Here is a 72,089-nt window from a genome sequence, read left to right as displayed (position 1 = left end):
CACTCGAACTTCCCCATTCCCAATTACAACTCGAAAGAAAAACAAACTCTAGTATAAGAACATTTAGAACACTCTAATAGACTTGTATGGAATTGGACTCTTAACTCGAATAAAAGATGAAAACTTATGTGAGCAAAGGGTGAGATTTTCCATCTGAAATCAACAACTATTTATAGACCAAAATTTGTTTAGGAAAAACTTCTTTGTGCAGCAATTCCATTACGCCACTTCTCATACCCACTAAGAAGATCATGTCCCTAAAATTAAGGGACCATGAACACCTCAATGTGCAAGACCATGTCTAGAAGAAGAACATGGGAGAGTAGGCCGCAAGTTTAGAGAAAACGTGGAGATTTTATTTTGTCAAAAACATTTTCCGAAAATCAGAAAAAGAAAATAAAATCTTTTTAATTTAAGAAAAAGATAAAATTTAAATTGCAATAGTTTTCCTAAAAACTAGCATGCACAATATTTTATCCTAAGACCAATTCCATACTGATTTTTTTGAGTGTAACTAACTTTCTTATACTTTCATAAATCCTAAGATATATAAAATATTTAGTCTTCATGTTTCTCTGATGAAGCTTCTACTCCGAGGCTTCTGTTCCTTGGAAGGAACTTCTCTTCTCCAGTCTTCATTTCTGAAGCGCCAGTTCCTGTGAGGGAACTCTTCTCTATGGCTAGCTCTGCTTCTGGCCTTCTTGTTCCTCATGGTATTTTTACAAGACACTTCATTCTCCTAGTCTTCGTAACTGAGTACACACTTAAACAATCAAGCTCTGATTAGTTTGTAAGTAAGTGAGGTTGTGTCATCATCAAAATCATTAAGTCCAACAATTAGATCTCTCCAAACTGAACGAGACAAGTTGTCAAATGAAAATGGAGAATTGAAGATAGAGATTGGCCGATTATGTACTTTAAATGAGAAAATGTATGCAAAACACCTCCAATTATTTGTACGACTTATTATGATTCTTATTGGTGTTATTGCTTTAATAATTGTGTTTTTGAATTTTAGGATGTAATGAATGTATGGTCAGCAATAATGTTGTTTTCAATCTTCTATTAAAAAATCACTTTTTAAATAAAATTTGTTGAAATTCCAATGACAAAGTGGAGGAGAAGCTTTATTTGTGAGACTACGTAACAAGTAAGTCATTACTAATCATAAATGTGCAGATCTGTTCACAAAAAATACACTTCCTAGCAAGGGTCATATTGATTTTATTGTTATGAAAAACTTTTTATTGTAATCTATTATTTGCGGGATGTTATTGTAATTCATAAAATTGTTTACTATCTTGAAATATCACAAAATTTAATTGTTATAAACATGGATATGTAATTGTGATTACCTGTATATATCAAAATGACTACTTTTAGGATTAAAATAAAAAGAAACTAAAATGTAATGTTTAACTACATCAGATTAAGCACACCAATTTAATTAAAAAGTGATAGTAGCAATGAATAAATATTTAACACAAGACCCATTGTCATTTAAAGCTAAAAAAATATGATACAGAAGTTGATTTAAAATGATAAATGGCAAAGAATGGAGTGAAGAGAGACACATAGAACATACATGACAATAATACCTAAATAAGGACATTACAACATTCTAAATTGGAGACATAATCTGATAATTTTTGCATACGCATTGCTGTTATCACGAAGTATTTGTTCCCAATGATAACCGAGGACGCTAACAATAAACCCAAACACAAGATCCAACACCAGCTGAAGGAGAAATACATTGGCAACAAGCCACAGTGTCGATATCCACGATCAAATCAAGGAACGCCTAGAACGTGGATGGCCCTGTGATGTTGATAAACAAAACTACATAATTCAGTAGTCAAAAAACATAATTGAGTAAAAATAAAGTTATTGAATGTTGCACAATTTTACCCCCGCAATCCTTTGTCATTATTCAATGATTAATTGTACTTAAGTGTATCCATACCTTGAAATATAGATCCATCTTGACAAAATCAGACCTCGTGCTCCTCTTGTCAACAGCTATTGTCTCATCTTTCCAGAGCACCACTACACCGCCACACAGACCCTCCGGTCATGTCCAAATAAAACGATAGTTACCGGGTAACTCACGAACAAGAGTATTAACATTAAGGATACTTTGTCTGGTCTCAAGTAAGACAACAATACCTGGCCTATGAAGGTCAAACAATCGCAGAAAGTGCTCAGCAAAAGATGGCCTTGCGAGGCCACGGACGTTCCAGCAACATATAAATGTGTCACTAGGCACGGGGAACCGTGGAGCGTTAACAAGAGATGCACCCCTAGTACCTTGAAAGGGTGTGAAATCAACCTTGTGATAGCCTGCGACATACTCGGTGTGTCTATCAAAGGCAACCCAAATATGCATGATATGGGGGAAAGAAGGAACTTTCACCACCTGTAATGCATCAGTGTATGTTCCAATGCAAAACCTAACTGGATTTTGGTCTAACTCCATCACAGGAACATCGAAATTTAAGACGGGTCTCGGGTCAACCACATGAAATGAGGGGACCGCATATTATAAGCTTCCTTGATATCCAAGACACCACCTTAAGAAGCTATGAAACTCATCCCGAATAGGGTATATGTCATGGTAATTTGGTAAGTGAGAAGGTCGTACTACGCCTTCGACACCTAGAGGACGCATAAACAAGTTTGTGAGGCCTATGTTGGCAGGGTTAGCAGGATTGATAATGAGAAAAGCAATTGTTTCAAGGTTAATCACGTTAAATTTTGTTGGGTCTGAGTTGTCTTGAAGAAGATATTGAAATGTTGTGAAGTCCATCTCAGAAACAAGTCCTGAGGACGGATTGAAGTACAAGAAAGCAAATATTCCGGGTCTATTTCTCGCTCGCCTAGGCATGGTAAAGTTGGAAGGGGATAGAAGGTGATGATGAATAGGGCAAATTATGTGAAAAGGGGTAAGAGGTTACACTAATATGTTGCCAATAAATTGGAGATATGGAATAAGAAGGCGAGGGATCTTGAATTTATAGCAGTATAAGGAACAACTACATGGGGCGAAGTGTCTAAACGCAAATTTTTTTGAAAAGTAACACAAGTATTTTAGCTTATGTGGTTCTTATTGTCCGAATATCTGTGTACGTGACATTCGACGTCATGTGTTCAAAAACCTATGATTTTATATAACATCCAATGTTATTAATCTAAAATTATTTATCTCTATTACATTTAGTTGTTATCCTTAAAAAACATACTTTGTAAAAACATGTACAATAAATAATTTGAAATTCGTAAATCAACATACTTACCAATATTATTAAGGAGCCCTAACCACATGCATAATTTTTTTTGAAAATTAATTAACAAAGACTTTTATCTCCAGTAAATTATCATAACACATAATTACTAAGGTTCCTAGTTTGTGTCATAAAAAAAAACATATAAATTGGATCCTTATTAATTCTATATCTTGATAATTTACTAAATCTCAACTTCTTGTACGTGTTTATTTATTGTGCCTCCTTATTTGTATAGGTATGAATAGGTGAATAAATATTTAGTTACCATGTGCGGTATGTTATGAACATTGAAAACAAACAACTAAATCCACTCATAAGTTTGTACTTGTATTTGACCATGTCCAATGATGAGACTATGTGAGTATTCTTAGAGAATTGCAATGTATATACCATTAAGTTGGTATCATAAAATTAACATCTCCAAAAAAAAAAATGTTAAGTGTAGATACCCATGAAATATGTGTGTCATTTGACAAAAAATTGTGGTCACCTTATCAGTATTCTAATACGGAGTATATGATGTAATTTATTTAATTTTTAACCTTATTATATTTTAATCTTAGAATATTTGATCTATAAAAAGAAATGGAATTACTGAACAGTAACTTGAAAGGGACATTTTTATCTTTTAAGATAGTATCACTAACGAAAAATTATGCTTCACTTGTTTTTCTAAACTAGGATGTGTATATGGTTTCACAATTGGAGGTTTAGGATTAGAATTAATTTAGTATTTAAATACTCAAATTTAAGTCTAGCCATTTGAGATGGTCTTAGAATACAATTATAGTTGATAAGTGTCGAAAACTGATAATATACTCATTGATTTTCTTCCCTTGTAAAAACATACAAATAAAAGTTCTTAAAATCGAACAATATTGAAATTATTCTATTATATAAATTATGCATCTATATGGTTTCATTTATTACTCCATATCATGTTTTTACATGAATTTTCTATTAATTATAAATTGATGTAAGAAAATAATGTAATTATGTAAAGAATGAGCGAGATTGAAAAAATAATCCATTCAACGCACATGATTGTTCGTATTTTTGTTTAATCAAGTGTGTAAGGTGTAATTACTTTGATAAGCTAAGGGGGAGCTTACAAAACTTCCTAGTGCAATGTTTTCAGATTTAAATAACAGTTTTTATGGTATATTATTAATTTATTTAATAGAATTATAACTTCATAATTGCCAAAATATTGTTTTAGTACCGTGTATTTGTATTGCAATTAGCTTTTGTGATTTCTTTTAGCAATCAAAAATGCCTAGGATTACTCATTTTTCTGAAGTTTGTATTCATGTGGTAATCACATTCAATATCAAATCGTTCTAGCAATACCCCAATAAATAACAAATCTATATAAGTACTATCCAAAGCAGTGACTAGATATGTACGGGTTAGTTATGAAATCAACATTTGGACTTATAATAAAAATGTACTTTGTACATGATGCAATGAACATTTGGACTCATAATACAATTGTACTTTGTTCATGATGCAATGAACATTTGGACTCATAATATAATCACATCTCGTATGATATACTGACATTCGTACATATACTAGAATATTGGGTCTACACTAAGTTATTGTAGACGGCCGAGTGTAATATAGTCTTTGTATATACTCCCTCCGTCTTTAAATACTTGGTCCATTTCTCCATGTGCAGAGTTTTAGGAGAAATGACATAAAATAATAATGGCCTTGTTCGGTCAATGACTGTTGGCGATTGAAGGATGGTTGGTTCACTTGGCTTGTTAACCAGCTGGAATGTTTGGGTGTTTATAATGACTTATGTAATTGGCTGTTTAAGCTGGGTGTTTATAAAAGTGCTTGATAAATTAATTGTTGGTTGTTGGTTGTTTATTAGATAGTTTGTTGGCAAACAAGCCAAAAGCCAGCAAAAAAGCTACTAATTGCAGCTTTTTATTATGGCTAAAAAGCCAGTTTTTTCGTTGACTAAACAGCCAATTAGCAAACACATTATTTGGTTGTTTGACCAGCTTAAAAAGCCAAAAGCTAACCAAAAAGTCATTAAAAAGCAAATTACCAAACATGGCCAATATATGGAAGTAGTGGGGTAAGTGGAAGATTAAAAAATTGTTCTAAGCAAAAGAAATGGAGATGATTGGAGGAGAGAAAATATGTTGTGGGTCCACTAGGTGAGACAAATTAGTTAGTTATTGTAAAAGCTTTCCAAATAAGGAAATGGATCAAGTTTTCAAAAACGACAAAAAAAAAAGGAAACCGAAACAAGTATTTACAAGCAGGGGGAGGATCTTTTATTTAACAAAAATGCAATCTTAAAGGATACCAATTCTAGCAAACCAAATCTGAAAGTATAAAAAGCAATTTTATTTGTCAAATGTGAAAGCGTAGCCCGTGCACAAAACAATAATCCCATATTTCCTTTTGGTTACATAAGTCCCCAATTTACACAAAATCTAAAACGTATAAACTCTTTCATGGTTTGAAATCTTATCAGTGATGAATTCGGACCCTTGTGGTTCTTATAATAATATTATAATATCACCGAGAGGATTGTCACGCCACGGCCCGAAAGTCAGGTTGAAAGATCAACCACCTAGACTGGATGATCGAATTTTCCCAATGATTGTTGTAGGTAAGTTTATAGATGACAGGAGCTTTTCCCAGAGGCGAGTGCAACAATGGATTCAATCTAGATGGCGGAAAAATGGGGGAATTAAAGTAGAAAAGGTGGGATCAGTTTTCATGTTACATTGCTCTAACATTAGAGATAGGGATAAATTAGTTGATCAGGAGTCTGCCGCGTTGCAGGGAGCCTTATTTGTGATGACACCATGGTTTCCTCAGGCGTCTGTACAAGCATTCAAGTTCAAAGAGGCTTGCTTATGGGTGCGAGTTGAGGGCCTTCCATTAACAGCAGCTAGTCCTGAATTTGTGAAGCCTATCTTAAATGAAATAGGACAAGTGCTATATTTTGATGAAGAATCACTAGCACCTGGGATTAAAGAATTTTTAAGGGTTAAGATGCGCGTGCCTTTAGAGTTGTCACTTATACCAGGGTTTTATTTCGAAGCAGTTGAAGGGGAATTTTTATGGGTGTACCTTCGATATGAACATGTGTTCATCTTCTGCTCTGTTTGTGGAAGGATTGGCCATACGAAAGAAGAATGTAGGGTAACTTTCGGCGACATGAAACATCTCTTAGGGCGAAGAATGGGAAATATGACTAAAAAACAAGAAAATGTAATTTATGAAGACAGTACAACAATTATGTTTTCAGATAAATTAATCGGTCTCAAAAGGTCATTAATGTACAAAACTTCTGCTATTAACTTGGTCAATTACAAGAGATTGAGACCGGAGAGAGTGATTAGGCACAAAAAAACTCAAATCACAGCAGCGACTCCAGTTCGAGCTCAGACGTCAATCCTGGTACTGTTTTCACCGACAGACATCGAAGGAAAAGAAAGGTAAGGAGACCAGACTGTGTTAAAATAGAGGAGCATAATTGGGAAAACATTGAGTATGAATGTCGTGGGAAACTACAAAAGGTCTGTGAACCTTTGGTTAGTCGTAGAGGATTGAAAAATTTGAGTAAAATGTTTATACATAAGTTGTCATGGGATGATGTAGCTGATGGCTGGGCATATGACCAAATGATGGAGAAAGGTAAGCGTGTTAAGCTTGGGGATCAAAGCAAAGCCGGGACGACGAAAAGTTTATCACCTTCCAATTCTATTAAACATAATGGCTACTTAAACCTGTTGTTTTGGATAATTTCTTAGTTTGCCTACTGCGGCGTGCACTAATAGCGTGATGTATAATACTTTGTTTGTTTCGTTTCAACTTTTAACTATTTTTAATTTTCTTGATTATATGTTATGGATCTTAGTGGTTTTTATTGTCGTTTAAGGGGTGTTTGATGCTAGTGTTTTAATAATTTATATGATTGAGAACGTAAATTATTTGTGTAAAGCAATATACCTTTGAATCTTTGTTTTAAATTCTGTTTAATCGAGTGCAAGTATATGACCTCCTATATCAATTGTAAATGTTGATTGCTACTGAGCTGTGTACAGTATGAGATGAAAGGTACGTGCATCAATCGGGAATAATAAATTAAATATTAATGCTAATTCATCTCCATATTTTATTCAATTAGTTATTACCACCAAAAACACTATAAATTGAATAGTGTTGTGTACACACAAATTATCAATTTAAGGATACGGTTAAGTGTATTATGGGTACACAAATTATCAATTATAAATATTATGAACATGTTATAGGTAGCCCTCAGGGCTACATGTAATGCATTAATTAACTTAACCCATAAAATTGGTTATTAATTAAGATATCATAAAAGTATAAAAACTGATTACATTGATTTACACGTGTTTGTGTAAAAAAAAATCCAAACAGAATTCAAATTTAAAGAGTGTATTTAATCCTGATATATAGCCCTAAGGGTTCGTATCACATTACCTTAAATATAAAATATACGGGGTAATATCTTACGATTAGGGGTGAGCATGGGACGGGTACCCGTACCATTAGTACTAACGGTCCGGGTACCCGATAACCAATATCACTAAAAGTTATATCCATTACACGAACCGATAAGTTCGGGTACCCGGACTTCGAGTGCCCGGATTTTTGGCACGGTTATCGGGTACCCAATAAAGTATCCAATAGTGATAATAAAAATTAATAAATTAGTTATTATGATATTTTTTAACACTAATTAACAACAATACCACATGATCTAATAAAATTATTAATAACATTACTAATTTTTGATATTATATAGTGATTACGAAGTAATGTAAGAGTTTAGATATTGAAAAGATAAATTTAAGTAGGAAAAAAAAAACAAAATAATTGCTTATCGGAACGGAACGGGAAACCGTTAATTTTAAAATGATATAGAAAAACCATACCAGGCTATTAATAATTATAGGAACGGGTACCCGAACCGTTATGATTATCTGATCGGGTACCCTAATTTTTGGAACGGTAAAGAAACGGGTTTTCGGGTTTTCGGTTTTTCAGGTAGTTTTGCTCAGCCCTAGTTACGAGTGCCTGATTGGGAAAAGTCTAAACTCCACACTCTTGTTGCAACTGACCTGACTTAAGTGGGAATAAATAAGACAACTACCCAATTTCTGATACCCACCTGGGAAGGTGATAAAACATGTACAGAAGTCATAATCAATTACTTTTATTGCTGTTCTTGGAAAAGATAAAGAGATCTGTCAAAATTTGTACATAAAAGATATGATGATGACCTAGGTTTAGGGGATATATTCTATTTTATGTTATTAGAGAATTTTATTATTCATCTTTGTGGGACACATTAAGTACTACTACTACAATACTACAAGTAGTAATTTAATGTTTGCGCAATGTGAAATAATTTGTATTATTTTATCAAATAGAAATATTACGTGGCTGTGTGTGATATGTTCATGAATTAAAAGAGAACTAATGATGCCTGCCACAGAGACACTGTTGTACAAGCTGGAGCAGAAGCTCTATTTTTTGAAATAAATACAATACGAGTGCTCAACAGGCTCTATACATACTTTGTCAAAGGCTACGTTAAATAGGGGTTATAAATGCAGCAGTGTTAATAATAACCTTTTTTGTAGTGAATTTTCCGATATTATAATTTGACTATTTGGGACTATTCCCTTAGTTTTTAATTATACACCCTCCGTTTTTAAAAACTTGCTCCATTTATCTATGCACGGAGTTTATGGTGAAATGGAAAAAAGTAATAAAATATAGAGGAAGTGGGCATGGTGGTAGAATAAAAAATTGTAAAAAAACAAAATTAGTGGAGAGAAGTGAATGAGAGAGAATATGGAATCAATATTCTTGGGTCCACTTGATGAAAGAAATTAATTAAACCTTTTAAAAGTTTACCAATTAAGGAAATGAAGTATTTATAATCAGTTGGAAATGGAACGTGGAGCAAGTATTTAAAAATGGAGGGACTAATATTAGTGGGGACGGTAGGATTAATACTGAAGCACCTTATGAAATTTGTTTTTAAATAATCTACACTTTTAGTTGTAAAGAACCGATTACCGAATATAATGCCTTATCAAACTCATCAATCTCACCAATGTGATGTATTTAATTTTAATTCTTGTAATTTGTATAGGCAACTATAGTAATAAATATCATGTACATCTTTGACACATAATTTCTCAAATCATACCTACTTATGGTTGTTGATGAATTTAAAAGATTTTTATGAGTAGAATCTACTTCCTTGATTTATGTTGTGCATATACAGTTATTTCATAGTATTGAATATAAATTTAATGTATATATATTTATGTTTAGATTCATCATATATTGTGCATTTAAGAATGCATTGTAAAGTTAAAAAAGGTGATTTATACCAAATTGTCAATAAATAAAGAATATTTTTAAAATTCAGTTGCATGCAAGCTGTTAAACGATGAGGTCTTAATCATTAAGCCAAACATTGTGAAAATTGTGACACATTGTGAGTTTACATTTTCCTATGTTATTAGGTATTTTGTATTAATTTCTGCTACATAATAGCCGTAGTCAATTAAGAAGTCCTTAAGATTATAGGAAAATGTTATACATAACCCTTAGGGCTACAAATAATTCATAAATTTACGCTTGAAAACCGTAAAAATTTACGGAGTAAGAAATTATAAATATATAAACACTAATTATACTGTTCAGTTCAGCTCCAATTAGTTCAGTTCAATTCAGTTCAGCTCAATCAGTTCAGTTCAGCTCTTAGTTTCTCTCTCTCATAAAATATTTATTTCATCCCAATTCAATTCAGTTAAGTTCAGTTCAGCTCTAATCAGTTCAGTTCAGTTCATTTCAGCTCCAATCAGTTCAGTTCAGCTCAATTCAGTAAATTTGTGAACAGGCCCTAAATAAGCTTTTTTTTTACACAACTCATTTTAGGAGGTTTTTAAATTAGGCTAATCAATTATTATTGTGAAATGACACTTATATCCTTATTTAATTTACAATAATATATAAACTACCTATATATCCCACATTAAGCTAATTGGTCATAGCGGGGAACATGTTCTCAAAACCCTTGGAGAACGTCTTCATAAAGAATTAAACAATTCAACAGTATTGCGGATGTCATCTGTTTCCTTCTATCCTATAGACATAGTAAGAAGTTAAGACGAGCTATTTATTTGGCAAGGAATACTCTCCCTCACCAACTACTATCAAGCATATATATTAATTCCTTTCACTCTCTCTCAATGATGTGCACATTCCAAGGGAGGAGAGCATAGAATTTATTGATGATGAAGATACTGTAGCTACACTTTGTGAGCTTAAATTAACTTCTTGAATTCAAATCCCATTTCAAAAACCCATTTCTAAGACGAAATTAATTTAGTTTTATTAGATAAATATTAAATCACAAAAATGTGAGTAGAGGAAATACCAACTAGAATAAGTAGAATTTGATAAATTCTAAGTAAAATGTTGTTAAAACTTAATTAAAATCTAAAATAATGTTGGAATGAATCGTATAATTATAGATTATTCTAGCTAAAGTTATTGAAACGTGTGCTTTGATATCAAATATTGTATTTTATTCAAAGACGAAGTTAATATAAATTGATATACAACTGTTTCAATAGTTGACCATTAATGTAGAATACTATTGCAAGTTAATTTAAAAATTCGAGATATTTGAATTCTAGTCAATTAGTAAAATTTAGGCACATTAGATCGTTTTTATTGTAATGTAGATAGGGGTGTATATTCGGTTATTTGGTGTGGATATTGTCAAAATCCAATTCAAGCCGGAAGAGGATTCTGGTTTTGAATATTAAATGAAATCCGATCGCAATTTCAAAAGATTCAAATCCGATCGTATCCGAATTAGAATTATATACTTTGAACTGATCTATGAAAAGAACATATAACCCTAAACGTTTTTTTAAGATGAAAATTACAGGGCCTTAATATGATTAGAGATACGTGAATGCAAAGCTATATAAAACACACTGAAAGTTTTAAATATTGTGTACTTATTTCATAGAGAACCATGATGTAGAATAGAGATTTTATTCATGGAACACTAACTGTACTGGACTATGCATTATAAAGAAACAAAAGGTGTATATGTTCATCCTTGGATTTGTGGTCCCCATATCAATCCCATAGAAAACGGATAAACCTGTAACAGAATATATTTGCTTCCGTTTTCAATACTTAGAGAACTAGTAAGGTAGAGTAGGGACATATATGACAAACATTATATATCAATAAAGTCTGAAAGGTGGGCGACTGAAATTTCAGACTGATGACGGGTAATCGTCACGTGGACCGAAAGCCACCCACAAGGAGGTCCCAAATGCCATTTACCAGCTTTACCCACAACAATATTTTAAAACTTTTATACTTGGTATTAGATACCCCAGATTCATAATTTAAAGGTCAATAAAAAAAAAAGTAAAACATCAGTAATATTTATGAAAATAATTGATTACAAATAAGTTTTTTGGTAAATTTTTTTTTACAAAAGTAACATAGCTTACTATAAAGGTTTTTAATTAAGGTAGATGACAAAAAAATCGATTTATGCCGCCATCGTTTAGTGGTTGGGAAAGTGACTCCAAGGTTGGTCATCTGTTTGGGAAGGCTATGAGAGGTTGTATGAAGGATGAGAGGATGTTATTATGTGTAACAAAATTGTTGACATTTATGGTTAACATTCCTAGTTTTTTCACAAGTTTAAGTAAGTGGTACTCCCTTCGTATTTAAATACTTGCTTCAACTCTTCATGGGCGTTGTTTTAAGAGATATTGGAGAAAAAAAATTGAGGTACTAGGGTGGGTGGAATAATAAAAAAATTATATAAAGTAAAAGTAGCGGAGAAAATTATAGGAGAGAGAATAAGAAATATATTAAATATGATTTATGTTGGGTACACTAGGTTGGTAAAAAATATTTTTTTATTATATGATCACTTACTTTCAACGTTAGATAGAATTTAATTTTACATAACCCCAATTAACATCAGGACTATCATTATTATTCGGTGTTCATGCTTGATAGTAATATGTTAATATCTTTCAATGGTTATAATACTTAAAATAATTGACCCAATAAACAATCGCATTCATTCAACAATTTATTAAACAGATATCACAAAAAAATTTAAATAGTATTTAAATTCAGAAAAAACTACTAATTGAAATCACATAAACAAACACCATCAAGGTAGACTAATAATTACAAATCACAATCCAGAATTCCATATCACAAACCGATTGTCTATCAATGTAACAACAACCTGCAAATCTATTTTAATCTAAGATTACATCTAACTAACTACCTGGCAAACACCCTAAACAACTAGTTGGACCCAAAATACATATTTACCTTTTTTTTTAAAAAATAAAAACCCATAGCTTTCAAAAGATTAATGAAAGAAATTAATTTGAATCGAAACCATAAGCAGTATCATCGCTTTGAGAGACTTCTATAGAATGATAATGGTATGGGTACCCTATACATCCTCCTCCGATTTATCATCCCTCGAATTGTCCTCCTCCTGATTCTCCTCTTCTCTGTCCGATTGCGCCTCCTCTGATGGCCCAACCTGATTCAATTGTTGTTGTTGCTGCCCCTGCTACACCAACCCTGCATCATCTACCCCTATTACAGGTTGCTTCTGGAATCCTTCAACCTCGACAGGTACATTTAAATCTATCCCCTGTTTCATGTGACTCTCTTCATCGCTGATGTCCATATCAGCCTCCCCTCCTTCAGCCCCAACACCATAAACTTGATTATCACTAATAAACTGTCCCCTACTTTTAGATGACTCACCAACAAATCTTACATATCTACTCAATGCTTCCTCATCGCTGTCACTATCAACTTCTATTGGATTATGAAAGTTGCTTCCAGGCTTAGGTTGATGAGTTTTGCTTTTGTTCTTAGCAACCACATGCCACTTTGCTAACTGATCATCAACATCTTTCATTTGCTCCATGATTGACTCAAGTTTCTTTGTGGCTTGCGAACGAAAATCTGCCACGACTATAAACTCACCCCGGAGTTTGTCTTTCCAGTTTTCCAGAAATTTCCGATACCACTCATCATTTAATGGAGAATTGTCATCACTTCCGACCATAGTTGATCCCTTATGTGTAATGCTGGTTCAATTTTGTAGAGAGCGGGTAGAGGATGAAAAGAATATCGAAAGACAATTGAATATTTCTAGGAAAAACAAAATTGCAATTTTAAGGGATGCGTAATTTTGATCGATTTAATGGAGAGTTGTACCGTTTCGTTCCCCAATAAATAATAAAAATAAATAAAATAAACAATAAAGAGTTGTACCGTTTCATACGTACAAGTGGGCAATAGTAATTGATGTTCTTTATATTTAAATCAATCTGTTTAGGAAAAATAACTACGGTCGAGGACTGTCCCAATTGGTTTCTACATTACACATATCTCAACATACAATGCCCACTGGCAGGAGTTCGAACACCCTCCCCCCCCCCCCAACCATAATTTAATTTTTGTATTTAAGGTGTAGAAATATAAAAATATTGGTTTTTTTTTTAAAAAACAAAAAAAAAACATAAAAAAAAATATTACACTCATAAGCATAAGAAGAGAGTTAGTGTTAAGTTGGGTTCACCAAATGTGAGAAATTATTTAAATATTGTAATAGTTTACCATAAAAAAAATATTGGAAAATTAATTAAAATTGGCCACAAAAAGAAATTCAAGTCAGTATTTAAAAATCGAGGGAGTATTACCTAAGATGTATGCAGTGCAACTACTCAAGAATATTCCATGTTTATAACACAAACCAAAAATGTACTCTAATATGTATGCATTGCAAATTTGCAAAAAAATCAAAATTATTCCTTGTTTTTAACACAAACGAAAGAAATACTCTTGCATGTAATATTTTACAGTTCAAGATTAAATGGTCTACAATACGTAGCTCTAGCAAGAAGGTAGCTACAAATTGCATGTCAAGCCTTGATTGGTCCTATTTATTTTATAACCCATAATTTCAATAGTACACATATTGATAAACAACATATTTCCTATCGGAGACCTTTTCGATTTACAATTCATTAGTGTAACATTTTCTCTTGTGCGATTCTTTTTTGGTATTAGTATCGACATTCATTTGCATATTAAAGGCCTGTTTCGATTGACTGAACTCAGCTGAACTGAACTGAACTGAAGTGAACTGAACTGAACTGAACAGAACTGAATTGAGCTGAACTGAACTGAACTGAACTGAACTGAACTGAACTGAACGGAACTGAACTGAACTGAACTGGACTTATTAATTAGTGATTTTTAACTACGGATTAGTGATCTTTGATTATTTATTGATTATTTATTACTATACATATGTGTATATACAAATGTACATATTATTATTAATATTATTATTATTATTAATTATTGATTATTATTATTATTATTATTATTATTATTATTTATTGATTATTATTATTAGTATTATTATTATTGTTATTATTATTATTATTATTATTTATTGATGATTATTATTATTATTTATTGATTATTATTATTAGTATTATTATTTCAATTATTATTGTTATTATTATTATTATTATTTATTGATTATTATTATTATTACTTATTACTTATTCATTATTATTATTATTATTATTATTATTATTATTATTATTATTATTAGTATTATTGTTAATATTATTATTGTTAATATTATTATTGTTATTATTATTATTATTGTTGTTGTTGTTGTTGTTGTTGTTGTTGTTGTTGTTGTTGTTGTTGTTGTTGTCGTTGTAATAAGAGCTTAAAAGAATGAAATTTGGCTTTATATCATTAGCAATATCATTAGACGTAAATTAAGAGCTGAACTGAACTGAACTGAACTAAACTGAATTGAACTGAACTGAACTGAATTTCAACGGAAGAGAACATGCCCTAAATTACTCTTTTATTTAGTAAATAACAAGTGTGTAATGACATTTATTATAAACATATAACGCATTCGAAGACGAAGTTCGAATTATAACAGGTCTTTTTTTTAGGGGTGGGGAGGAGGGGGATTATAACATGTCTTAAATAAAGGTTAATCCAAATGTTGCAGTTTTTTCATTTTCCAATTTACAACAACAATAAATTGTTAATACTTTATCAACACATAATATATAAATTTAGATAACCACATCAAATACACACTATTATTAATATAGTAGGCACCAAGACAAATTTTTACATCCAATCTATTAATATACCTTCAAAATTTACTACATTTTTCTTTCAAATGTTATTTTATGTGAATTATTATGCCTATTTTTATTATTATGATGAATAAATAATCATGACACATATATCATCAATATTTCTTAAATTATTAACGGTGTGTTTGGATTGAATGAAATGGAGGGAAAGGAAAGAAAGAGAAATGGAGAGATAGAGTATCTTTCATTTGTATTGCAAGTGAGGAAGGGAGGGAATTGGAGGGGATAGATATGGAATGATTAAATTGTAGGAAGTTTATTAATATAACAATGGATAGATTTGGAGGGAAAACTCACCATTCATCCCTCCTCTCCTCTTATCCTCCATCCCCATCTTTTCCATTCCTATTCTTTATCCAAACAAACTGCTAAGAAAACGCTAGAAAAATTCAGATTATAAAAACATTGAAGTAACCTCATATGGTTAATCACACACATGTAGTAACAATTGTAAACAGATAACTAATTATTAATTTGAATGAAACAAAAGGATATCATTACTAATAATTTTTTATTTATTTAAAATCACAACACATCATTGCATAATACTAATTAACACTACAAGGATTTCTCAACATATAACCCATTCCACCTCGTAGTGATTACTTTAAACATTACAAATACTAAAACTTACTTACTCTGTTCTTTTTTACTTGACCTGTTTTTCTTTTATCACGCTTGCCAATGCAAAACTTTAACGATCAATAACTTAAATTCTCCATAAGTAAAAATTATAAAAGTTATATATTATGATAGTACTTATTGAGACGAATCCAAAAAGATCACACATGAATATATTTTTCCTTACATATTATTCACAAAATACGGTCAAAGAAGGGGTGATGAATAGTGTAAAAGTCAAATCGGGTCAAGTAATAAAGAACGGAGGAAGTATGAACTAGTCATAATTAACTTACATAGTACAAAAGATTCTTACATCCATGCTCGATTATTGCTTGCACACATGACTAGTACTAGATTTATCTAGAACTACACTGCAACATGTGAATTTGATATTACAAAAGATCACCAACAGATTATGAAATCTGATTTTCACTACCATATAAGCATATTGTTACTTGGTTATAATTTTAATAAATTTTACCTAATTTCCAATTTTTTTTTTAGTTTTAATTATATTTTTTTTCCCTTAAACCCTTAATATATAAAAATATATGATTTTTTTTCCCTTTTTGTTTTTTTTAATTGGCAGACTTCTTTTATATATTAAATTTTTAATTTTTTGGGATAATTAAAACACTTACAACCAGATTAAAAACTACATCCACCTAGGAAACCTATGAGACGAACTTCAAACAAGAACACCAAGCTTACGGAGCAACAACTCAAGTACTCACTTGACCTTAGGGAATACGAAACACTTAAAAAAAACCCTAACTTCCACCACGGCCCCATTTTCTTCCCCTCCACCTTCTTACCATTCTCAACTCCGCTGCTGAATCGACCCCCCAAAGTCAACAACGTTTCTTGAACATCAGTACTCCCCTCCAGATCAAACTCTAACTTCAACAATTCTGCAAGAGTATCAACTTCAACCTCAGATCCTGCCCTAGTGTGCACTGGGGTGGGGGGGTTTTCGACCATTCCTGGATTTGCAAAGACACTATCACAGAGGACAGGAAAGGAGAAGCTAGATCCTCCAGATATTTCCTGTATCTCAACGGGAGTCTTGTACTCTACAAGCCTAGGGAAACACCAACAACAGACAGTTTGTTTTTCCTCTACTACTTCCATTACCAACACATCATCGACTTCAAGGTCGTCTACATCAAGCGGAATCGAACCCCCATTAACGTTACCATCACTTGTGCCACTTATTGGAACCCCAATGTGATCCCTATTTGATAGCACAAGAGTGCCTTCTCTAGGCTGATTAGAATCCGAGTCAGAAAGTATATAAAATTTGCGGGTAGATATTAAAGTTGCACGGCGAGAAAATTTTTGTGAGGAGGTGGAAGACATTTTGTAAAATAGTTTTAAAGAAAGCTTAGGAGGAAGATGGTACTGGTGTGTGGATGAATAAAGTAGCGGGACTTAAGTAAGAGGATAGAGAAGGTGACTTAAATGAATGGGAGGGAAAGTAGTTGGTGAGGGAAAGTGTGAATAAATAGGCAATAAACTCATCAATACACGAGTTCAATTTGGGTATGTATTGAGAATAAGGCATAAAATACAACTCTTATTATGTTGCCCTTACATGTTGGAGAAAGTATGACATCATCATATGAGTATTTTAATTCAAGGCAACCAAGTCGAACTCCATTGGATCCTTTAGGGTTTATTTATGTACAAATTCTTTATTTTTGGTGGCTGTTGTTTACACATAATTATGTAAATTTTAATTAATTATATACGTACTCTCAGTAACTTCTAATTAAACAATAATTTTACTGTTATTAACTTATTTTAAATATAAGGCAGTGGAGTTGAATTTGGTTGAAACCGAGTATTAACGTGAAAATATTTGTGGACAACAATTAACCAAAAAGGTCCCATATAAATTGAGTATAACTTGTATGTAATAAGTTAAAGGATTTAGTTTTAAAATGCATTATTGTTTTATATCCGGATTTTGGGATCTATAAACCTAATAACAAATTATTATATTTTTTTCCTTTATATAAATTCACATATTGTTATTGACTAAGTTCTACCGGAATGATACATTTAACTTTTATATCCCGTCGTTGACAGTGTCAAGCGAGGGTCCCGTGACCATTTAATTAACAAGTTAATTCCCCTTTTTCACTCGAATTTGGGTATAAAAGTCTAATTCACCCCTTATAAATATGAATGGGGTTCCAAATAAAGATATTTAAAGTAAGAATGACCATTTTGTAAAGGAACAAAATTGGTTTATAGCACATCAAATAACATATGGTATAATAAATTATGTTGAATAGTGTACAAGTCAAAACGGGTCACTTACTAATGAACGCATACATAATATGTTACATTGTTGTGTCTAACTATAATAGTTATCAAAATCAAAGTTGAACGCATTAAATATAAATCTTATTTTTAAACAACCTAATTTAACCATACTTCAAAGCGATTTCCTAATACCCATCTTAAGCACTTCGTACTCAGTACTTATACAACCAAGTGTACATCTCAAAGTTAATAATTGTACAATGATATGAGCAAATATTTCGCTTAAATTGGGTGAGCTGAGGACATCTAACAAGATCATAACACATTAACACCTATAACTTGTGCATACTCATTACAAAAAAACATCTATGAAAATGCTAAGTATGATGCACTATCCAATCTCAAAAGATTCTAAGTTTGAAGCAAACAAATGTTACAATGTATACTTATTAAAATTTATTGTGTACATTAAATGTTGTAGACTGAATACAAGCATGTACTCCAATTAAAGATCTCTTCAAATTTATTGATGAATTAATTTATCTCATTGTAGGTGTACTATATCATCTTTACAATTTTACTTGCATCAACAATTTTGCACAAAGTTTTTTTTTCCATTATTACAAATTTAACACTTATTATGCTTTAATGTATATCATAAATAAAAAGAAAGGGTTTAATTTTTTTAATTTACCTACACATATACTCCCTCTGTTTTTAAATACTTGCTAAATTTCTCCATGCGTGTAGTTGTAGGAGATATTGGAGAAAGTATTAAAATATGGAGATAGTGGGGTTAATGGAAGGCAAATTGGAGGAGAGAGAATATAAAACTAATAAAATTTGGTCCAATAAACAAGGAAATGGAGCAACTATTTACAAACGGCCGCTAAAGGAAACTGAGCAAGTATTTAAATACGGAGGGATTATATGATAAGGAAAACAAAAAACATAAAAAAAATAAATATAATACATAAATTAAAAGATAATTCTAGTACAATGACATATTTTAGCAAGCTAGTGTCAACTACTCAACTACACTTGACAGTTAAACGAACACGTCTCGAGCAGATTTTATTTACTCTAAAATTTAGGTTGATCACAGGTAAAAACCTTTCGAGTTGCGTCGATCAACCCTCAACTTGTGATCGACTTGCTGTATTAGAACCCCTAGGCGGTTATAATAAATATAGTCATTAATAACACTACGTGGAAAAATACATTAATGGACATGTATTTTTAATTTCATTTTACACACAACAATCATATGGGAAATTAAGATATCTGTATCAAGTAAAATACCTAAATGATTCTTCAAAATGTCATTTCCATTTATATTAATACAAGACCACTAAAATCATTCTAAGTTTTATAAAACAAAGTTGTTTATCAACAATTTCCCTTTGACCAAAAGGATTTAACCAACACATATCATACACATATTATTTCTATAATGCAATGCCAATCATCTACCTATTGTTCTCATTAAGTTGTTACAATGCTGAAGGTAGGATTTTTATAAATAAATGAAAATTATATGAAAATAAAAATGGGTGATAGAAGGCTTTTGGACACTTATGACGGTTTAATTTCATTTTATAGATTTCCAGGTTAGGCTTGTACGACAATGCAACTCTCCTGAGGCAACTTCATTCAAGAAGTTGTACTATACCAATCCATAATTACCACGTCACACACGAAGATGTTGAAGGTGTATATATTAACCTTTCATTAAAGTTACTACTAGTAGTATTACCAGAGGAGTAACTACTTTGTTCCTTAGTCTGCGACTGTGCAGAGGATTATTTTTCCCCAATTTTGTAAACTCTATCATTTGCTTTTCCAACGGTTCTACTCCACTGTGAACATACTACAATATCTCCAGGTGTAAGCTATAAATAAGGTAGTTGATAATTATATTCCTTCATGAATGCCAATAGGTTTTTAACAAGGATTTTAGATTATTTGGGAGAGGATATCGATTAAAGAGAACGGTTGTTAAAAAAAACTAATATTTTTAATTAAGCTAACCCAAAAGTGTAAAATAGATTGTCAAGATTACAAGATCATTAAAATTATAGATAACTCGATTAGTTTTCGTGCCATGCACAATTATTGGAAGTAATCTATTTATCGTTTTAATACTATATGTAATTATGGTATGTTCATTTCAACTGTATTTGAGTTCAGTTAAGTTCAGTTGAGTTCAGTTCATTACATGAGACCAAACACAATTACCCCCTTTACCATAAATATATATCATGAACATTTCATGCTTTCTACAGTCAACTTTAATTACAAGGTTAACAATTTTACAATATATACAGTTGATTAGGGTCTTTAAATACCCATTAGTGGAACAATTATAGAATGACACACCTCACACTCAGTTGTGTCTAAATGTACATTCCAGATAGTAACGCGTGTCACACTGATATGTCCCTGGGATTGGCAGCTTTATTCCATGTCTTAAATCCGAAGGGGACACCGCAAATGTTTTCCTATACATAGGGAGTTTATCCCAATTATTTGGGGGGGGGACCTAGTAACTGGTAAAACATACGTTTTGGAGCATTAGGACATTTATCCATCTCTAAAACAAATTACGCCTACCCTTGATAACCGACCATATAATTCAAAATTTTTGCACGTTATAATTTTTTTGGGAAAAACAGTTTTAATTACTGCACACCCATTGCGTGTGTCATTTGATACCTTGTGTATTAAAAAAGGAACGGCTTGAAAATGGAAAGAGTACACTTATTTGAAGTGGGTCAAATAAAGGGGGTAGTACAATATGATTTGATTTGGGTTTATAAAAGGAAAAACCATCAATTCCAAACAAAGGTATGTATTGAACGTTAAATAATTAGAGCAGAGATTACATTATGCAGAATTGACCTTCATTGTAAATATAGATTTTAGACACAACAATCACTAATCGATCTGCCCAAATAACTATTTAGCCAATTTATGAACACATAAAGTTATATCTATCCACATTAATTAAAAACAAAAAACTAATACCAGAACAGGTTCAATCTTATTAAACACAAAACCATAATGATTCAGTCACTACACAAAAAAAAAATACATAAATAATCCATAACCAAATTATTTGATGTAAAATTTAACATAAATAGGCTATTTAACCTAAATCACACAATAATTAACCATAACCGAAACAATATATAAAATTACCTTTAATTTTTTGGTCCATCGAAATAACGGTGTATTATTCCATTAAATAAAGGATATTGAACTTCATTCTAATTTCACATATTTGGTAAAACATAAACGACATCTTCATTAAGTATTTTTTTTTTCTCTAACTGTTTGGAAGTTGTGTATCATTTTGTTTTCTTGTGTAACAAACAAGTTTTCCGGATCCAAATCGTTATAGGTTGCCCAAAGTTCAAATAACCCTTGAAAAGGTGCACCTAGTTCACCAGCTACTTTCAGAAACATAAACCGAGTCCGGTGATCATGGATGTAAAAGTGTTTCACCCTTGTATTCAGATTGTACTCAACCGTCTGCAATAATATAACCCCGTAAATACAATTATTTAACATAATAAAATCAACAAAATATTTTAATCAAATATTTCTACATTTGCAATTGTACAACTAATTTTAGAAAATAACAATATACTTACATCACTAGAAACAATTAGCTCGTCTCCAGAGTTTATGCCCACACTTATGGGAGTGTCTGTGATGTTGATGAAAGTTTTTTGTTTCATGATCATTATCTCATCAACCTCACGATCGACCTTAGTCGCGTAGTCAACGTAGACTCTCTGAAAGGTCTCATTTGCCCTAACATAGTACAATACGCCGTGGTCATTCTGACAAATGCTTTTGACCGTAATAGCGACCAAAGGATTCATATTCTTTTCGCATCCACCCGGATTCGAATCAGGGTTAAGAACTGATAGAATGGGAGGAGGCAATTCTCTTTTGGGTGGGACTTTTGGGTTTACTTCAAGTAGTTCAAAACCACCAAATTGGATAGGAAAAGGTGGCGGAGGTATAAGGGCACGTGGTGCATGGGCTGGCTCATCTTCCACTTGTATAGGTGAACTAATTAGGTTGGGTGACGGAGTAGCGACGTCAGCTACTTTGGGGGAATCAAACTTTAGGGATTTTTTACGTAACTTCCGTATCCTGTTAATGGATCTCCCTAACAATTTCGCAGTTTTAGGGATTTTTATGGGATTAAAATAATTAATTTTCTGTAAGTTGTAAATCAGGAAAACAATCTTGTCACATACAGCTATCAAATGCACAAACAGTAGAGTTGCATTGGGTATAGTAATCTTAGGTTTGGAAGAAATGTATGTAGGAAAATCTACGCACATTCTAGTGTATGAAAAAAATATGCATTTTTCGGTAGTTGGAGTGCTAATATACTGCCAATACTACTACAGTATTACTTTTTATCTAGACTACACTATTTTAGTCCAAACAGAGGGAACATATGATTCGCCTCATTAAATTGGCTTTTCATTTCCCATGTAAGAAGCTGAATAAATTGCTGAAGAAGACGTGTAGCTATAAATCCTCTAAGAGCCAATTAGTACTCATTCCATTAATGGCGGGGATTGTAAATTAAATACAAGCCATAAATATGAATACCCCTTCAAAAACCGTGTATATTTTATCTAAGGTATATATCACAAAATGGTCAACCCAAAATGGTCGTTCTTTCGGGGATCGAAGGGAGTATATTTTATCTAAGTTGTACTTCCTCCGTTCTGTTAATATTGCAACAGGGAGGAAATTACGCATCTCAAAACACTTTTTATATGCTAAATATCTATAATTGTGTAACAGTAAAAATTATAAAAAGTTGATTTTGTGAAAGTATTTTATGAGACGAATCCAACAAGATCCCACTTGACTATATTTTGCTTAACGTATAAGTCATATTATATGGTCAAACATTAGTAATGAATTGTGCAAAAAGTTCATTGTTGCAATATTAATAGAATGGAGGAAGTATATCACAAACATTAGTAAAAGTAGGACAAATGAATATTGCAAAGAATAGATATTGAGCAAGTATTTAAAAGGGAAGGGGATTTATAGGTTCGGATCATATGAACTGTTTCTTATCCACTAATGACATTTTATACATAAAAGAGTGGCTGTATAATTAATTCTCAAGGGTACATAGGTTGTATGACAAGCTAAATTGAACCAAATTAATCTGAATTGAAGAGGAAAACATCATTGTATGTATACTAGCCCAAAATTGTAATTGATGTTTACAAAAAAAACGTGAGTAATTATAACCTATTAGTTATAGTAAATATTTTAATATATTAACATATACTAAAACAATGCCATTTGTGTACCTTTGTCCAATTTAAATGTGTTTCCGTTCGTAATCATTAATGATTAATATGATTTTATTATTTTTAGTACGTGAGATTTAGTGGAGTTACTGCCGAGTATACACTTGTCGCTATTATTAAGTGAGATTTACTGGTAAATTAATCATATGCATAATATTATATGTAGATATAATTATTTCCCAAAGTCCATTAAGAAACCCTACAAGGCTACAATACAATGACACCAACTCACCAAGACATTTTACATATATCATGTCCCATCACAACATGTTCAAACACACAATGAAGACCATTTGTTGGCTTCAAAATTAATATCATCCTTATTGGCCCATTAAATGTGATAGGATAGCAAGTTGAACGCATGGTCAAGGATAATTTTTTGGCTTTTTTAATGACTTTGCCCAATTAGTTGTATAACATACATCATCCTGATTTCTCATTGCATTACAGTGAGTCCCAAATACGAAGTAGTAAATAAATATTATTTAAATAAAACCCTACCCATATTATATGTTTTATTAATAAGTTAATAACTAATACCTATAGGTAGGACATAAGCAGTCAAAACTAGCGGGGCCCATTACGTTTGTTGTACTAAAGGAAAATGTTGAGCTATAGTTACTCAGTATTAAAGATCATCCACATATAATGTTCTTATGGCTATTTAAGTGTAACAAAGGAATAATAATAAGATGGTAAAGCAAATCAAATTAAATTATGACATACTATTAGTAGTACTTATAATGTTAGGCAAAGACCATTTTTTTCTGCTTGAAGAAGGGTATTTTGATTAGACCCGATTACAGTAGTAAAGTTTTAATAAAGTACGTTAACCAATAATATAAATGTATAATACGAACTAACAATATCATCATCTTGAACGATTGTACATTTTTGGAAGCTTATTATGATAGATGGAACTACATAATTGTCATCAAATATACCGTGGTTGGCAAAAAATAATACGACTGATTGGCCTGGGTAATTCTGCTAAATCGACATCAATCAGTAAATAGTAGCTTTGACCAAAACCATTAATCTTTATTGAAAAATTAAGCATTTAAGGGTCATTATAAAATGTAATGTAGAAACTAGCTAGGTTTAATAACTTGCAAGTGTTTCAGGGTTCAAGGGGATTCAATGAACATACAGATTTTAATAAAAAAAAATTGATCAGTTTTATGTTTCTGTTTGAGGATATTTTTTTAAAATAAAACCTTAATATAGCAAGTATAAAGTTGATCTCCGTCAATATTAGAAGGAAAATGGCGTAGCTCAGTGGCCTTGGAACGCCTCAAAATTTCTTTTTGGGGTTTTAGGTCAGCGGATCGATTCCTGGTAGCAAGTTATTTAATTTCATTTCGACTTTTATATTATTTTGGTTAATTTATTTTCAGCTATTCAGCCTATGCTTATCCATTTTGGTAACCTATTTACCTATTCTCTTCACCCTTTATATAAGCAATTTTTTCCCCAATTGTTCACTTTTATTAGTTTATAAGCATACTTAAAATTCCCAGTTTTTCTTCAAGGATATAGGTTTGATATTGAAACATTTGTAATTTAACTATACATTCAAACACTCCTTTTATTGTTTTTTGAAAAGCCGATGCTCAACTTGGGAAAAATATGTACAATCATATGGTATCCTATTAAATTCAATTCGTCTAGAATAAAGCTTTAGTGATCGCAACTTTGTTTAATAGTTACGAAAAAGTTTTATGCACATTTGCTAGTCATTGGTTGGCCAAGCTAATGGTATCCATCAAATACTTAATGGATATATCTCTCTTCCACTTCATTCATGCCCAATTCACATGCCTAGTTATGCGCATATACTCTCAGTGGTTGCCCTAGTTATAAATATTTTATGCACATAAAGCATTAAAAAGAATATTAAAAATAACACTATAGACCAATTATTATAAGACAAGTGGCACACCCTCATCTTTTGCCCACCATTTGCTAGAAGTCATGGTCATGACCAGGTCATGACATTTCTCTCTTAAAAAATATTTTTTTTTTATTTTATAATATTATTTCAATTTCTCTCTCTTCATGGCCATTACAAAAGGGCAACGGATGCCTATGCTCCAAGATATATTGGGATAAATTAAATTAAAAAAAAATAAAGGCAAAGCAAAAAAATAACCAAAAAAGTCTAAAAATTAACCTCCTAGCCCGCTGAAACAAAAAAAATATATAAAAGTTACATTGACACCCGTAAAATCGTTAAAATTGCAGTTAAATAAGACCGGGAGGGTGGGGGGTAGGGCAATATCTTATATGTAACGATACTTAACCCACACTTGTAAATTACTGGATACGCCACTTCCGTATCATGTTTAATACTACCTCCGTTATATATTATCTAAAACGATTATACATTTTTCCTCTCTATTATATATCAAATCGTTGCAAATAATATTTAACGGATGTAGTAAGATAAACCTTTACGACATTACCAAATACGGATTAGATAACAATGGTTATGTTTTTTTATTTTTCTTGTACTGGTCAAGAGATATTTTTTTTATTGTTATAAGGGTGATTGGCGCTTAATGAACAGATGTCCATCATTCGAAGTAAGCGGTGTAAGCTTAATAAATAGCGGTCTAATATTTACTGTACAGGCCCTTATAATTTAAATATATTATCAAAACATGAGTGCGAACACAAGCTCGTCATCCATAGTTGTCACGCTTTTGAATTGCTCCCGCGGTGTACAAGCCCGAGTTTCAACGGTACGTAGAGGACCAAATGCCAGTAAACGCTTCTTCAGCTGTCCTTTTTGGAAGGTAATTGTCGTACATTTCTGTATTAAAAACGTAGCCGTGACATAATTATCCAGTAAACTTTTTTTTAAATCAATTTAAATTATTAACACAAATGGTATAAAATGATGTTGTCTTCTGTCAAATTTACAGAATAGGACTGCGGATTGTAGGTTTTTCCGATGGGAGGAGGAAGCAAAGGCCAATGTCGTTGAAGCGCAGCAAACAATTGGCATCCTTCAAACTGAATTAGAGTCAATGTCAAGGGAAAATGAAGAACTAAAGAGCGAACTAGATCGTCTAAGACTGTTAAATGAAAAGCTTCAAGCACAACAGCTGAACGTATTTGCCAGGATAATTATGTTTGTATTTGGGTTTTTAACAATTATGATATTGTTTATTGTATGTCGATATTAATTGTAAGGCTCTTGGAGTCGGTATTTTGGAATTATTTCACTACCAGTACAATATTATAAATTAATCGTTTTCATGTTTAGAACAACTTGGATATTGACATTTATGTATAATAAGTATTGATTTGAAGTATTATGAGTCTTAAAGTTGTGTATATATTATAAATGATTTGAACTATGATATCAGCTATTACACTTGTGTTAAAACATAGTCAATTATTAGATTTGAGACGAATTATATTCAATAACATAAAGTTTGATGTTTGTGCTTATTAGTAGTGTAGCAACAGCGCATTTGAAATTATAAAAATTGCAAGAACAATGATTTATATATTGTTACATACATTTCCTTGATAAAACAAGGTATTTAATAGTCAATGACATATGCTTAATATCACAAAAAATACATCATTCATATTTAATAATTATGACACATAATTAGTAAACGAAACGAAAATATAAATTAAAACAGTAAAATTATAATAATCCCACCCGATAATAGCGATCGATGACTATCAAGCAATTGAAAATGTCTTGAAGTGACTGCAAAACCGTAAGATCCACAAACTACAGAGGTGGAGCGATGGAGTCAAGTTGTTGAAGGAAGCGCACGCCTAACAAGAGGATTGCCCTATGTCAATAAGCCATACAATCATATAAATGACATTAGGTAATGATAGAGTGGATTATCGTACTATTAATAAAAGTAATATAAATTAACAACAATAACATTTAAAATCTAAATTCCAACATTGGCAATACATACCTTGAAAAACAAATCCATCTTGACAAATTCCGAGTGGACGCGCCGCTTAACCACTGCAACATGGTCGTTCCTCCATAGCACCACAACCCCTCCACAAATACCATCCGGGGGGGTATATTGGAATATGTAGCTGCCTGGTCATTCCCTAACTAGCAACCTCACATTCTGCTCACTGATTCTAGTCTCTAGTATTACTACAATACTAGGCCTATGTCAAAAAAACACCTGCTGGAAGTTTTCAATTAAAGAGGGCCTTGCAAACCCTCTAACGTTCCAGCAACAAATCAACTTGTCGCTGGGCAAGGGTACACGGGGGTGGTGAACAAGATTTGCGGCTCTCCTACCTTGGTAGGAAGTGAAATCAACCTTGTGATAGCCGGCTACATATTATGTTTGTCTGTCAAAGGATACCCACACATGCATAACATGGGGGAATGGGGGTACTTTGACAACTTGAAAGGCATCAGTGTAGGTTCCCATACATAAACGAACTGGAGTTTGATCCAACTCCATTACCGGGGCGTCAAAATTTACAACTGGACGTGTGTCAAGTACATGTAGTGATGGCACAACATTTTGTGTGTTGACTTGGGAACCAAGACACCACATCATGAACATATGGAACTTGTTCCGTATGGGGTAAATGTCATGGTAATTAGGTAAGAGAGCAGGTCGTGGTACACTATCACTCCCTACTGGACGCATAAAGAGATTTGTGAGGGCGTTGGTGGCAGGGTTTGTAGGATTTATAATAAGGAAGGCTATGGTTTCAAGGGAAATTACAGTGTACGTGTTTTCATTAGAATAGTCCTTAAGAAGATATTCAAATGTGGCAAAGTCCATCTCGGACACTAGTCCTGAGGGTGGATTGAAAAACAAGAATGCGAAAGTTCCATTTCCTAATCTTCCACGCCTAGGCATGGTAAGGATGATAAGGAAGGAGGGAACAAACAAAGTGGAGGGAAAGAAATGGAATTTTTTTTTTTTTAAAAATTTTTATATAAGAGTTAATGAATTTTGTGTAAAGAAGGGATTGCATGGAGGATAGTATTTATAGATGTTTCAGAAGCCCCTAAGTATAACATTTGACTTAATATCAACAACACTTTCTACCTACAATTAATGGAATATAATATAACTTTGAAGATTATTAAATTATTTGTCTCGATTAACATAAAACTAACCTTATGAATTAAATGATGAACACTATGAGCAATCCAATTTATATCCCATTAAATTGTGTCAATTAGTATCATTAATTGTACATTGCAAATAAACATTATACGCCACCATAAAATAACTATATTTCGAGAAACAATAAATTAAAGGTAAACACTACCTTAATAACATATATATAATTGGCCCAAGAGTTGTCGGTACGTACTTGATGCACCGGGAGTTTGAGTTATAAAGCAGACTAATAAAACCCAAAAATGGACATCAAGTATATATTCACATGAAAACCATTGAATTAACAATCTTATCAACACTAGTAGACAATTGTTTGCCTTAACCATTAAGTGCATTTTCAATGTTAATGTTGTAACTAATGAATTCATTATCTTTTAAAATTTAAACTTTTTAAACTATTAGCTTGACATAAAATTAGGCAAAAATTAAATATTAAAGATATTTATGATTGGATGAGACTCATTTGGCCAACAAATGCATTATTAGGTAACCATACATGCATTGGGATACTTAAATGTCTGGTTTACTCGGTCGTTCATAGATTACTCGGGCATTCATGGAGAACTTGGAAAGGGGTAACGCGGTCATTTAAGGATAACTTTATTCAAGTGAAGATTCGGTCGTGCAAGGGTTACTCAATTGGTCGCAAAATCATCGGACGATCATGTGTTAACTGATAAGGGTTTACTCTCCTATTGGTTACTTGTACCCACCTTATCATGGCAAGACATTGAATAATTTTTAATTTAGTTTTGAATTAATATAAAATAACTAACCTAGAGATCTAAAAATAAAAGGTTTATGCCATTTACACATTATAGAAAATATCATAGTTGAATTTAATATTTTATTAGCCAGAGGGATATTAGGACATAAACTTTTACGAACTGAACTTAAGAGTTAAGTATAATAGTCTTCTAATGAACCTATTCAAATAATCCATTCTTTATCTAATCCCCAACAAGGCAACAAGAATTTTCTAAAAGACATAGTGCTGAAATACAATTACATTTCCATTTACACTGTTCACCTACTTGAGAGCGAGGGATAGCTAAATTGGTTAGAGCTTACCTTCTGATTCCACGATATATTGGGATCAATTCTACCCTCGCCCTTGTGGGCTTGTGGCTCTAGGCTGTATAAACACCAAAAAAACCCTTGTTCACCTTTTTTCCTCATTAAAGAAACAGTCATACTGAGAATACTATAAAACATGGGACGGTCGAGGTAGTAATATTAACAATCGTTCAACATATATAATTGAACCATTACGTACCAACTCTCACAATCTAGATTGTGGTGTTACAAGTTTATGTATGAGAAGTGACCTTGTTAATCAAGTAGAATGTGATTTCGTCTTTAATATTAAAAAGTACAAAATTATATAGGAAAAATTGCGGAAAATAATACAACATTTGGCCAGTTATTTTTTGATAATATAATATTTTTATTAAGTATTAATATTATAACCTTTGGGGGTGTTAATACTTCACTATGACAATTCCTGTTGTTAACCTGTTTTTGAAGGTTAGCTTGACACGTGTCATTGTTTTATTGGGTTTTCAATTTAATTAATTAATTAATATTTGTAAATAAATTTAAAAAAAGACACCAAACTACCCAACCACCACCACCACCCATCAACCTCCTCCCTCTCTCCCAAACTTACGCACGCGGCACCCTCGGGCCTCGACGGTGACGGTACGGCTAGTGACCAACATCCTCCCCGTCAGCCAACCACTCCACCATTAACCCCGACCTCCCCCTTTCCTCCATCGCGATATGAGGCCAAACCCTAACCCCTAACACGCGAGCTTCACCGCGGTGCAACACAACAGGGCGATTTTCAGGCAAGGAAAAGAGTGAGACGTTGTTATTGGGAACTGATAAAGGGAAGGAGTTAGTTTAGTGGTGTTTCGACGGGTTGTGTGGTGGCTGGTTGCGAGAATTAGGGTGGTTTTGGTGGTGGTTGGGAAAGGGGAAATCAACACGGGGAAAGGGGAGGTCGGGGTTCGGGGGTAATTGTGTCGGTCGGCAGTGGAGGAGTTGGTCACTGTCGTGGGGGAGGGGAGAGGAGGTGGCGTGGTAGTTGCTGGGATTAGGGTTGTTTTTGTTCGCCGGGGAAGGGCGGGCTGCCGCTGTGGAATGGTGGTTGTCGGGGGTTAAGAGGGGTTGCCTTATTTTCATTTCTTTTTTTAAAAAACTTTTTTTAATCTTAAATTATTATTTAAATTAAAAATATTAATTTAATAAATAGAACAATTACCTAATGACACGTGTCATGGGTAACAGGTTTTAAAGGTAACAAGTTTTTTTCCTTGTTTGAAATTGACAATCCTCAAAGGTTATACTATTAAGACTTAATCAAAAGGTTGTATTGTTAAAAAATAACGGGCGAAAGGTTGTATTATTTATCGCAATTTTTCCAATTATATATGTTGTTCCTTTTGAATATGAAATTGAGGTAAAAAATTCTGATTTGTTAGAGACTTGACGTGTACCCCCGACTAGAAAAGGCTACACATATGTTGGCAGCATTTAATTGGTTTGCATTTTGGGGCCTACAATTTCCCTCTATTTTTCCCTTTTATTTTTTTACACCCTTTTGACGTGGCATACATACAATGGTATTGTATGTGGTACCCAACATACAACCATTGTATGTTTAGCCTTATACACCAATAACACAGATTTACGCGTGTATTTGTCATGAATTTCTAATTTTATACAATTTCCAAGAATGTAGTTAGAGACTTAGAGGATATATATAGCCTTAAGGCTACATATAACATTACCCTTATAAAAAAATATAAACTGGTCAGATACGAATTTGTATGATAATGACTTTCTATACACTTGTAGATTTTTGAGATAAGATAAATGGCCAATCAATACTCCCTTGTCGTTATGTGTGACTGGTCATTTGAAACACGGGAAAATTTTTTGGTTTACTTTCTTGTAATGTAACATGTATTGTTTGAATAAATTTTGTCCTATTTCTTTTATCACGCTTTCCCATGCTAAACATTAACGACCATTAACTTAATTTCTCCATAATTATAAATTGTAAAAGTTATATATTATGATAGTACTTATTGAGACGAATCCAAAAAAATAATACATGAATATAAATTGTACCCATTGAAAATGATGTCATTAAATTCTTGTTAAGACTCACTAAGACTTACACAAATTTATATCTTTAGCCTAATATTTCAATATTTGACATATTTTATGTTGAAAATTTTCAAAATACAAAACGGATATTAAAAATAAAAGTGAAGTGGGTCCCAATCTCAAGTCTTAAGTTGAGTTTAGAAATTTAAATAATCAACTTGAGAATTGCTTGATATTTTAGAAGAAAAATGGGGAAAGTCTTAAGTATAAATCTTAAAACTCAAAATGATAATGTCACCCTTATACTTAAGATTTCCGGCAAAAATTGCTATTAGAATACTAAAAATTCTCAGACATAGTTTAAAATCATATAATGTGTTAGTTAGGCAATATAATAAATCTTGTTAAAATATTTTTTTTATGCAATCTTAAAGGATACCAAATCTAGTAAACAAAATCTTAAAGTATAAAAAGCAATTTGTAGAAAGTGAAAGCGTAGCACGTGTACAATACTATGGGGTAAGGGCTATATAGGAAACATAAATCCCATATTTCCTCTTATTCTTACATAACTTCCCTTTTGACACAAAACCTAAACCCTTTGAACTAGAAGGCTCCACAAGGAAGATCAATCCCCGCCGACATTCAGCTGATGCACCAACAGGTATGCAACTTAATCTAATTACCAAATTCCGTATAGTTCATGCATTGTTATTCAATGTTGTACTGTAAATGCTAACTATAAATACCTGTAATTGTGATTGTAGATTATTTACAGTAGATGTGGCATTGAATTGTTCATGTCACTATGATAATTGAATGTAAGGAGTATATGTAGTTTACATTTATTTAGATTTAAACCGAGGAATTATGATGTTTAGACGGGTTGATGCATAGTAGTGATTTGAGTAACGACATGATTATATGATTTTTTCCAGTAATATTGTGGGGGTAAATCACTAATTAAATTATAATTCTGAAATACTATGTGTCTGTTATTCGATCTTGTTTGTTGATGATAATCTCAAGAGGGTAGTCCCCAATATAATTTTCGTATTTTTAATGTTCAATTTGGAAAATCATCTGTCTTGTATTCAATGTTCACATCAGGACAATGGGTATGGTAGTACATAATGTTATTTATCATCAATAATAAATTGATTGTTGACTAGATCTTGAGATTGTGGTCATTGTTTTTGGATTAAGGAGATATGCATTTTTTTGAAGGTTGCTGTACTAAATTTAAAAAGCAAATAGAATGCCTGGCCTAGGTTTCAAATGCTTTAGGAGTCAACCTAAAGCAGGACCACAATATCTGCTAGCTGAATCAACATATAATGCTGGACCACCATATATGTTTGCAAGTCTTCGTAACGATAATATCATTTTTTTGTACTGGTTAAAATGTATATTGAGATATTATCATTTTTTGGTTCTGGTTGTTAAAATGTGTCTCTTTACCATCTTTGTGTAGTCCGGCGAGAGTAATGTCGGCTACACGATATGAATTCAAACTCGATACTCAGAGACGTTTACAAAATGTGGTGAGAAAATATAATATAACCCCCAACATAGAAATACTCCCATATAATGTTAATATAATAACCATTGTAATTGTTTTACATCTATTGTCCATAGCCTCTTCCAAAAAGAATGACTCGAGGTGGAGGAGTTGTGGAACAAATGGGTGAAGGACCGGGGAGAGTTGGTGCTAATTCTTCGACGTGGGAATGAGAAAAAATCATACAAGGTGCATCTGATGAATATTCTAAGTGCATATGGGACTAAGGAAACCTATTTGAGTCATGGATGGAGCGCGTTTGTGCACGCGAACAGCTTGAAATTGAATGATTTCATTGTGTTCGAATTGTATGACATGGGGGAATTGTCTTATAAGGTAAGGATATGGCGAAATGACATCGACATAACAGGTGATGAGGGCCAGGCAATCAGGGAGTACGTTCTAGAACCGATTCCCACTTTCAGATTCTAGTTCATACCAAGCTACATCTTCAAACCCACTATTGTAAGTTGAAGTATATTAATGCCTGCCTTGGATTGATGAAATGGTTTATGAATCTTTCTTAATTTGTTGGTGTAGAACATTCCATTGGCATTCACAAGAGAACATTTAAAGGGTATCGAAGAGTCCTCCGAAATTATGTTGTATGGCAGTAAGTCATATGAAGGAAAAATGCACATCAAGTACAATGAAAAAAAGAAAGTTGTCTCTTGCATGATAAAGAAAGGAGTTAAAGAATTTATTGACGGTGAGAAGGTCGAAGATAATGAGAAAACAATCATTGAGCTATTAGATAAGGAGCCACCATTTTTCAGCATCATATTTACGTGAATGGCCGATCATGGTGCTTCAAATTCAGTTGTGAAGTATATTATGCAGGAGTCTTTGCTATGGTACTCTATTAGGGGTTGGTTGTGGATGTTTAAGCCATGAAATATGCACAGTTTAATGGTGTTTAAGTTCGTACTTTTAACAGACATGAGTAGCAGTTATGGGGGTAACTATTATTGTGCTATGTAGAAAAAGTTATGACTTAAATTGTGTTAAATCCTTTAATCCTTTATTGGAAAGTATCTGCTATAACGCTTTTCCTATTATGGTATTGATCCCGTTAATTTTTAATACATCTAAACCATTGTATCCTTACACACTGTGGGAGCTGGGAGGATGTTTGGTATCGTGAAATACAACCTTGATATACATGAAAATGAATTATATCTTTTAAAAATTTATACTTAATTTGTAATAACAGTAAGTACATTTGAAAGTCTATTAATAATACAAAAAAAAGGATTACAATCGATCTTTTACATTGAAAATAATGTGCAATCAATGGTGGAGTTAGCCCAAAGTCATTGGGGAAAAAAGTGAGGCTTTTTTAATAAACTTACCCCATACCTGAGTTGTGAGCCTGTGACGTGAATAAGTGACTAACTGATTACGATTATTCACAGAATAATTGATATAATTAGATGGTTTGGTATTAATCCCCCCACGTGTACAAGGGGTTCTGTGTTATTATTTATTCTTTATATTCTTACACTTATAACCCATGTGTTCAGGAATTTGTAGGATTTAAAATCTTTTTAGAGTCTAATTATACTATGCAGTAAATAATGACCTATTTTTATACGGTATGTATATAATGGCCAGATTCGGAACATATACTCTGGTATGCTAATATTAGTAATGAACACATTTATTAGTAACTTCCTAATATATTTTAATATTCAAAATTAATATTAATATAAGTTTTAATTAAGTTACTTTTTTGCGTTTTGATTTTATCAATAAATTAATGTTATAAATGAATTTCATTGACTCTTTGACTTCTTACCCCAAAATTAAACAAAAATACCAAAAAAAAAATATATATTTAAAATTTCAAATGAAACATTAAAAAATATAATAACTGTCCTCTTTTAAAAAAAATGAATTTTTTTTTAAAAAAACTGTCATTTTAAACATTATAATCCGGTTTTTAAATTAAAGACTAAACCCTTCCTTCAATCTTCTTTTTTATAAAAAATAAAAATAATAATTTAATGCATAGGAAACATTAAATAAACATAACTGTCCTTTTCAACATGCAACTAAAAAAAAATAAAACTGTCCTTTTCTACATATATTCCGGTGACATTAATGACCTAACCCTTTACATTCATCTCTTTTCAAAAAAAAAAAAAACCCTTCCTTTCATCTGAAATCAAACTACACAACTCCTGCCGCAGCAACACCGTTGTCCGACTCCATCTTCCCACAAGGATATTGATTCCCCACCCTACCAGGCTACCATGCTTCCATACCACCGTCGTCCAACTTGGTTACCCTAATTACAGTAGGAATACGGTAAGTTTCACCCTCATTGTAATTCATTTTTTACGCGTTCAATTTAATTTTTTTTAGGCTTTAATTTGGCCAGATCTACATGTACTCAAGTTTGGTTGGTTCTTAGATTATTAATTATTGAACTTGAATGTTTGATTCTTATTTATAGTTTGTGCTATGTTTGATAAGGCATAGAGATTTGGTCTTGCATGTTCTCAGTCGAAATTGCAACTACGTATCTGACTAACTTATCTCGTTAAATTTGATTTATTGTGGACACATGGTTGTTATTTGGTGATTTTATGCTTAAAAATAAATGTGTTCTTATTTTCACATTTTATTTTAGTTGCCCATTGTTTATTAATAATTTTGTTTTTAAATAATAAAATTTGGTTACGTTCTCAATCTATTATTTATACATAATTAAATACGTATTTAAATTTTTCCTACCGATATATTTTAATTACCGCGAATTTAATCAAAACGGATTTTTATTATTAGTAACACCATATAATTTGTATACATTACTGCGTATGATGTCAATATTCAGCCCCTTTCCCTTTGTATAATTTTTACAATCGAGCACGTGTTAGATTTTGTTGTCAAATCAGTAAACTGCGAACAATTAATAATTACCTATTTTACAAATACAATCTGTTATTCACTTTTTAGCTATGCCGGAGGAAGGGCAAACTTGGTTCACCGTTCTGATAAACGATGAGAAGCTGTCTGAATTGGTGAGCAATTACATTTTATTTTAACACTACACAAGTGTATTGAGAACATGTTCTGCTATCACCCTTGAATTTTAACAAGTACCTTTTAAATCTTATACCAGTTTGTTCCAGATCATATTAGTAAGCGCTTTCGAAGGTATTTTAAAATTGTGAGGGTATATAGAGGCGATAACAAACGTATTTACCATGTTAAGTGGGTCAAGATTAGAGAAGAATCAGGCATAGAGATATATTTTAAGGAAGGATGGTCTAATTTCGTGAAGGACAACGGTATAATGCTTGGTGATATACTTGAATTGTTATATATGGGTGATGGGGCATTCAAAGTACATATCTGGCGTGGTGGCCAATACATCCATGACTTTGTTGAGATATCTTCTGATTCTTCAGAAGACATTGAGCAAATTGAAAATGATGCTAAAATAGAGGAGCCTACCCTCAACGATGCTGAAATGGAGGAGGTTAGCCACAACGATGCTTGGTTGGAGGAGGATAGTCTATCATTGCCCAATGACAGGTGTAGCTGGATACCTGACTTTGAAGTCAGATACACGGGTCCATACAGTGCAATGGGAAGGATGGTATGGCTATATAATGACAATTCAAATTATTTGTTGGTATTCTATGTATGCAGAATGTGCCCCATAAATTTGTACTAATTATGTTGTTGTAATAGTGCAGAATGTGCCCCTGAAATTTACAAGGATCCACTTCAGTTTTTTTAGACACGAGAATCCTGCTGAAATCTGGGACAGAAACAATAAAATGTGGAAAGCAAAACTGTTTGTGAAGCGAGATTCCAATGGGAAAATTGTCTTGTGCAACATCAGGGGTCAAGGAGTTGATGCATGGTGTGAAGGTTATGGCTGGGAAGAAGGTCATTGTACTGTTGCTTCGAAAGAATCCACTAGACTTCAAGGTCTCAATCAAGTAGTACCAAAATCAAACACTTCGGTTATATGGGGGGAATTAATCTTTGAACTATTGTTTGTCAACAACTCTTTTGTTTCCATTTTATCTGACTTGTGTTGTATCTAGGTCAGCTTATGGGATGTTGAAAATATTTCCTTATGGCTTATGTGTATCATGTATGTGCTTGTTTATGAATTGTATTTACTAACCTTTGAACATTTTCATAAGGTTACCTTTGAGATATTTTAGAACCCTTTTGGTTTTAAGAATGCCATATCAATTAGGTGATTATGACTACAAATTTCATTAAAGGTTCAATTAGGTTAGTTGATTTTTAAAATGTCCACATTTCTTTTTGGATGAGTGAAAGTTCAAACTAAGACAAACTTGATTCTTCGCCCACTACAGCCAGGTTGCATAATTATTTCATGTGATCATCATGTAAGCTTTGTTTGAACAGAGTATTGCAGCAAATCGTTAGTATATGCACATCATTGGATCCATAGGGTCTTTTTTATTTACCAATCTGGACAATTGGACTTCTCAAAATAAGTTGGAGGATTTGGGTTTTAATAAGATTGTGAATTTCCATACTTCACAAATTTGTAGGACAAAGTAGTGAATTTCACAATTACTCCAAATAAAGATAGAACCACAATTTCATATGGTTTTTTAGTAGATCCAATTTAGATGTAAACGTGATTCGACAAGGTTAATCCTTTAACCGTTTAGCATTAAATAATATTTAATGGTTTCAAATGTCATTACAACATTACTAAATTCAATTTATTAATATGAGAATTGATATTTATGAAGGAAATATGTTATCCCATATGTTATATTCCTAGAATACTTCCTCCACTGAGTCCATTCTTTAATATTGATAAAATATAATATAAGAGGTGTCCAAAAGTTTCATTGTCTAATACAAACATTTTTTTAGACATGCCATAGCATACATTAAATGTTTGTATGCTTAAAAACAGAGCTTCATGGATCATACACCCAACCTTATGTCACACCAGGATCAAAACACAAAAGATCAGACACTAATAAAGACACTTAAATGAGACCATATAACCATTTACCCAAAACATCATTACTCCACGTTAAGCGATCCCAGAATAAAGTACTACCCTTACGACATAACCAACAAAAAACCATAGTCTACAGTAAAGTAAACAAACATAGTCTGCAATTCGTCATAGGACTCATAGCTAAGTGGACAACTTAAATATACCAGTCTTAATTCAATTTGGCTTAAAGTCTAGACACCTTAAAGACTAAGGGAGCCGTACGTTGCAACTGGACAATGACTTTTTGACCGACCTTGATATTCTCACCACGGATCATTTCCTTAACTTCTTTTTTGATGTTGCTTAAGATAATTTGTTGTTTGGACCCTCGTTTTAAGAAAAGAGTTCCCCTCCATTTTTTATTTTTAGTGACCCATAGTTCAGCTGGTTTGGAGGCACCAAACCGATTGAAGTGTCGTCTAGCAAATTCAAGTGGTACATTCTGCAACAATAGACAAAACCATAAGAATAAAAGTTATTCTTATATAACACGATATATTTAAATATGTGATTAGAAATAAGAATAAGATACACATCATACCATCATACCAACTGCACTATACGCCTTTGTGAAAGTGTCTTCGAACTCAGGTAACTTGAGACAACGAGGTTCTTGAGAAATTATTGAATACGGTCGTTCGCGATTTCATCATCACTGTCACTCGAATCACTCCAATAGGAAGAATTAGACGATATCACTATACAGTTACGAGTGATATCAATGCCATCACGCCATATGACTACCTTGAATAACCTATCACCCAGATACAACAAGTCGAGTCTATCACCAATCTCTATGCCATTGTCCTCGACGAAATCATGCCATCCCTCCTCAAAATATACATTTACCCGTGATATATCTCTAACCACCATCCACTAAACTTCGTAAATCCTTGTACCACTGCCTCTTTGTACTTTAACAACATCATTACTTTTGCGAAATAATTTACTTACTTGATGTGGAACACACTAAAAAGAATTTTTATTAAAATTTTGTTAAAATTATAATTTCAATTACAGTTGATTACACATTACACAAAACCTGTTAATAAAATTTAAATGCTTACCAAAACATCCTTCTTCTCATCATCAATCCTAACGGTGAACCATGTATGACCGTGATCAAGCATACCTCTCTCATTATAAGCAAAAAAAATAATTAGAATATTTGTTGCAAGTACAATGAAATTAAACCTTGTTTGACAATGATCAAGTATTCAGAGAAAACTAATGACAATAATTGTTACAACTATCTTGAAATAGCTCCCTATAGTATGAACTTGATAATTCAATCAAAGGACTAACCATAATATAAACATTCTTGGTTGCGACGTCGGAAAAATGGAATTGACCAAATTAGTCCGGCGTTGACCTGGGGTGGCGCGTGACAATTTTTTTTTTTTTTTTTTTGTGGTCTCAATTTTCCATCGTATACCTCCCTTCTTCCCCTTCAATTATTCCCCCAAATTTCATTTTATTCTCTCTCCTCTGTGTTGTGAAATTGATTCCAAGAATGAAATTCAAATTGAATTACTTACTCCCCCAACTTCCCCCTTCTGCAGATTGGATTCCACTGAAAGGAGATGGTGACTTTACTTGGTGAGGTACAGTACGCATATTATTATCTCTCTCGTGTTGTTTTTTTCTTTTACTTTTTTGTACACGGTCAACCCTTTGAAGTTGTTCTCCCATGGCGCATACAAAGAAAGGGAAAAAATTGTTAAAGAATTTGGATAAACCATAAATAAGGTCATGAAAACTAGGTAATAAAGCTTAATTTTTTACACTTCCTGAATTCGAAATTGCAGAAATTTGGGGTTTGATTTGATTTTTAAAATTTGTTAAATGTAGTGATTCATCCATCTTTAATACATTAATTTATTCATTTAAGTACTTAATTAATTGAATAAATGAAGTGATGATGTTGGGAATTGGTTTTGATTTATTTGTTTTTTCTTTTTCTTAATTTGTGTAGTTGCATTGTGCGTGCATGTGTTGTTAGTGGGTGGGTCTTCAAATATTTTTTAATTACATTGTCATAGGATTGATTGCTGAATAAATTATGCACTTTGTAATTAGTTGTTTTTATTTTGTATCTTAATTCAGGTTTAATTATCATTATAAACTGTATAAAGTTATGGATCCAATAACATAAGACTCTATTATGGTGGTCAGTTTGTGACTAGGAAGGGCTACACCACTTACGAACACAGTAATAGTGAATATTATGGACTATCATTGCAACCTAATGTTGAAGAGGTATGCTACTTTGACTTTGTTGATTGGGTTAAGGAGGTAGGATACTATGTTATGGGGCAGCTTTGGTTTAGTAAAGATGTTCAAAGCTTGTTTAATGGTAGGTAGCAGCTCAAAGATGATATTGATATAGTTAATTTTTTGTTTTCTACAGAGGATGATGGTTGGTACAACATGTATTTGGAGCATGAGGAAAGAGTGGTAGATAATAAGAGGATGATGTGTGGTCCAGATAAGGTTGGAGGGTACAGATATACAGATTCTGGGGAAGGGTCTACATTTTTGGGTTGTTTAGTGTGTTCTGACTCACTTATACTGATTCATCAAGTGGGTCACAATCACTAGATGTAGTCCTTTCCAATCCCATCAAAGCTCTACACTCCACACAAACATGAATTTGAGGTAGACTAAGAAGGAGACAGCTATGTGGTGAACTTAGAGATTAAAACTTGTGGGTGTTATAGGTCGACTTTGATGGGGATCGCTTCTTGGCATGCATTGGCTTGTATTGCCAAAAGAAGACTTAATTATGAAGACAATGTCCACCGAGCTTACCATGTTGCAACCTACTCAGCAACATATTCACCAGCCTTCCATGCCATGCCAGGAGAGAAGCAATGGGACAAGTCACTTTTGCCTGAACCTTTACCACCTCCCTTTAAAGTGATGCCTGGAAGACCATCACAAAAGAAAAGAAGGAAAGAAGCAGGAGAAGGGAAAGACAAGTATGTTAATAGGGCTAAGGAAACAGAACACTTGTCAAAGATTTGGTGGTTTGGGTCATTATAAGACAATGTAACAGTCTAATCAAACAAAAGGGCCCAATACACAAAGGTGGTAGACCAAGGAAGGATGGTGGTGCAGCTTCATCCTCACAAACTGTCCCAACCACAACATCAGCAACTCCTATAAATCCTGTACCAGCAGCAGCTGCATGAAGAAGGCAATCAAGTTCATCTACACTTATGATAGGAGGGGGGTACTTCTTGGAAGGTCAACACCCAACCTACTGCACCATCAACAACTTCTACTTCCAAAAAGGGCAAGTCTAAAGCAATTGCACCAAAGCAGAAAATAAAGAATCAAATTACAACTTCTGTTTATGCTGACCAATCCTCACAAGCATCTCAGCAGAGTTGTTTGTCTCACCATTGAACAACGTACGTTAAATTTCATTTTATGTAGTCACTTTATGTAGTAGTTAAGTCTATGTAATCCACTTTTTCTTACACTTTGGTATTTCTGTGAACAAGTCAGCTTTATGTAATTTGCTACAATTATATTGCTCCTACCTTACAAGGAAATGAGGAATATTGGATGAACATTGTTTTTGTTCTTGTGGTTATACACATAAAGTATGTTCAGGTTGGAATTTCTATTTATAGTATCAGGTTTATTGCATATGCCAAATTTGTCAAACTTCATTAATTAATTCATTCAATCATTGAAAATTTGAGAAAAGAAGCTAACTTTATCCATTCGTTGAAGTATGTCTAAATTGTGAGAGGGGTACACAAAACAGAGGGGAGAGAATAATATTTGGGGGAAAAAAATTAAGAGTTATGAAAAGAAGGGAGGTATACGTGGGAAAATACAGAAAAAAATTAAAATACAAATATATTAAGTAAGGTGGCACCCCAAGTCAAAGGCGGACTAATTTGGTCATTTCCCACTTTCCGACGTCAAGGTCCCCCGCCGCAACCAAAAACATTTAAAAGGTCCTTCTATTCCACTTTCGATTTACAAGGTCCTTCCTTGCAAACAAGTGTATTTATAAATCCTTTGATGCAAATTTTCCTTTATTTAAAAACAAATACGTATATATTATTTTAAATTTTATTTTCAGCATTAATATATGTTATAATAAATTAACTGTAATAATTAATATACCAAGGAAAAATAAAAATTTATGTTCATTATATTTTTTGATGTGGATTTAAACCCCTTAACTTAATAAAGAATCTAAAATCACACAAGTAACACAAGCCCTTCGAATTTCCTAAGAAAATCGAACAACTTAAGAATAACGAACCGGATATGACTTTGAAAACGACCACTCCTGGAACGAATTCAACGCCTCTCAAATTACCTAGACCACTCCTGGAACTAAGTACTTTGATGAACAAAACTTAGACTACTCCTAGAACTAAGAATTGAACGTTCTAATTATCAAAACAACTCCTTGAATTGAAAACTAGCAAAAGAATTTGTAAGCAATTAAGCAAAACAAACAATTAACTTGAATTTTAATGATTTTCGAATGTTATTGAAAAATCACGAAAATTACATTATTTATAGACTAAAACTAACTATTCCTAAGTCTATTCAAACTAGAAAAAACCCTAGCCTTGATCCCAAAGTATCCTAGATAGAATAGGAAAACCAATTCTAATGGAACTAGGAAACTAGTAATAAGACTAGTTCTAATTAACCTAAAACTTCTTAAAACAATTCCTAATTGACTTAGAAATTATTTTAAACTAAATTAACAGAAATTAAGAAGATTCCTAATTGCTTAAACCAAGAAAAACCCTTTCAAGTGAAAGGTAAAAACTTGCAAGCAAAAACTCTAGAAAAACTAAGTTAGGAAAATCTTTCTTTTCGTACTGCCGCAGAACCACCTTCTCACGCGCCGCCATCATCGACACGCGCCCCACCGCCGTGTAGCTGGACTCAGGCCGGAGCTAGGGAGACGGCGCGTGGCACCCAGATCGGCGCGTCGCCGCCGTCGTCGGAACCCAACTGGTCCTTGACTTCTTCTTCAATGGCTGCGCATGTTAACCATTCTTGATTCTTTACTCCAAGCTCGAACCCTATTGGCCTTAAAACCAATATGATTGGCTCTTCAAAAGAATTTCCCTCTTGATCCGGGTCATTTTTAAAATTAAAATAATTTTAAATGACATATAAGGGATAATAATCACGTAAATATAAAAATAATTTAAATATCATTATAATGTCAAACATAATCAAATTACATAATTACAAAAACATTGTGACTATCATTAAAAAGTCAGACTTATTTTGTCAACGTAAACATAGTGTTTCAATTAACATATATTTTTTTTTACAAATACAAATTAACAATTAAACTGTTTAACTACATGTATCATTGATAATACATCATTTTCTCAAAAATATAACAAGGTTTTAAAAACACTACAACCGCACCCACACAACCAAAAAAAATTAGCTTACGCAATGATATATACAAAAACAACTCAAAATTCAACACAAACAAACTTGTGAAAATCAGATATATATACATAGAGAGAAAAATTGGAAAAAAGGAATACATGCAACACATAATTTCAAGGATCCCAAGTACAAAAGTATACAATTTCAAATTATCCGGACCTTTAAGCCCATGTTATACAAGTACCACGTTTCAATGGAGATAGATCTATGGAGTTTAAAACCAAAAATTCAAATTATATTGTGTGAAGAAGTTACCGTAATGGGCGCAATCCTCGCGAAAACGGAGACGACCACTATCGAATCGAAGACTGCTAGGATGGTAAGATACAATTGAACTTATTGTTGATCTCGCCGGAATAATTGTGGGTATCACCGTTGTTAATGTATTGAAGGCTTGACGGTGGAATGAAGGGCGATGAAGTGGGTTTTTACTTTAAGTGTTTGAGTAAGTTCCTAGTGACTTCTAGATAGAGAATTTGTATTTATATGGCAGAGATTAGAATTATTTAATAAATTTAATGTAATAGGATATTTATGAACGGATGGGGTTAAAAGTCTTAAAACCGTATAAAACAAAAATCTGTCCTTCTAGAGGGTTGGATACATTAACAAACAGTGGTACACTATCTTTATACAGTCCTATTGGGAATTTATCTGCACATAACCATTAACATAAATAGGAAATAATTTCTCCTACAAATACTCCCTCCATTTTAAAATACTAGGTCTGGTTTTCTTGGACAATTATGCCGATACTAAACTTTGATTACTAATATCTATAATTTTCAATATGTACAAATTTTAAAAATTGAAAATTTATAAACTATTCATTAAGATGATACCGACATTTATCCACAAGATTATATGATTTTCTAAAGTATAAAACACAAACAATAGTCAAAGTAGGATAAATGAATTAAGCAAAAAATAGAATTGGACCAAGTGTTTAAAAACAGGGGGCAGTACTATAATTTGTTTGTACATATTCAAAAGTACTTACTTTACTAATCAATAGACAAAACACACCTTTCATGTTTTACTCATCTTTAATTTCATTTACATTATATTTTTATATCTAAGTTAGTTAATAAATCATCACACATTAAAGTACGGAGCATATAAGTGTAGTTAATAATGTAATATATTAAAAGACGTTTCTAAATACGATGTGACATGTAGTTTCTATTTTGTTGCGCCACGACATCATATAAAAATATAAGGCTAAGGAGGTTCAAACTCTAATCCTCTTTTAACAAATATGACTAATTAACCATTTAAGACAATATCAATATGTTATTTATCAATTGTACGGCTACAACAATAGCAACCCGGGGGCATCGCCCGAGGTCATTAACTGGTTCAATGAAATTTAATAGGGCGTTTATTTTTTTTAATACATTGCCACCGGTTTGAATTAAACCGGTGGGTAAAATGGGTTTTCCCACCGCTTTGGTTTGAACCTGTGGAAAAAACCACCCCTCAAAATCCCTCCTAATTTTAACCCTATTTTCCCAACCGATTTTAAAGAACCGGTGGCATTTCCTCGGTGGCAATCTCCTTTTTTCACCTAGTGATCTATATCTATACTTAGTCTATAATTTAGGATTTAAAAAGACAAACCACAATCACCTATATGACACATGTCATCATAATTCACCTATATACCACATAATACATCCATTAATAATATTTCCTCTTCATACTCCCTTTTAATGTAAAAGTTAAATTAAAATATAATTGAATACTAAAGTTTTTATGCATTCCTAACTTGCAAATTTGAGTAAGAAAATGGAGTGTTCCATTTTCACTAAAAAAAAAAATTGTACTCCTCTCTATATCCTTGTTAATGTAAAAAAATAACAAATTATTTAATGTTTAAAACTTTATGTATTCCCAACTTGCAAATTAAAAGTAACAAAACTAAGCAAATTATTACAAAAAATCACCGACACATACAACACAAACAAGCAACAGATTTCAAGAAAAATAAAGTGAGCTACAACCCGTTCGTTGAACGGGCCAAAAGGCTAGTTATAACAAATTTAGTAAACAAAAGACAAAATGAAACACGCGTTGTTTGGTTTTTCCCTTCTTTAATTTCATTTACTTTTATACTATTTAAAATCTAATGTAGTCAATATAGGGTCACATATTAAAGTACGGAGCATAATACAAGTGTAGTTATTTATGTAATACCTTTCAAGTTTGAGCCTCTATTCATTGATTAAACCTTGAGGAATCTATATTGTTATGGGATAAGGATCCCACATAACACAACTTTGAGATTTTATATCAATGCTATCATGTGAAGTGAATTCAAGACCTCTATATTTGCATTATTTGTATATATTAGAACTTATTTAGTATCAAAAGACAAAATTAAACACGCGTTGTTTGGTTTTTCCCTTCTTTAATTTCATTTACTTTTATACTTTTTAAAATCTAATGCAGTCAATATAGGGTCAAATATTAAAGTACGGAGCATAATATAAGTGTAGTTAATTATGTAATACCTTTCACGTTTGAGCCTCTATTCATTGGCTAAACCTTAAGGAATCTATATTGTTATGGGATATGAAAATCCCACATGACACAACTTTGAGATTTTATATCAATGCAATCATGTTTAGTGAATTCAATGACGCCTATATTTGTGTTATTTGTATACATAGAACTAATTTATTAAACAATTTAACACGTGTTGTTTGGTTTTTCCCTTCTTCAATTTCATTTACTATTATATTTATTAAAAATCTATTGTAGTCACTATAGGGTCACATATTAAAGTACGGATCATAATATACGTGTAGTTATTTATGTAATACCTTTCAAGTTTGATTCTCTATTCAATGGTTAAGGAATCTAATTTGTATATTGTTATGGGATATTTATCCCACATGACACAACTATGAGATTCTTTATCAATGCATTCAAGTTTAGTGAATTCTACGACCACTATATTTGCGTTATTTGTATAAATTCAAACGAATTTCGTAAACAATAGATAAAATAGGGTCACTTATCATTTATTTTTATATTCAAACGAATTTGAGTGTCTATTCATTGGTCTTGCCCTTTTTTAATTTCATTTACTTTTATATTATTTTTTAAATAATTTAGTCAATATAGGATCACTTTTCAAAGTACAGAGCATAATAAAATTGTAATATTGGGGAAGCTCTTGTAATAAGCTCAAACATTATGTTAATAGTATGTTAACAACAATTAGTAACAATATTATTTGACTTATTATTCACGGCCAAAATATGTAGGCCTTCTTTAGTTAAAAAAAAAAAAAAATTAAAAATAAAACTAATAAAAATAAAAAAAATTTCATAAACCAAATGTAGGCCTCTTCATCAATTTTTATAAATATTCAGAACCTTGAACCAAAAAAAATTATTGACCTAATGTAGGCCTCCTTTATTGTGTAGCAAATCTTCACATGGGCCATTTTTGCCTTATCTTCACATGGGCCATGTTGGCCTTATCTCTGTTCGTGTACAAGGCCCGTGTATATATTTTATATATATATATAATAGAATAAGTTTAGTTATTAATGTAATACCTTTCATGTTTTAGCCTCTATTGAATGATTAAACCTTAACCAATCTAAAGTGTTAGTGGATATTATAGATTCTATTTCACACAACTATGAGATTCTATACGAATGCATTGTTAAGGGGTATTATAATTCCATTTCACACAACTATGAGATTCTATACAAATGCATTGTTAAGGGAAATTAAAGCTAGATTCCATTTCACACAACTATGACATTCTATACAAATGTATATTCAAACAAGCTTATTTAATATAACGACCCCTATAATATAATAGTGTTATTTGAATATTCAAACAAACTTACTATACAATACACAACACACGCGTTGTTGGTTTTACTCTTTAATACTTTCAATGACTATGACCCTGTTTACATTTACTTAATTTCAGTTCAGTTCAGCTCCAATCAGTTTAGTTCAGTTTATTTCAGCTCCAATTAGTTCAGTTCAGCTCTAAATATCATTATTTAATTTGTACATAACTACACATTAGACAAAACGTTTGTTGTTGGTTTTACTCTTCTTTATATCTAAGTCAGAGAATATATATTATGTCCCTTATTAATACTAGTTATATTTAAGTTGGTCAATATAATGTCACATATTTTTACAAGGTGCATAAGTTTAGTTATTAATGTAATACCTTCCAAGTTTGAGCCTCAATCTATATTATTATGGGATATAGATTCCATATCACACAACTAATTAACTATGAGATCCTGTACCAATGCATTCCAGCTTAGTGATTCTATCGACTCCTATAAAATAAGGCTATTTGTATATTCATACGAACTTACTACACATTAGACAAAACGTTCGTTGTTGGTTTTACTCTTCTTTATATCTAAGTTAGTCAATATAATGTCACATATTAATACAAGTTATTTCTAAGTTAGTAAATATAAATGTCACATATTAATACACGGAGCATAAGTTAGGTTATTAATGTAATACCTTTCAAGTGTGAATCTCGATCTATATTGTTATGGGATATAGATTCCATATGACACAAGTATGAGATTCTGTGCCAATACATTCTAACTTAGTGACTCCAACGACCCATATATTTTGTATATTCAAACAAACTTGCTAAACATTAAACAAAACACGTGTTGTTGGTTGTACTCTTCTTTAATTTCATTTAGTTAATAAATTTATATATTACTTAGTCATTGTAATGTCACGTATTAAAGCACGGAGCATAAGTGTAGTTATTTACGAATACCTTTCACTTTTAAACCTCTATTCAATGATTAAACACTAACTAATCTATATTCATATGGGATATAGATTCTATATCACACCAGTATTAGTTTTTAAAAATTATAGGGGTGGTAACGAGCCTGCTCGTGAACTGTTCGGTGCGGTTCGGTCAAAGCTTTGTAAAAGCTCAAATAGACGAAGCCTATAAGGGGTGTTAACAAGCCAAGCCTATGCCATCCATTGATCAAACATTATTCAAATAGTAGCATTAATATTTAACTTAATTTTTAAAATTATCCAAAATCTTTCAAAAAAAATAAATAAAATTATACAAAAAAACTAATATTAAAACGAAAATAAAAGAAAGAAAACTAAGCACATTGGCTGTAGGGCCTTTTTTTATTCAGTTACAAAGCCCGAACATTGGCTATAGGGCCATTTTTCTTTATATGTACTTAATATGCACATTGGGCTTTGCCTTTTTCTATACATTTACAAAGCCCGTGTACTATTGGTTGTCGGTCGAATGTGACAGCCGTTTATTGACGAGGAGAAGCGGCGTTAGATCTGTACTGCCCAGTCATCAAATGGCGTTTATTGACGTGGTATGCGGAGTCAGCTGATACATGCCAACATGAACATATTTGCAAGCCAGATTGACGATGTTGTCCCTGTATTTAATGAGTGAAATTCCATAAACAGCCCTTGATTGACAAACTTTGTCAATCAAAGAGATAAACTATAAATTGGCGTTAAATGACCTTGTTGCTTGAGCTTGATTTATTTCTTCATCTATCTGTAGTGTATAAACGACAATTAATTAAAAAAATATGTAGACTTAACTATACAAAGACATAATCCTGATATTTTTGTGGACCATCCTTATCTATGTCGAATGTGAAATGAAAATATTGAGCTCCAAGTAGGCCGCTTACTCCCAAGTTCCAAAGACTCAATTAACGAATTTTTGAATTTAACATATTACAAAGCAATCAGATTTTCATCAAGTTGAGATGATGCGGATTATGAACTTTGTCAAGAGGGCAAGAAACAACTAATGTACTTCATGGGCAGATACCAGAGTACTCTTATTAATCAAATTGATAGAGGGCAGGGACTATAAACATTGTCATATATTGCAAAAATGAGAAATGAAGGACTAAACTTCTAATTTAGGCAAGATCAAATAAGATACATAAAAGAAAATATGACAAAACTGACAAGAAACTTTAAAGTATGCACAAAACATAGATAAACTTTTAAAGTTAGAGTTGGCACTCCATAAATTAGTATTCTGTATGACAAAGAATTAAAATTTAGATCCATATTATGACCAACTTTGGCTTCGTGGTTACTTTGTTCCCTATGATTAATTAGTTGCTGATCTTCCACTAGATTCTGTCAAAAGAACTTCAGCATAAAATTGGACCTCAACCATACATAATTACCAGATTAGGATTTCTGGAACTATTAACTTCATAATGAGTGTTAAAATCATCATACACCTTCAATTCCTATGTCATTAATTTATCGTACACCTAATAGTCTCACCCAATATAAGTAACTTAACTATTGTCAAAATCAAGAATGAACAGTTTATCAAAGTGTCTCCATATGATGTGTGTGCGCGTGTGTGTGTGAAGGGGAGGGATCCGGTGAGAATAGGTTCATATGTGAGAATTCTTACTTATGTGAGAACTGATTTAAAATTTAGAACATGTGAGTAAAAATTTAGAACATCTGAGCAAAAATTTTGAACATGTGACTCAAATTAAAATTCTGAACATATGAGTAATAATTTAGATCATTTGTGTGAGTAATATGTTTAGAATATCTGATTTAAGAATTAGAACAAGTGATTAAAATTTTATAAAATTTGCTTTAAAAATTTTAAACATATGAGTAAAATTTAGAACATATGATTTAAAATTATGAACATGTGAATAAAAATTTAGAACAAACTGATATAAAATATAGAAAGCGTGAGTAAAGAATTTTAGAACATACATGTAAAATAATAGAACATACGCTTTAAAATATGGAACATATAATTATAAATTTTAGAACACACGTTTTAAAATTTAGAACATATAAGTTAAAATTTTGGAACAAGTTATTTAAAGTTTATGACGTCAAACTTAACTCATTTATGGGTTAGAGCATGTGAGTAATAAATTAGAACATTTGATTTAATTTTGAACACCTAAGTAAAAGTTTATAACATCAGATTTAAAATTTAGAACATACGAGTAAAAATTTAGAACATAAATAGTGTTCTCACATAAGAAAAATTTTCACATAAGAAAAATTCTCACCAGAGCCTCCCCCTATGTGTGTGTGTGTATATATATATATATATATATATATATATATATATATATATATATATATATATATATATATATATATATATTTGCATCTAAAAGATTAGACCATCTTCCTTATAAAAAAAAAGATTAGATCATCTCAAATAAGTGTTCCGTATTATTTTTTAGGAAAAATTTTCCGGAATAATCCGACCATTGGCTCATCCACTGAAAATAATCTCACCTTTTGATTATTTTTAAATAATCTAACCTTTAATACCAATCCGCTATGAATGGTCCCAACCGGTCATTTAACTTGTTATAGCAAGTTACATGACACATGTCAATATTTAATTGCTCAATAAAATAAAATTATTATTATTATTATTTTAAAGTAAAAAAAATACTAAATTAATTACAAAACCACCCCACCAGCCCAACCACCCTCTACTGCCGCCTACCGATTCACCACCTACAAGCTCGACCCCCTGCCTGCCAACCAACGCCGGAGCGCCGCGCTGACCACTCTCCCGTCCCCTGAACCGTCGTCTCCCTCCCCCCTGAATCGTAGAATCCCCTCCCCCTAAACCACCAAACATCTCTAAAAACCCCTTCCTCATCCCGATCTCGACCTCCCTCAGTCACTCCACGACCACCACAATACCTTTTCCACCCCTGTACCTTTCTCGGCCCCCTCCCCTTCCCCACGCCCTGGTTTTGGCCCCAATCACCTTCCCACAACCCGCTGATTTTGTTGACCTCCTATTCCCACACCTTGAATTATATGATGACTGTGGTGGTTTATTTGCGACGAAACAAGGGCGGTTGGTACTGGTCGGCGAACAATGTAACTATTTGGTGGCGGTGGGTCTAGCGGCCCTAGGCATGGTGTAGGCCGATGGTAGGGGCGGGGAGGTTGTTGGGGTTGCGATGTGGCTGGATATGGTTTTAATTTTTTTTTAGTTAATTAAAGTTTTGTATTTTTTCTAGGGGTAGTTAATTAAAGTTAATTAGTAATAATCAATTTTAAAAAAAAAATTAAAATCAAAACTTATTTTTTGACCAATCAAGTGATGACATTTGTAAATTAAACTTAATAAAAATAAATTACCTACCCAACCGGTTACAGGTCTCTTGGGACCATTTATAGCGAATTGGCATTAAAGGTCGGATTATTTAAAAATAATTAATAGGTGGGATTATTTTGAGTGGATGAGCCAAAGGTCGGATTATTCCACGCAATTTTTCCTTATTTTTATGTCCAAAATATATTATTTGGCAAGCTCATGCACCGTACAAACAATAGCACCTTCATTCGTCTGATAAACCTGAGGACTTAAGGTTTCACTTATAAGCTTTTATAAGAATATGAAGTTGAAAAGAACAGAATCATCTGTACTAGATTTGATAAACCTGAGGACTTAAGGCTTCCGAATGCTAAGTTCTTCTATAGCTTAGCATTTATCAACCCTTAACTGCTGCAGGTAAGCAGGAAAAGATACGGCTATGAATTATTCTATATTCAGTTATAACATAAGCTGAAAAAATTTCAGGTTACCTTATGTTGTTGGCTGCAAGAAAATACTAATTGAGATAGATTAAACAAGACCCATAATACTAATTTATTCTTAAACTTGTGGCTGAAATCTAAACACATGTATTATCAATCATCCAAATGATGTGCAGCAATGAATTCAAGTTAATGCAAGGTAAGGACATTCCATTTATAATAAAAATTCGAATTATATGTAGTGGAGATATGTAAAGAACTATATATTGGCCACAAATCACATACTATCAGTAACCTTGCATTAACCTCTTTTCAACAATGATTAAAGAACTGTCATCTTTTCAATAAACTAGAATTTTTAAATAGCTTAGCTAATTTAAACCTACCACCATTTCTACCCCAATTCAACAAATTCCCAATCATAGCATGCAACACTCCAGATACAAAAACCTAATTTCATCTATCAATTCAATTTTTTAGCTCTACCACTAACAATCTACCAAAAATTATCAGTTAAGATAATTTCAATTTAATAGCAAATTTCAAAACCCTAAGAATTTAAGAACCAGAGTAAACAAAACCAAGAAGCTAAGGGTAACAGAGAAACCTTTAATAAACTTCACGACAACTGACAAGCTTCTTGGTAACACCGCAAGAGATAGTCATTACTTGATGCAATCACTGTTCCATTGGACACTGTTCCATTGGTAAATGAAATGCTGAATGGACTGACTTTGAGTAACAACAAAGAATCAGCTGCTGAGTCATGCAAAGTGACAAAGGATCAGGAGAAGGAAAAGAATGCTGAAGAAGGAATGTCAGCTCACAGGGAGCAAGGGAATAATCAAGGGAATATGCCAGCTAGCAAGTAGAGGAGTACTTTGATAGTCTGTCATTGTACCAATTATTTTGTCCTATTTCAATTAGTAATGAGTCATTCTATAATCAAGGCTATAAAAGCCAAACAATGATGTAATAGCTGGTATTATGTTTTATCAATGAAAATTCCCTTTGATCTTATCTCTTATTCTCTCTCTATAATCTCATTGCAAGTTCATTATTCAATTACTTCCTCAAACTGTCCTTCTTTCTTCCAGGATAGTTATAGGGTGATTGAACCAGCCTCCATTCTGTTCTTTCAGAATCAGGTCTGGATTGTTTAGTATATTGTTTCATTGGTATCAGAGCAGTCCTTTCCTCGGCCTGTCATTCACCATGCCTATCCTTAGGTCATCCTCAGATTCAGAACAACTTGGTAATACTGAAATCAGAAGGCTTGAAAAAACCATGAAATTTTTACTTCAAGAACAGGGCAAGAAGCTGGACAAGGCCTGTAAGGATAACAACAATAATATTGACAAGAATTGTAAGTCTATCTCTGAATTGAATGATTTGCTGCTAGGTTTATCTGTGCAAATAACCAAGCTTGTTGCTGATAATACCAATAGATCAGGCATTGAAACTAGATCTATACATGAACAAGAACCTGAACCCCCTCCTAAACAATCTCATTATTCTACTAGGCTCACTAAGGTAGAATTTCCTAAGTTTAATGGGACAAACTTGAAATCCTGGATATTTAAATGTAATTAGTTTTTTGAGCTTGATAATGTTAAAGACCCTGATAGGGTTAAACTTGCTGCTATTCATCTGGAGGATAAGGCTCTTCTGTGGCATCAAACTTATTCTCAGAGAAGGCACCAGGTGTTGCCCAACTGGGAAGAGTATGTTAAGGACATCACAGCTCGATTTGGAGATCTATTTGATGATCCTATGGCTGACCTGAAATCTCTCAAGCAGATTGGGGGTGTTCAAGAGTATCATGATTCATTTGATGCTTTGGCTAGTAGGCTCAATCTGTCGGAGCCATACTTGTTGAGCTGTTATCTGGCTGGGTTGGAAGAAGATATTCAGCTCTCAGTGAGAATCTTTAACCCCACAAATTTACAGCAAGCTCTATGCTTAGCTAAGTTATAGGAAGCTGCCAATAAGGCAAAGAAACCCAAACCACCCATCAAACAGGCACCCCTTTTACCCAACCCAAAACCAACCACTCAGTTCCTACCATACAAATCTACCTCTCCCACAAATAACCCCACCCAACATACCAGAACCTCAAACACCTCTAACCCTAACCAACCTGCTAGAACCCCAAACACATACAGAACAACCCTAACCCTAGCTGAGTTCAATGAAAAGAGAGCTAAGAACCAGTGTTTTTGGTGTGATGAAAAGTATGAAGTGGGGCATAAGTGCAAGGGAAAAAGACCTCAATTGTATCGTATTGAGGTGGAAGACTCAGACGAAGAGGAGGAGGAAGTGAATGGAGAGGTAGAACAGGACAACTCCTAATGTGCTCATCTATCCTTACAGGCTATAGATGGAGTAACATCTTTCCAAACCATGAGAATTGAAGGGCATCATGGCAAGAAAAAGCTATAATTATCACTTGATAGTGGCAGTACACACAATTTTATTGATGTAAACAAAGCTCTTAAGCTTGAGTGTAAGGTTGAGAATATAACACCCTTATGGGTGAAGGTGGTTGATGGGAATGAGATCAATTGCCATCAAATCATTAAGGGGTTTACTTGGAGAATGCAAGGCACTGAGTTTAAGGCTGATGTATTTTTGTTGCCCCTAAGTGGTAGTGACTTGGTCCTAGGAATACAATGGTTTTCTCAGCTTGCATCAGTTTTATGGGATTTTTGCAATCTCACTATGGAATTCAAGTATGGTGGGAAGAAAATCAAACTGAGAGGAGCTAGCCCAAAGAAATGGAAGGTGATGCAACCAAAAAAACTCCAGAAAATGCTGACCCATGAAGGTTCTCTATCCATGATGCAACTCATACCCAGTAATACTCACACTTCACCTCAACCTACTTCTAATGATAATATCAATTCCCATCCCATTTTGACTGCCTTTTAGATCAATATGAAACTGTTTTCTCACCACCTCAGAAACTACCAGCAGAAAGAAAGGGATTTGATCATGTCATACCACTCAAAAAGGGCACTAGTGCCATTAATTTGAGAGCTTATAGATATCCTGCTTTACAGAAGAATGTGATATAAGAGATGGTGCAAGAATTACTTGATCAAGGAGTGATCAGGCCAAGTAACAGTCCTTTTGCAGCACCTGTTGTATTGGTAAAAAAGAAAGATGGCAGCTGGAGAATGTGTATAGACTACAGGAATCTGAACAAGGCAACAGTTAAAGACAGATTTACTTTATTGAAGAGTTTTTTTATGAGCTACAGGGCACTCATTTTTTTTTCTAAGATAAACCTTAAATCTGGCTATCATCAAATAAGAATGCACCCTTCAGCCATTCAGAAAACAGCTTTCAAAACTCACTTTGGGCACTTTGAATATCTAGTGATCCCATTTGGGCTCACTAATGCTCCCTCCACTTTTCAAGCCCTTATGAACTCTATTTTTAAACCCCTCCTCAGAAAATGTGTCCTAGTTTTTGTTTAATGATATTCTGGTATACAGTCCTACTTGAAAAGCTCATTTGAGAGATCTCACTGCTACCCTAGATATTATGCAAGAGCATCAACTCCATGCTAACTTCAAAAAGTGCTCATTTGGTCTCAGGGAAATACACTACTTGGGGCATATCATTTCACAGCAGGGGGTTGCAACTGATCCTAAGAAAGTGAGAGCTATGCTGGAGTGGCTAAGGCCCAAAAATCTTAAGCAACTAAGGGGATTCCTAAGTCTTACTGGGTACTATAGAAGATTTATCTGGGATTATGGGAAGATATGCAAGCCTCTTACCTCACTGCTAGGTAAAACTGGATTTTCTTGGAATAATGATGCTGAAAATGCATTTAATCAACTGAAACAAGTCATAACTACCCCATCTGTTCTTGCTATGCCCAACTTTGCTGAACCTTTTGTTATAGAGACATATGCCTCGGGGATAGGGATTGGAGTTGTGTTAATGCAAGGTGGACACCCCATTAGCTTTTTGAGTAAAGCTCTAAGTGAAAGACACAACATACTCTCAGCATATGAGAGAGAGCTGTTGGCAGTAGTGTTTGCTGTGAGAAAGTGGCAACACTATCTAATGGCTAGACCTTTCACAATCAAGACTGACCAGCAGAGTCTTAAATACCTTCTTGAACACAAAATGGCCGCACCTTTACAGCAAAATTGGCTGTCCAAACTCACTGGTTTTGCCTATCAGGTTGAATACAAGTCAGGTGCAGAAAATAAGGTGGCAGATGCTCTTTCAAGGATACGTGAAGCTCAGCTTAATGCCATGACCAGCTCAAGTCTAAACCTGATCTATTAGATCAGATTAAGCAAACGTGGAATACTGATGCAAATACTTTGAAATTAATTACAGAGCTACAAGGAAATCTAGAATCTCACAGACATTACACTTGGGAATAACAACTACTCAAGAGAAAAGGGAAGCTAGTGGTGGGTCAAGATGAAGCTGTTCAGAAGAAAATTCTTGTTTGGTTACATAACTCACCCCAAGGTAGCCATTCTGTTGTTGAGGCTACTTATCAAAAAGTAAAAGCAATATTTTACTGGAAGGGCATGAAGGAAAGCATCAAGCAGCACATTAAGCACTGCACTGTATGCCAGCAATACAAATATGATGCTGCAGCTTACCCTGGAATTCTACAACCACTACCCTTACCAGAACAAATATGGGAAGAAGTAACCATGGACTTTATTGAAGGGCTACCTAATTCTCAAGGGAGGCAATTCATCATGGTAGTGGTGGATAGATTAAGCAAGTATGCTTACTTCATAGCTCTGTCTCATCCATATTATGCTTTAAAGGTTGCTCGAGCATATCTAGATCATGTGTTCAAGCTACATGGCTTTCCCAAATCTATCATATCAGACAGAGATAAGGTGTTCATCAGTCAATTTTGGTCATAATTCATCAAGCTCCAAGGAATACAACACAAATTGTCTACCTCATACCACCCCCAGACAGATGGTTAGAATGAGGTTCTGAATAGGTGTTTGGAGTCTTACTTGAGGTGCATGTGTTTAGAGAAACCTCAAGAATGGTCTAAGTGGTTATCTCTTGCTGAGTTCTGGTATAACACAAACTATCATACTTCACGAAGAATCACTCCCTTTGAGATTCTTTACAACCAAGCTCCCCCCATTTACTGACCTTATTTGGCTGGGACATGTGTGGTAGATGCTATTGATAGAAGCTTACAACAGAGAAATGCAGCTATTTCAATGCTCAAGGAAAATCTGCTTAGAGCTCAAAACAGAATAAAGCAGCTGGCTGATAAACATAGGTCTGAAAGACAATTTGCAGTTGGGGATTGGGTGTATTTAAAGCTTGCAGCCATATAGGCAAATCTCTATACAGCATAGATGCAATGAAAAGCTCTCACCTAGATACTATGGTCCTTACTAGATTGTGAAGATGGTGGGTGAAGTAGCTTATACCTTACAACTCCCTTCCTCTGCCAGAATTCACCCCACATTCCATGTTTCTCTCGTAAAAAAACATCATGGCCCTACACCTGCTCAACCCACCCCACCTGACTTACCCAATCTCTACCCTGATCAAACTACAATTAAAGTTCCTATAGCTGTGCTAGACAAGAGAAGTGTGAAGAGACAGAACAATGCGGTGGTCCAATGGTTAGTTCAATGGGATCAATGGCCTATAGAGGAAGCAACATGGGTGGATGCTGAGAAGTTAGAGAAGGAATTTCCTACATTTGATCCTTGGGGTCAAGGATCCTTTAATGGAGGGAGTATTGATGCAATCACTGTTCCATTAGACACTGTTCCATTGGTAAATGAAATGCTGAATGGACTGACCTTGAGTAACAACAAAGAATCAGCTGCTAAGTCAAGCAAAGTGACAAAGGATCAGGAGAAGGAAAAGAATGCTGAAGAAGGAATGATAGCTCACAGGGAGTAGGGGAATAATCAAGGGAATATGCCAGCTAGCCAGTAGAGGAGTACTATGATAGTCTGTCATTGTACCAATTATTTTGTCCTATTTCAATTAGTAATGAGTCATTCTGTAATCAAGGCTATAAAAGCCAAACAATGATGTAATAGCTGGTATTATGTTTTATCAATGAAAATTCCCTTTGATCTTATCTCTTATTCTCTCTCTATAATCTCATTGCAAGTTCATTATTCAATTACTTCCTCAAACTGTCCTTCTTTCTTCCAGGCTAGTTATTAGGGGTGATTGAACCAGCCTCCATTCTGTTCTTTCAAAATCAGGTCTGGATCATTTAGTATGTTGTATCATTACTCTATCAATAGTCAGGGAACAAACGTGGTCGGGGTCTTCATCTGAAATGGAGTTGAAGCAATGGTGAGAGCCATTCTTATGTAGTCGAGAAACAAAGACTAGTGGGACTTGAGCTTCTTAATCGGCACAAGAAGGTGTGGTTGGCAGAGGAGAGGTGGAAGTCGAGACGGAGGAGGCGGGATGAGGAGAGAGAGAGAGAAATGACGCCGATATATTGTTTTGGAAAACGTGACGGTTTTTAAGATTTAAGGGTAAAAAATGGGAGGGAAGTTAAATAGAACAATGGGCTTATATGAAATTTTCATCTATCTCAAATTTTAAATGGTCGTTGCGTCAGATCATCCTGTTGCAACGGCTTCTCATAACAGCTGTATTAGGCCCATCTATTTCCTGATATAAAGCATCCGTTGCATTAGATGAACCTGATGCAACGACTATGTATGTTGCCGTTGCATTAGCCCTAATGTAATCATTACATTTGATAAAAAATGTAGTAGTGATTGAGGACAATGCTTTTTTCAAGCTTGGGGGGAAGCGTTCTTATGCTTTTTGTGCATATGTTTGTGTTGGATTTGAATAAGCTTGGGGGTGTTGTGTATTTATTTGGTGATTACTTGGTTTTGGTGTTGAGATTTGGCTAATCTTTGCTTCATGTAGGCGTCGTCCAAAGTGCGTCTACGTTAAAGCATGTATAAATATGCTCGGCACTCATAGGAAGTGGGAATTAACATTATACGATTAGGGATAAGGAAAGTAGGGAGCCTCCAACAAGTTTTTAAGGAACTTGTAAACCATTCACGGATCATAAAAGGCAACCACGATAAAGGGACAACGAAAGGCAACAACGATTGACCCGTGAAGGTTACACCCTAGTCATAATCCATGAGATTACTAACTCTATATGGTTCGGAACCACAAAAGTAGGATCAGGGATGATGGTACAAAGTGCGTCATGGAGTCACATTCACCCGTATTGACCTCTACTCGATTCTTATAGTGAAAAGCGATTCCTACGAGCTCAAAGGCATACAAACAAATATTTAATTTGCTCCAAACTATTATTAGGCTAAATTGGTTGAATATTAATGCAACACATAATTCTAAAATATTTGTGATCACTTCAATTAAGAACATGATGAAAAGGTTCCTAAGCCGGTTGTCCAAATTATCTTATTAGGCGTGATTTTCAATTACATATTCCCTTTAAACATGCAATATGGTGATAAAAAATAATAATAGAATAAACATTAATATTGGAATAAATTTAAAAATAATATTGTTATTCAAAAAAAATCATAATAAACCTAATCATGATACTAGCAACAATAATAAAAATAAGAGTAATCAAGTGATTAATTACTCACTTTCCGCGTTTCCTTGAATTGCTACATCATGAATAAACTGTTATTAACTTCAATTCAAATATAAATCAAATTGAAATTAAATTAAATTAAATAAAAAGTAGATATGATTTGGTCCAAACCCTCAATTAATTATACCTTTCACGCCTTGTTTTAAGTATAGAACTTCGGGTATTGTATATATGGACTCCTTGGAGTGCTTAGGGGAAGTATTTTGAGAGAATAGGGTGGCTAGTATTTAAAATAAAGAGGGAGAAGAGAATTATTTTGTGATCAAGCTTGTTGATGATTGAAAAAGGGGAGATATGAATTCTATTTATAATGAAAAAAGAAGGGTCAAAGAATTAAGATAACCGAAGTTAATCAGAATAAAACCCGATAGACAGCAGTTTTTGCGATTTTGTTTTTATCATATCTTTTGATCCAAAAATCGGAATAAGATAAATAATATGTTTTTGGAAAGATGTTGAAGTCTAATTTCTAAAACAATTAAAATCAGATTAAAATAATTTGTATAATAAAAGATATGGCCGAAATATTTGGACGGTGTCAAATTTGGATAGAGTTTGGTATTTCATTCATACCTTTTTCGTTATAGCTCGGAATTAATATTATAATATATCATTGGAAAGATAATTTCAAGGGATATCCAAACATCTAAGATTTGGATAAAAAATATGAGGAACGAAAAATAATATCTGACTATCTTTGAACGTATTTCAATTCGGAAAGAATTAGGATTTTCAAAAAGAGGAGTTTTATTTAATTTCAAATTCTTTAATCTTATCTTTTCAAAAAGGATAATTAAGATCTTTTAGAAACTTATAGAAGCTTCCAATTAATCTTAATAGGTTTAGTAATGGGATTAAATCCTTTGGACCCTTCACATGATCATTGGATTGTAGGTAAGGTGGGCTTAGGTTCGGTTTGGGCTCAGTTTAGTATTTTGGCCATAACTTATTCGTTATAACTCGGATTTTGGCTTATAATATATCATTAGAAATCTATTTTCAAGACCAATACAAATATTTTATCATTGGACCATGATTATGGACCAATATAAATAGGACTAAACGTTTTTATAAAAAGGACACGAAATGAATGATTTTAAGGGACGCGAAATGAATTATTTTGGATTTAAAGGCACGAAAAGAGGAAAATAAGTTATGGTTTGGGGAAACGGGATAGTAATTGGGTTTGTTTATGAAATGGAAATATGGATTTATGCACTCCAAGATTAAGTACTCAACCCGACCAATAATGGCGGTGAAAGGTTGTTTATATTATATTTGGTTTAGAGGAGACATTTAATTTTAAGGTATCTACAGAAGCCCCCACTTTGACTGAGTTTTTAGAAACGTCAGTTTTGAAAATGATAGTTAAAGTATTCGATAGGGTCGGATAATGTTTTAAGACGTTCTGTGATCCTAAATCACTTTATATACGCCGATACTTGCGAAAAAATGTTAGTTCTAAAGGTAAAAGAGTAAAGGGATAGAATGCTTATCTAACACCAGTGTATCGCTGAAAAATGAGTTTGTTAGCTTCCTATGCTTGAAAGAATCCACTAGATGACGTTTTGTTGGGATACTTTCCATGCTTGAGGAAAGTCGACATATGAATTTGGCGGTTTTCTATGCTTGAAGAAATCCACCGGATAATACTTTCAATGCTTGAAGAAAGTCGACGGATGAGTTTGGTAGCTTTCTATCCTTGAAGAAATCTAACGGATGTTACTTTCCATGCTTGAGGAAAGTCGACATAGAAATTTGGCGGTTTTCTATGCTTGGAGAAATCCATCGGATAATACTTTCCGTGCTTGAGGAAAGTCGACAGCTGATTTTGGCAGCTTTCTATGCTTGAAGAAATCCACCGGTTGAGATACTTTCCATGCTTGAGGAAAGTCGATAGACGATATAATCGTTGATTTTTCCACCTTGAGAGATGTCAATGACCGACAATTTTCCATGCTTGAGGAAAAACTTGTCTACTAAGATTGCAAGTCTCTGTGTATCGAGAACCTTGCGCCATGAAATAATGGTGGTTCGATTAGCCCCAAACGTGGGCTGTATTTGGTTCGATTGTCCCCGAATGTGGGCTGTAAACTGTTCGCTTGTCCCCGAACGTAGGCTGTTGATGGTCCGCTTGTCCCCGAACGTGGGATGTAGTGGGTTCGATTGTCACGAACGTGGGCCGTAGATGGTTCGCTTATCCCCAAACGTGGGCTGTAGGTGGTTTACTTATTCCCGAACGTGGGCTGTAGATGAGACCTGCAAAATAAAATTTGCCAAGGGACTCGTATAGACTATGATTGACTTGACCAACTGACTTGACCAAGATTGACTTGAAATGCCATGAAATGACATGTGTATGACTTGTGATTGTGTGTATATGTGTATTGAGTGAGTGTGTGCACAGACACAAGCAAACAAAAATGCAAAAGTAAAAATTTTCGGTCATTTTTGTCATGAGTGGAGGGTACCGACATTCTCCCAAAAAGAAAGATGTGAAAAATGAAGTGTTGTTTTCGAACTTCGCTCGATGAATTTTTTTTAAAAGGTTTTTGAAATTCCCCAAAATAAGAGATATGAAAAAGGGAAGAAGTTTTGAACTTCCTCGTTGAGCAAGACGAAATAAAACGCATGGATTTAATTGCTTGTCTTGAAAATAATGTATGCATGATGCATGTTCTTAGGCTAGGAGGCTAAGGACAATTACATCATGTGACACGATAGATGAATGAACTTAGGTCACTTAGGTCTAGAAGCTAAGCACGTATATAGATGAAATGATTAATGAATATTGGATAATGAATGTTGCTTAGGTCAAGGAACTAAGCACGATATGCGATGCATAACACAATAAATAGTGCTTAGGTTTGGAAACTAAGCATGTATATAATGTTTTCATTTGATGAATGTTGTCTTGAAAGATGATGGAACATGCGTGCACAGTGTTGAAACAAGATTTCATGAGAAAAGGGTCCTTAAAGGGAAATATGATATGGATATGGATGTGTGAGTGAAGTGTGTGAATGAGATACTAAGGCTGGCTGCAAAGGTTATGGTGTTGCAAATATATGTGAGAAGAGTCAAAGATGATGACTCTTTAGGCTGAGTAAGCTAATGTGATGTGGGTTTAAGCCTCCAAGTCTAGCTCTAAATGGGTAGGGGTAAGCATTGGATATTCTATGACTCTATCATGCATATGAATGTGGCTGCACCTCAATGTCAAGTTTCCTACGAATCCGTTAAGAATCAGGCCGAACGTAGCTCTAATCGAACTTTGCACAAGTGTATGTACACCTCAAAGAGGTCCTTCAAGGGTTGTAATATGGTTAAGTTGATGGTTTAAATAAGAAAAAGGTACAAGGCTCAAGGTCCGAGAGAATCCTTAAGATGTGTAATTGTGAATTTGAAAATTTTGAATTTTGCAAGTTTATTTTCAACATTTTTTTGTTTTGATGTTTTTTTTTCATTCTTTTGAATCAATGTGGGCAATCTCGGATCATGCGGTCAATCACTCACTTAGCATTCATGTTTCTCAAGCACGGTACCAAGCACTTGATGATAGACGCAATTTGAGACGTGTTCATATCAAAGACATTGGAACACTAGCCCTTAGACATTGTTTTATTATTGCTTTGCTTTTTTTTTTTTTACTTGCTTTTTGAATGTTACACAAATTTCACACTTTTCCATCCCAGGGCTATGTGAATGTAGGTTGAGGAAAAAAGACCAATCGTTGACGAGGCTCAAAGTGGTTTATGAACAAATGGATATGTGATTGAGTGGTTAATGGGGAATGTATGGGTTGCAAAGGTACCTCAAATCATTAGAACACCTTGTTTTCAGTTAGGTAATTGATTTTTTTTTTGCTAATCACATGATCAAATGTAAGAAAGAGATGCTCATTTACGAAGAAGGTAAGAAACGTGACACATAGACACATGGATAAGGAGAACCTATGCTAGACATTTAAGGGGGAAGGGTTTGTGTAGGAAATATTTCAAGCATTACCCCAAACTTGAACCCCACTGTGATCATACACTAAAGCATGGTGGCTTCCAAAGGGAAGGAAGCTAGAGAAAAAGAGTCGACAACAAGTTTTAGGAACTTGTAAACCGTTCACAGGGTGAAGGTTACACCCCTTAACGATCCAGGAGATCGTTAACTCCAATAGTTCTGGAACCATGACTGGTAGTTCGGGGATGAAGGTACAAATCCAACCTAAAAGTGATTGAACCAGCCCTAATAATATGCCTCTACTTTATTCTGATCGTATTCATGTGCGCTTTCTGACTAACATGCAATCAATAGGATTAACCCTAAACATGTTTATCTATTTTGGTTGAATATTAATGCACAAATAAATCTATTATTGGCGATCACTTGAATTATAATCAAATTAACCCTAAACAAGATTGTTAATTATATTATTATGCGTGATAACAAGTACCAATTCCCTTTAAACATGCATAAAAGGTGTGATCAAGCAATAACAATAAATATCAAGCAACATAATCATAATCATAATCATAAAAACCATAATATTCATGTTAAAACATAATAATAATAATAGCAAGATCCTAGGCATGATACTAAAAAGATTAATAACAAACCCTAGCATGTCACTAAACAATAAAAATCAAAGCTCTAGCCCTAACATGACACTAACATGATATTAGAAAAGAATATAGGAAGCATCGCAGGAAACACAATTGTCATATTTGATATTATAACCTTTTCCCTAAACATGATACTAGGAAGATCAAAACGCCCTAACATGACATTAGGAATCATAATAATAACCTAGACATGATTTCTATATCATAATATCAATAAAATCAATTAAAAAAGCACTTACTTGGATGCCTCGTACCTCTTTCTAATGACAAAATACACGCGTTAGTAACTTCAAGGAAAATAATAATCAAACAATTAAATTAAATAACTGAAATAAAGAATTAAGAAAGTTTATACTAGATTTGGGACCAAACCCTTAGAAATTAAAACCTTTCACGTCTAGGGCGAAGGCAACTTCGAACTTGGCTAGGTAAGTCTTGATCTTGTGAATGCGGAATTTTGTATGCAAATGGCTAGTTTAGAAAAGAGTGAGAGAGAGAGAGAGTAATCAAGAGATTCATGATGAGGGTTGGTGAGAGAGTGAATTAGAGAATTGATGATTGTTGATGAGAATTGATAGTTGATGATGACGGAAATTGATGATTAAAAACGGAGGTTTAAGGACGCTATTTATAGAGAAAATTAGCCGGATATGATAAAAAACGAATTAGAGTTTCAAAAAGAATAAAACCCGATCGCAGTGCCAAACACGCACGTGGCACCAAACGGCGAGAGCAGCGCCAAACGCTAAGTTTGGCGCCAGACGCCAGGTCTAGCGCCAGACGCTAGGCTTGACGTCAGGTTCTGCAAAATAGCTTTTGCGGATTTTATTTTTATCAAATTTTTTGATCCAGAAGTACAAATAAGTCATATAATATGTCGTTGTAAATCTCTTGAAGTCTACTTTCCAACCCAATTGAAATCCGATTAAAATCGTTTGTAGATCAAAAGATATGGCCGAAATAGTAGAAGGGTGTCAGTTTTGGATAGAGTTTCATATCCCATTCATATCTTTTTCGTTATAACTCGGATTTAATATTATAATATATCATTGAAAAGATAATTTCAATATCTATCCAACCATATAAAATTTGGATAAATATTATGAGGCACGAAAATAAAATCTGAATATATTCCACTTCGTACAAAACAAGGATTCTAAAAAGGAGTAGTTTTATTCAATTTCAAACTCTTTAAAACATAATTATTAATCCTAACTCCGTTAGGATTTAAAAGAACCTTGTAGAGTATTCTAGAAGATTATAATCAATTCTAATAGCATTAGGAATGGTAATTAATAATAGGCCCTCCCCTAGATCATTGGGCCGCATATAAATACCAAATCGGGCCAAGTTTAGTATTTTGGCCATAACTCCTCATTATTCATCGGAATTGGGCTTATAATATATCGTTGGAAAGGTCTTTTCAAACCCTATCCAACTAAACTATTATTGGACCCTTATCATGGACCAAACTAAACTGGAATGCACGTTTTTCATAAATAAGGTAGGAAATGAAATATTTTTAAAAACAGAAAGAAGAGATATTTTAATAAAAACATGCTCATCACTAGACTTTTCACACTTTTGCTTTATTCGATAATTAAATGACATGAAAGGTATTCATCATTAGGTTTGGTTTTGGGGAGACACATTTGGGTGTCTACTTGAAACAAAAGAAAAAGAAAACATGAAATCTTGGTGAGAAGCTTGCATCGTGCTTTGTCTTTGTGGTTTTTTACGAGTTACTTCTTGTCGCCTGGTGAGGAAAAAAGTTTGTTGTGCTTTGATACTTTGATTGGAAGGAAAGAAGGAAGGAGTGATGATCTCCTTATTCTTCTAACTATTGCCTAGTGATTTTAGACTCAAGTACTGTGTAAGGATGAACTCACTTAATGCATTCACTCAATACTCGGATAGAAAAGGAAGACTGTATGAAACTGATGGGAAATACTCAACTTATTCCTATTACGACGGAAAACAACGCATGCATGGTCCTAATATACGATCATAAACAATATAGTGCATTACTCGAAGACAAAGTGTGTGCAATGACTCAACATGTGTGATTAGGTGAGTTTATTAAGACTCGTGGTATGATCGCATGGCTAGACATGAGGACGTTGTGAAAAACAAAGGACCCAATGACCAAATAGAACGGAAGACTAAAAGACAAATTAACATGATTAATTTTGTCCAATTATAATGTTTATGCTATTTACTAGGTGAAAACGGTCCATTGGCAATCATTAGTCATAAATAAGATCAACCACAATCAAAGACAAAGAACACATGTTAAGGTTAGCACAAAAATCGATCACAAGAAACTAGGAAGAGGACTAGAATTCTAGAAGAGTTAAGACTCATGGATATAATAAATAAATAAATAAATAAATATATGAAATTCTATAATCCTATGTTATACGATTTTACACGGATGAAAGGACTTGGCTAAGACTAGATTGACACGAAAATATATATATAAAAAAATTTAAAAAAAAAGAAAGTTGACGCTAAAAAGACACCTAAACTGGACAGGTTGTAGTATATCAGTTAAAACTTTTTATCCGTGACTCTGATTTGAACGAAACCAACTCCAAATGAAAGATAAAACTTGGGGCTACATATCTATAGGTATAACAGCATGTAACTCTTTCTAGAACTCCGCTATGACCAAAACAAGTTGATACTTATGCAGTGTACGGGAATAAAAATCCGGGTTGACTCAAAAATAAATAAAAAAAAGACTATAACTTGACTTAAATAAAAAAACAAGATTTGATAAGAGAAAAAAAAATAAAAAGTCAATAAAAAAATGCACGTATAAGCACATTGTCACGCATGATGCAATGAATTTTGCAACCTAAAGTCAAGTTCTATGTTCCTCTACGGTCAAGATTTTAGGTGTCAAAGGGTACCATGGTTAAGATTTTGGACGCGTTAGCAAGGCAGCCTTCCTTGAGGAAAATGCCAACAGGCGGCTCCGCGAGTTTGTGATGAAAACGAACTCGACTCCATGGTTTGGGTGGATTTTAAAACTCGAATGGACCCTTATTGCCATGAGCATTTTCAGGTTGATAGAGCAAAATCCCCCGGGCTAGCCACATACGTAGAACACGTACTATTGTGGCAAAATAGGTAAGCTAAAATGCATATGAATATGTGACAATGCCAATTAAATAGCAGGAATACAATTCAAGAATCTTTCAAGTCTTATCTTCTCATCTCAATTAAATACCAATCACTCAAATCGACAAATAACCAAGAATCCTCCCTTGTGGAGTCGCCAAATTGTAGGGGTCGCTCGAAGTGCGCCTACGTTAAAGCATGTCTGAATATGCTCGACACTCATAGGAAGTGGGAATTAACATAATACGAAAAGGGACATGCAAAGTAGGGAGCCGCCAACAAGTTTTTAAAGACTTGTAAATCGTTCACGGATCATAAAAGACAACCACGATAAAGGGACAATGAAAGGCAACAACGATTAACCCGTGAAGGTTGCATCCCATTCATAAAAAATGAGATTAATAACTCCATATGCTTCGGAACCACAAAAGGAGGATCGGGGATGATGGTATGAAGTGAGTCATGGAGTCACATTCGCTAGTATTGGCCTCTACTCGATTCTTATAGTGAAAAGGGATTCCTGCGATCTCAAAAGCATACAAACAAAGATTTAATTTGGTCCAAACTATTATTAGGCTAAATTGGTTGAATATTAATGCAACACATAATTCTAAAATATTTGTGATCAATTCAATTAACAACAAGATTAAAAGATTCCTAAGCCGGTTGTCCAAATTATCTTATTAGGCGTGATTTTCAATTACATATTCCCTTTAAACATGCAATATGGTGATAAAAAATAATAATAGAATAAACATTAATATTGGAATAAATTTAAAAATGATATTGTTATTCAAATCTAATCATAATAAACCAAATCATGATACTAGCAACAAGAATAAAAATAAGAGTAATCAAGTGATTAATTACTCACTTTCCGCGTTTCTTTGAGTTTCTACATCATGAATAAACTATTAGTAACTTCAATAAAAATATAAATCAAATTGAAATTAAATTAAATTAAATAAAAAGTAAAGATGATTTGGTCCAAACCCTCAGTAAATTATACCTTTTACGCCTTGGTTTAAGTATGGAACTTCGGGTATTGTATGGACTCCTTGGAGTGCTTAGGGGAAGTATTTTGAGAAAATAGGGTGGCTAGTATTTAGGCTAAAAAGGGAGAAGATAATTATTTTTTGATCAAACTTGTTGATGATTGAAAAAGGGGAGATATGACTTCTATTTATAATGAAAAATGAAGGGTCGAAGTATTAAGATAAAATCCGAATTTAATTAGAATAAAACCCGACAGACAACAATTTTTGCAATTTTTGTTTTTATCATATCATTTGATCCATAAATCGGAATAAGATAAATAATATATCATTGGAAAGCTGTTAAAGTCTAATTTCTTGCCTAATTTAAATCAGATTAAAATATTTCGTATAATAAAAGATATTGCCAAAATAGTTGGACAGTGTCAGTTTTGGATAGAGTTTGGTATTTCATTCATATCTTTTTCGTTATAGCTCGGAATTAATATTATAATATATCATTGGAAAGATAATTTCAATGGCTATATAACCATCTAAGATTTGAATAAAAAAATATGAGGAATGAAAATAATATCTGACTATCTTTGAATGTATTTCAGTTTGGATAGAATTAGGATTTTTAAAAAGAGGAGTTTTATTCAATTTCAAACTCTTTAATTTTATCTTTTCAAAAAGGATAATTAAGATCTTTTAGAAACTTATTCGTTATAAATCAGATTTGGGCTTATAATATATCGCTGGAAAGATATTTTCAAGCCCCATACAAATATTTAATCATTTTACCCAGATTATGGACCAAAAAAAAGGACTAAACAATTTTTTAAAAAGGACACGAAATGAATGATTTTAAGGGACACGAAATGAATTATTTTGGGGTTTAAGGCACAAAAAGAGGAAAACAAGTTATGGTTTGGGGAAAAGGGCTAGGAATTGGGTTGTTTATGAAATCGAAATATGGATTTAAGCACTCCAAGATTAAATACTCAACCCGACCAATAATGGCGGTGAAAGGTTGTTTATAATCGGGTTTGGTTTTTGGGAGATATTTTTAGGTTTCTACACTTTACGATTTAGGTATACCACTAAATTTCAAATTTTAGCCTACCCTTACCCTTCTCGCCTTTACATTACAACTATTTCTAAGACCTTTTGACCTTTGTGGATGAGTCACTAGTCGGTGGAGAGAGATGTAGGCCAGGCTTATAGAGCGGTATGCAATAGTTGAGACGTCGAGTAGCCTCAAATCTCCTTCTTTTTCCGGTTCCTTCGAGGAACTATAGAGATACTTTCTAAAAGTAGATTTGAAGCCAATTGGGAGGATCTGCTAAACATGTTTTGAGATGAAAGTGAATAGAGTCTTGATAGTTCTCTATACTTAGCATATCCTATGTTTCTATCAACCTTAGATATCTTAGAACGTGCATTCCCTTACTTGTTTAGAAAGATTTGCATTCATTTATGCTTGTACATTTGCAAAAAGTCCACTCATGAACATTTTTTTCTTTTCTTTTCTTTTTGCTTCTTTTCCATGCTTTTCCTTGTTTGTTTGGTTTGTAAGAGTGTAGGGAATATTTCAAGCATTACCCCAAACTTGAACCCCATTGTGATCATACACTTAAGCATGGTGGCGTCCAAAGGGAAGGAAGCTAGAGCAAAAGAGTCGCCAGCAAGTTTTAGGAACTTGTAAACCGTTCACAGGGTGAAGGTTACACCCCTTAACAATCCAATAGATCGTTAACTCCAATAGTTCTGGAACCATGACTGGAAGTTCAGGGATGAAGGTACAAATCCAACCTAAAAGAGATTGAACCTGCCCTGATAATAGGCCTCTACTTTATTCTTCTCGTATTCATGTGCGCTTTCTGACTAACATGCAATCAATAGGTTTACCCTAAACATATTTATCTATGTTGGTTGAATATTAATGCACAACAAAACTATTATTGGCGATCACTTGAATTATAATCAAATTAACCCTAAACAAGATTATTAATTATCTTATTAAGCGTGATTACAAGTACCAATTCCCTTTAAACATGCATAAAATGTGTGATAAAGCAATAACAATAAATAACAAGCAACAATAATCATCATAAATTATAATAATCATAATAATAAAGCATAATAATAGAGCATAATAATAGCAAGATCCTACGCATGATACTTAGAAGATAAATAACAAACCCTAAAACGTCACTAAACAATAAAAATCAAAGCTTTACCCCTAACATGATACTAACATGATATTAGGAAAGAAAATAAGAAGCATCATAAAAATAATAATTAATATAAGCAAATCACCCTAAACATCATATTAAGAAAAGCATCCTAACATGATACTAGGAAAAACTTCCTAAACATGATACTAGGAATCAAAATAATAAAATAAACATGATTTCTATATCATAATATCAATTAAACAATTAAAGTACTTACTTGGATGCCTCGTACCTCTTTCTTGCACGTCTACGGCGAAGGCAACTTCGAACTTGTCTAGGTGTGTCTAGATCTTGTGAATGCGGAATTTTGTTTGTAAAAAGGTGGTTTAGAAAAAGAGAGAGAGAGTATCAAGATTTCTTAATGAGAAATGGTGATTAAAAATAGAGGTTTAAGGAGGTTATTTATAACGAAAATCAGCCGAAATATGATAAAAAAGAATCGGAGTTTCAAGAAGAATAAAACACGACACTGTCGCCGCATAAGCCTCTATCACCGAGCCACAGACGTGTCGCCGCAACGACAGGCCCGTCGCCAGGCGAAAGCCTGTGGTGCGGCGTTGCAGACAGTTTTTTTCACACGTTTTCATATTTTGATAAAATTTAAGCGTACGAGGGATAAAACTGTAATTTCACTTGAAACACTTCTCTTATTCTAAATAAAACTCTTAAAACTCAATTATCAATGCTAATGACATTATGATTCAAAAGAACCTTCTAGAAGATTCTAGAAGACTATAATCAATCTTAATTGCATTAGGAATGATAAATC

At 33.3% G+C, this 72,089-nt stretch overlaps 2 protein-coding genes and 2 long non-coding RNA genes across 6 annotated transcripts; 3 read left to right on the top strand and 1 right to left on the bottom strand.

The window, feature by feature from the left end:
• The first annotated feature begins 32,693 nt into the window (after positions 1–32,693).
• LOC110686791 lies at positions 32,694–34,714 on the top strand. Of its 2 annotated transcripts, XR_002504301.1 has the most exons (4): positions 32,694–32,775; positions 33,586–33,655; positions 33,750–34,137; positions 34,213–34,714. It is a non-coding gene; the product is annotated as an uncharacterized LOC110686791 (long non-coding RNA). The 2 variants fall into 2 exon arrangements; XR_002504300.1 differs by having other exon boundaries at positions 33,750–34,714.
• Positions 34,715–36,822: 2,108 nt separating this feature from the next.
• LOC110686790 lies at positions 36,823–37,879 on the top strand. Its single transcript, XM_021863382.1, has 2 exons — positions 36,823–37,279; positions 37,380–37,879. The coding sequence occupies exons 1-2, from the start codon at positions 36,974–36,976 to the stop codon at positions 37,734–37,736; spliced, it is 663 nt and encodes a 220-aa protein (XP_021719074.1). The 5' UTR covers positions 36,823–36,973; the 3' UTR covers positions 37,737–37,879.
• A 622-nt stretch (positions 37,880–38,501) lies between these two features.
• Positions 38,502–42,773, bottom strand: LOC110686848. Of its 2 annotated transcripts, XR_002504325.1 has the most exons (3): positions 39,754–42,773; positions 39,228–39,655; positions 38,502–39,128 (listed from the first exon to the last, which is right to left on the bottom strand). It is a non-coding gene; the product is annotated as an uncharacterized LOC110686848 (long non-coding RNA). The 2 variants fall into 2 exon arrangements; XR_002504324.1 differs by having other exon boundaries at positions 39,228–42,771.
• Positions 42,774–57,281: 14,508 nt separating this feature from the next.
• On the top strand, positions 57,282–58,647 carry LOC110686805. The gene is made up of 4 exons (XM_021863394.1): positions 57,282–57,605; positions 57,751–57,796; positions 57,904–58,040; positions 58,132–58,647. Exons 1-4 carry the CDS (start codon positions 57,282–57,284, stop codon positions 58,645–58,647), a joined length of 1,023 nt encoding a protein of 340 aa, XP_021719086.1.
• The last annotated feature ends 13,442 nt before the right edge of the window (positions 58,648–72,089 follow it).

Source organism: Chenopodium quinoa, unplaced genomic scaffold (genome assembly GCF_001683475.1).
Source record: "Chenopodium quinoa cultivar QQ74 unplaced genomic scaffold, ASM168347v1, whole genome shotgun sequence".
In the NCBI taxonomy this organism is placed as follows: Eukaryota; Viridiplantae; Streptophyta; class Magnoliopsida; order Caryophyllales; family Amaranthaceae; genus Chenopodium; species Chenopodium quinoa.
Note: the sequence above shows the minus strand (reverse complement) of the source record. Positions and strands in the feature narration are given on the sequence as shown.

Bases quoted from the DNA above. Each gene is read 5' to 3' on its own strand.
- LOC110686790 (XM_021863382.1), top strand. From the start codon at position 36,974: ATGCTTGGTGATATACTTGAATTGTTATATATGGGTGATGGGGCATTC. The intron at 37,280-37,379 runs GTATGGCTATAT...GTAATAGTGCAG, and splicing joins ACAGTGCAATGGGAAGGATG to AATGTGCCCCTGAAATTTAC.
- LOC110686805 (XM_021863394.1), top strand. From the start codon at position 57,282: ATGAAGGAAAGCATCAAGCAGCACATTAAGCACTGCACTGTATGCCAG. The intron at 57,606-57,750 runs GTGTTCATCAGT...GCATGTGTTTAG, and splicing joins TCATATCAGACAGAGATAAG to AGAAACCTCAAGAATGGTCT. The intron at 57,797-57,903 runs GTATAACACAAA...CATGTGTGGTAG, and splicing joins TTATCTCTTGCTGAGTTCTG to ATGCTATTGATAGAAGCTTA.